The 72089-nt window shown below is 36.7% G+C and overlaps 1 protein-coding gene across 1 annotated transcript; it reads left to right on the top strand.

Moving 5' to 3' along the window:
• Positions 1-24729: 24729 nt before the first annotated feature.
• Positions 24730-53581, top strand: LOC104649569 (uncharacterized). The gene is made up of 4 exons (XM_069289807.1): positions 24730-24992; positions 25128-25145; positions 25352-25692; positions 53460-53581. Exons 1-4 carry the CDS (start codon positions 24730-24732, stop codon positions 53579-53581), a joined length of 744 nt encoding a protein of 247 aa, XP_069145908.1.
• Positions 53582-72089: the final 18508 nt, after the last annotated feature.

Here is a 72089-nt window from a genome sequence, read left to right as displayed (position 1 = left end):
TTATAGAGTAAATATGGAACTTCTTCATTTACTCCTTGATTGAATTTCTCTATCAGAACAAAGGCTAGCACCGAGTACATATGGTTTGGGGATGAGCTCTATTTAAAGGTAAGGCTAGATTACAAAGAAAATCTTCATATTCCTTAACCATGTGCCTACATGGCATATGTCTTAGTTCTGCCATTGGCAAATAAAACATCCCCCGTCGAAGTAGAGTCATACTCTCGATTCCATGATTAGCTAACATTGTCTATGTCAGTTATTTTCTATTCTCATGATGTTTGATACATGATCTTGTTGGAGAAGTACTATGAAGTTTAGGTAGTGGAATGGGATGCTATCTAGACATTGCACTATTAAGCTTCGAAAATGTTAGTGTGTGCGTAGGTCTTTCCCAAGACAATTATGTGAAAAGACCTCTAAATGATTAAATGAACTATATTTGACTTAATGATAATTATGACTTAGGTTAATGAAGGGTGACTGAAAATATACCAATCTAGGGTAGCTAGAGGGTTGCTTAGGTAGACATGAAGAGGGTGTATGGGCGGACTCTTCATGTTCCACTCAATTTAATCTTAGTGTAACCTTAGATGGGGAGTTAATGTTTGGTAGGTTATAATCTTGCCCTAGGTAGACTTAAGGATCATTTTGGTACGCTTGAATAGGATGTATAGGCAGTCTCTTCTTGTCCAACTTAAGTGAGTGTTAGGATAACCTTGGACGGGAGACTTCTGTGTCAAATAGTTTACAATGAACTTAATAAGAACTCACTGTAATGTTATTGTAATTGCTACGAATTGAGTATGACTTGAAAATGTGTATTAAATGTAATGTTTTGTGTGTAAATGTTTTTTTTATGCTTATACATGATGGTTTAATCTAAAAGATCATATCCTTATACAAATGTTCATTTATAATGATTTTATAAATTATTCCATACTTAGTACATGCATTCTAGTAATTCCATACATTTTATCTATTTCAAAAGGTGTGGCTAGCAGGTGAGAGGTCTCTTGAAGAAATGCTTGGAATTAGGACTCTTTCAACAAAAGTTGAAGTATGTCCTCACTTGACTCGAGGACATAACTATCTTTAGATTTCTTTCATTAGAAGTATTGTAATAGAAAAAATTTCGGTATTTTGATTGTATGGGCCGTGTCCCAAGTATTCTTTATTCTATGATTGGCATATGTTGAGGTTCAATATTTCCTATGGTTTTATATTAAAGATGTTATGAGATATAATTTGTGTGAAAAGTTTTAATTTCACACTAGTTTTCATACATGTATGCAATAAATGATATCAAAAGGGCTTGTAATAAGACCTCAGAGCGGTCAAGTACGCCCTGTCTCACTCCGAGAGATCCCTATATTCTAGGGTGTGCTCTCGCGGTGTGACAAATGGATTCTAAGTGATAATGTTCATACATTGTGGATTATTTGGGTATTGTCTTATGTGTTATTATTGATTAGAATTACGTCTCTTAAACTCTTGTTATGAAGGTTATTATCAAAATGTCATGGAGGCATGTTTCTATACTAAATATGTCTTTTTCATGGCTTTTGCATGACTTCCATACTTAGTGCATTCAATGTGATTACCCTTTCTTTTCCCTTTATGAATTAGTGTAGGGATATGGAGTCTTGATATGCCATGGATATTATTGATTTGTAAGGGTTGAAGATGAAGCTTTCGTGAGTCCTCTTATATATGAGGACAAGACCCAAATGTTACTCTTCTGTCATTTAGTCTTAATTTTGACTATTGCATGGGAATAGTCCCAAATTTTGTACTCTAAAGTATAGATAGTTTAATGAGACATTTTAAAGGTAGAATATCTTTAAGAAGTCTTCCGTTGGTAGTTAATGAAAGCATTCTTCGTCTGTAAAGAATATTTTATATTCTTACTTATTTTGAATATATTATGCAATGAATGATTCATGAGGAATGTATGACACCTACATGAGGTCGATTACACCTTCTAAATTCTAGGGTGCTCCCCGATCATTACATATATACTCTTATAGCAACAACAGAGTCAGCCACTGTGATAAAAATCGGAAAAAGTTCAACTAAGACATCGGCGAACATATCAATTTTCATAGACAATAAAGAAGTTACAAAATATAAAGTGGCACCAGGATCTACCAGTAACAACATCCGGATAAACCTTTTGATCACCCCTAGACTTGAGAGTATAGAAGTTATTCTTCTTAAGAGCATCGGAACAAGCACCACTTGTTCATGCTTGATTATGCTACATTCCTTTATTATTGACCATATGACAATCCCTAACCATATGACCACACTTTGCACAACCAAAGCAATTATTAGTACCCATTAAGCACTTGCCCAGATCATTCTTATGAAATGTGTTACATTGTGGAACCCCACTTGGAGATATAATATCATTCCCTCCTTGAGACCTAGGGGTTAAAACCCTATCCTGCCGTACTTTTAGAATATTATAAAGGAATTAGTTGGAGAATCTCTTCTTGAACTTTTTCTTGTCTTGAATGTTAAACTTAACCTTGGAAGTACCTCTATCATGGGGCCTTGCCCTCTAAAACTCCCTATTCTTCCCCTTGAGCCAACTCTCCTAAACTTGTTGAGCATGCCCCATCAAATGAGAAATGTCCATTTTTTCATAAAGCATTTTTGCACGACATTCTTCCTCAAGTTCAACGGGTTCACCCATCACAAACTAAATTATTTCATCTTTAGGATCTGAAACTAAAAAAGAGGAATATTTATACAACTCACAAAATTTTGAAGAGTATTCTTGCACATTCATTCCTCTTTGACGAAGGTTGATAAACTCTTCCACTATTGCATCTCTTTTCTCTGTTGAGAAGAACCTATCAATAAATGACCTCTTATAGACTTCCCAACTTATACAACGTGCTCTCAAAGCCCTATTGTCTATCCATTGAGTGTACCAAATTTGGGTTACATCCACGAGTTGATAGGCGGCTACCTCGGCCTTCTCATTTGAACCTACCCCACTAGCATACAAAATCTTATAAACCTCATGAAGAATTTATAGGGTGTCTTCATACTCTTTATTGACAAAGAATATGGGAGGGTTCATACTTGAGAAGTCCCTCAAGATAGAACCAATAATACTAGTATTTTGATTCCACGGGGTTAAACTTCCATATTTGTTTGTGCTGCCATAGCTTGAGAATAATTAGCTACGGCTTGTGCTTGACTAGTCATGACTTAAGCTAACTTTATAAACTTCCTTATCTCTCCATCCGTCATAGCCAGAGTATTGTCCAGAGCTTGGTAACTTAGAGGAGCTTCTTCTTGGAGAGGAGCTTGGTTGTCTTATCGAGGAACTCCCTCATTAGCAATGTCCTCTTCAACTCTTCTTGCGGCTTTCTTATATTGTCATAGCCTCTAACTACAAGCAAAGGATTAGAAGAAAAGGACACATAGAGTTAAGACTTTTGAGGCACGACTTAAGACTCCCAAAAGAAGTGAGAATTTCCTAAGCATCACATTGCCTCCAATTCATAAGTGTGGAGTGCTTCGCAATTATGCACAAAACTCCAGATAGATTTTGTTTAGTGAGACATCATTCCTATGAAAATTTAACCTCATACTCTAATACAAAGTTTCTTATGACTAGAGATCACCCCCTAATTGTAACCGATGTCTTCATCCTCATAGAGACCTAAACTAATCCCTTAGCATACATCATCGCCTTTTTAAGGTCAATAATGATATGGAAAAATTAACAGTTTTGCATATGAAACTTACATAGACTTTTTATATTTTGAACATAGTCTATAATCATATCACAAAAAACAATGTATCATAGGAGTACATTAATTGGGACATAGCCCATACAACTTCACCATATGTCTAATAAGAGAATACAACATAGTATTTCCAATATTAAAAATAGAACAAAGCCTTTAGACTAATAAAATGTCATGAACTAGAGTAATAGTCTTTGTCCTCGTACTTGAAGATTAACTAACATGGGAATCTACCCAAGCTTCTTAAAATTTGGCTTTGGAACTCTTCAATTGCCCGAAACTACATTATTGTGGAAAGAAAGACAATATGGGTTTGTACAAACCACATGTACTAAGTATGAATACATATTCAACCATATCATTTGGAAACATGCTAAAAAAAACTTTTGGTTTATATGCATGCTAAATGAACTAAAAAGCCTTTACACACATTCCAAGAATATAACAAAGTTGACAAGAAATCAATAATAAGACATTTTCATATTATATGTTCATGAAACACATCATAGTAAATCCATAAGCAACATTTAATCAATACATTACAAGACAGAGCCCATAATACAAGTTTAAGTCAATAGTGCCATGCCTATTTGAAGCCCCATAACCCCGCTTAATGTATATCATCTATCCAAGAAATCATAACCATTGAATTTTCATCATATGTCTTTATAACAAGTGTATTCAACCTCATACATATAAATCTATACCAACAACATGTATATCAAGTGAATGCAACATATATGAGACAAATATTGCATAGAATCCATATTATGCATTCCATTCATAACATAACATTTTTCAATGTGGAAAATAGTTAAGGAACTGGGAGATTGTTACTAGAAACTCTCTTTAAGCTAATATGAATTCTACTTTCCATCTCATTAGACACTTGGTGAACCTACCTTCCTCATTGGAAGGGACACCTCTCATTGTCAAGTTCTTTAACATTCCTGAAAAATTACATGTCTAGTGGAGAGCCCAATAGGTCTTTAAGAATGTGTATTGGGGGTGCATAGGCATCCCCATTCCAAATACTTAGAAATATTGGGCATAGTATAGAAAATTGGCTAAGATGTATTAGCCAATTTCTATATAATACCCAAATAAGAAATATATTAGGCATATTAGAATATATTGCCTTAAAGGGTGCTAGCTAGTTTTTCATAATATTAATGAGCTTGTTGAAGAAATGTACCTGTAATAATGGCCATAAGCTAGAAAAATATGTTTCATAGTATTCTCATAATAGATGAGGAATCCATGTGTCAAGCCTTGGCGTCGTAGTACACAACCACTTAAAATGGTTTTGCAGATTATGCAATGCCCAAGGACATAGTGAGGATCCTTCGGACAATAATTAAACATTACAAATGAACCATCATAAATATTTAGTTTGTAAAGTACAAGCAAAATGACCAAGTAGGGGACAACCCTAACTGAATTTGGTTAGGGTAGTTAGCGGGCAGGCGTGCACAAGGGTTGCACTACGTGGGGCATAGCTCTCTAAAAAACACTAGACTCTATCTAACTGACCTAACTAGGAAAAACAAAAATAAATTATGTACTACACCCGACAACCTAAAGCTTAATTTGGTGACGCATAGTAACTAGTTAAAAAGAGAACCTAGTACCGAACCTAGGATGGTCCAAAACAGTTAGCTATGGCCCAAAGACAAAAGGGTACTTTAGTGATTACCCTAGTTCCCTTAATTAAATATACAATTTAATTTATTCATAAAAATTTTAAATTTTGGACGAGACGCTAGCCAATTTCAAGATTTTTTGATAAGTCCAATGTATTCCTATTTTAAGTCAATCTAGGAGGGGATTTTTAGTAATTTATTTATTTCTTTATTTAGTTTACTTAATTATCCTAGATTTAATGAGTCAATATCAGTTCTTAAGATTTAGACTCACGTTCAAATACTATGAAATTCACAACGCAATACAGTAAACAAACGAAAGAAAAAATAGAGCAGTTTCTCTCAATTTCTCTTGGCGATTTCAAGGTTTTATTCAACTTTTCGTGCAAGGTGATCTTCTTAGATTTAAGTATACATAAGGTATGAGTTTTGTCTCATGGAGTTCTTTCTCCAAGATACTTTTCAAACGTTTGAATTCATGAATTTTGAGAACTAGGGTTGTCCCCCAATGATATTGTTGAACGTCCATCTTTCTAGTTATATTTTTTTTTGATTATCAAGTTTATAGATGTAATCTTGAATATGTTGTTGATATGTTTTTCTAACTGATTATTAAGTATATGTTCTTTATTATTTAATGACTAATCAGATATATATGTACTTGATTCATATGATTAGGGTATTAGTTATATGAAATAAAGAATAGTGTAATGTTTAATTGTATTCGAGAATATGAAGTGTGTTAAAAGTCGATTATGAAGATCGCAACTTTTGAATTTGACTTGCTGCCTATTGATGGGATCATTATAATACATATATTGGATTAATTGATGTGGTTATTGGTAACATAACGAAAGTTGTTTAAGTGAAAGTTGCGTTTATGCCAATAAAATGGTTAACAATGTCTTGCCCAAAAAAGATGAATGAAATTGGCTTACAATATTGCTTTCAAATTATGACGGGAAGATTTGGTAATTATTAATGTAAACCCAACCAAGCATGACTAATGTATCTTTGAATTCATAACCAAGGGTATGCTAATAATTGGGACAAGTCCCAACCTACCCTTTCCAAATGAAATATGAACATAGTAAGTGCATTGAACAAAGTTTTTAACGTTTATAAAGAATGGTATAAAGCTATAAAAAGATAGGAAACGAGTTAGAGTACCATAATGGGATTTAAAAGGAAGTGATACAAGTTTCACTTTAACCTAAGATAACTATGTTAAAGGAACTCTCAAAAGATTTTGATAATAATCGTGAGACAAGTTTCATTAACATCAAGATGATAATATAAGATTAAATTTCACATTTCATCATGTATAAAAAGGGATAAGTAGTTATTCAAAGAGTTAAGTAAGCATCATAACTAGAAACAAGCTTTCATAATTTTTTAGTCAACTCTAAAAGAAATAGAAGTTGATCAAAGCGTCGATAGTCTAGCAATGAGCTTGTGCCAGCACATGTAAGCCTTATGAGATAAGGCTACCACCAAGGTGTATAGATTGTCTCGATATGTCTCCTAGTTTTTGAACTATGTTGCCTTATATACAATGGTTTCGCAGTATTTTTAATGCTTTTTCCTTAAGTTTAGTGTGTCCAAAAGCATTTTTGTACTAATTTTTATGTAAGTTTCTTTTTATTTGCAGGAAATTTGTCTAAAAGATGAATGTAGAGGTTTTTGAGCGAGAAATACAGAAAAGTACCACTTAAGGAGCTTCTGACATTTCATCGTGCCCGCGACGGTCCGTAGGTGGCATCGTAGTGAAGCTACTTAAGGAAGATGGGGAATTCGGACCAAGTGTGGGGTTACGGAGCACGTGACGGACCATCGTAGCCATTACGGTCTGTCTTGATGGTTCGTCATGAAGATCAGAGAAGTAGTCCCAGTATCCAAATTCCAAGAGTTCAAGTGTTTTGGAACAGGGACCCTCGACTGACCATTGTGCCTCTGAAGATCTGTCATACCTGTTGTCGAGGGTAATGTAGAGAGCAGCAGAAGAAATTGCACAAGTATGGGCCGACAAAGTCCATGACGTTCCGTCATGACCACGGCGATCCGTCGCGAGCTCCGTCGATCCAGCCGCATTATGAAGAATTTCCAACGCATAGAGTCCTTATTTAATTGGGTTTTTATTTTTTATAATTAGTTCGAAACACCTCATTTTTGAGGTTAGGCCTTCGATTATTTTTAGACTCTTTGTTAAACTCTTGATTTTTGAGCTTCTTTTGTGGATTCGACTTGAGGATTATTGTTACACTTTTGAAGAATCTTTGTTCTTCAATTACTTTCATTAATTGATTGTTGGTGATTTTTGTTGATTAATCAAGTAAACTTTTTGATTGTTGGTGAAGTATGTGCATGAATTCTTATATCATATATTTGAATACTGTGATTTTGACTTTGGGTAACGAAACTCCATAACTAGGGTTGTGGGAACCATAGGCGAATAATGAGGTAAAACCTAACTAAGATAACAATTCTAGAATAGTGTATTGCATGTATTGATAATTCTTTCACAAAGAAGTCTTTTTAACGTATGGCCAACATTATAACTCGCCTTAATGCTACTTGCCAGACCAAGCAGGTAGATACTAGGAAAAGAATTATCTAATGTTTATTTAGTGTATACTAACTAATAAGCTAGTATTGATTTGTACTAGCTAATAACTTAGTCAAATATCCAAGACGATGCTTAATATGAGGTAAAGATAAGGGTTTGTATAGCAACACCCGTAGCCGGACCAAGGTGCGATGTGAAATTTTGTAGATACCGGACTAAGGATTTAGAAATACATAACTTATCACTTTGCATGAAAGATACTAGGAAAGAATTATTATAGTAAGAATTATCAAGTTATGAACCTGTGGGGAACACGTATATCTTAGTTACTTTTATGAATTGATTAAACTCAAACATTTGAAGCTGTTAGTTTTCTCCTTTAAGTTCGCTAGCTATTTTCATTCATATAGAAAGAGAAAACCACCCTTTTTTAATCATTTCTGCTTTCCAATGAAGTAATTGACTGAACAATAGTAATAATAAATTTAAGTTAAGTCTAAACTATTTTCCTCGTGGGAACGATCCCAACCTCATTAGTTGTGTTATTTACTTGACACGACCGCTTTACTTCTTATTTGAGAAGTAAGTTTGAGCGTATCAAATTTTGGCACCGTTGCCGAGGAAAGTACATTTTACATTAACTTAAACTTATTAGTTTAGTTTAGGTTATATTTTCTTGATTTTACTTTGTTTTATTGTTTTTGATTCTTGCAGAACCATCTTCCTTGTATGACAAATACACGAAAAGGAAGAGAACCCTTGTTTCCTTACGATCATGAATTAGAGCGCACACAATGCAACATGAATCGAAACTTGGGAAATAATGATGATGATTGAAACCTGAACATCCCAGCTTCGGTTGATGTTCATGGTTAGTTGTTACCCGATGCTCCTGGTTAACACCAACAGAGGGGACAAAATCACGCTCCACGACCCCAAGAATACTACAGAGGCTATCACAATATAGAAGACTCTGATAGGCCACTTGTCTTGGCCCCTCTACCACCAGGCAACACTTTTGTAATAACTAGTAGGCTGATGCAAATGCTCACTGCCAGAGGTTTGTTTTCAGATATACCTCTTGAGGATCCACATGCCCATATATCTGAGGTAAGGACAGTGTGTAAAAACTGTGTTGGGAGGCCAGACTTGGACTTGGATGCAATAGGGCTTAGAGTGTTTCCTCTCTCACTGACGGGAGGGGCTGCTATTTGTTTCACTGAGCTACCGTATAACTCCATTTTCGCTTGGAACCAACTAAGGAATGTTTTCTTAGCACGCCACTACCCGGTGTCCAATAAATTTAACCACAAAGATAGAGTGAACAACTTTGTGGCACTACCAGGAGAGTCAGTTAGTAGTTCCTGGGATAGATTCACCTCGTTTGTAAGAAGCGTCCCAAATCACCGTATAGATGATGAGTCATTGAAGGAATACTTGTATCGGGGAAGGTATGATAATAATAAAGCAGTGTTGGACACTATAGCAGGTCCTTATGCTGAGATTGCTGAAATATTAGAGAAAATCTCCCGGAATAATATACCTTGGAGTACTACGAAGTCACATGTCGGGAGAAATACCTTCACAGTGCAGTCCACTCACAACCAAGCCACAGATGATATTCGTGAATAAATGGCTCAGAAGAGAACTGAGCTTGGGTTGGTACTAAAACATGTCACTGGGGTTGCAGAGAAGATAAATGCAGTCAACTTCTTGACAAAACGACCGCCACAAAATGATGAGTGCTATTATGAGGAGGATTCTTATGCGGTAAATCAGAAGATGGGAGATTTTCCACCGAGTGCTCAAGTGTCTAATCAGGAGAATTGGCATTGTGTTCAAATGAACCAAGGTCAGAACTATTGTAACTATAACCGTGAGGGTCATTATGTCCGAGATGGAAGCTACAACCGCGATAACAACTTCAACATGGGTAACTATGGTAATAGAAATCATAGGAATGGGCCCTATATTTCTCCTAAAAATCGTGAAGTTACTCCTAGGGATGGTGGAGGTAGTATGGCGCGAGTTAAGGATATGTTGCATAAAATGATGAGGAGGTTCAATGCTAGTGATTAGCACAATAAAGAGTTGAGGAATTATTTAGCAAGTATTGGGCAAAAAGTCGATTCACATGCAATATCAATTAAACAACTTCATTTACAAATTGCCAAATTATCTGCGACACTGAACACACGGCACCGGGCACTCTTCCTAGCAACACTGTCAAAAATAAGAAAAATGATGGACATTGTGTAGCAATCACTTATCGTTGTAGTAAGCAAACCATCGACCTACCTATGACGTCTAATGAGAAAAAGGTTACAAAAGATATTGAAAAAGTGGTAGATGTTAATGGTGAAGTAGAGGATAACACTATAAAAGATGTTGAAGTGCCTAAAAAGGTAACACCCATGCCTAGGCCACAACCCCCATTTCCTCAAAGATTACTGAAAAAGACCGAGAATGGTAATGTCGGCGTTTTATAACAATGTTGAAGCAACTTTCTATCAATGTCCCTTTGGTAGAAGCTTTTGAATAAATTCCCATTTACACCATGTTTATGAAAGATCTAATTACAAAGACAACATTGGTCACTTTTGAGGATGATGATAGAATGCAACATTGTAGTGCTATTGCTACAAGATCTCTAGTACAAAAGAAACAACATCTAGGTGCGTTCACTATTCCTTGTACAATCGGGCTATTACATTTTGCGAAAGCATTATGTTTATCAGGGGGCAAGCATAAATATCATGCCTCTCTCGATTTACAAGAAGTTGTGTTTGGGTGATCGAAATGCCACTGCGATGCGGCTACTGATGGCTGATCGAATAGTAAAAAGGCCTATAGGGATACTCCACATTGTGCTAGTAAAAGTGGAGTCGTTCATATTTCTGGCATATTTTGTTTTCTTAATTGTGAAGTCAATTTTTAAGTGCCCATTATTCTTGGGAGGCCATTCCCTTTTTTGGGAAGATCCTTAGTAGGTATGGAAAAGGGGAAGATGAAATTTCTTTTCAACAATGAGCAAGTGACGTTTTACATTTGTAGGTCCATGAGGCAGAGTGGTGAGCTCCAATCGGTATCTGCTATATCCTACAACATTGGTGAGACATCTGAGAAAAATAATAGAAGAACGTCTAGGTGTGGAAGCATTAGCGGTAGTGATAATGAATTTTGATAGAGATTTCATTGAAGAGTATGAGTCGTTAGTCGCGGCTCTTGATAAAGGTGATGTTCGATTTATACCGAACAAATATAAGTTAGATATGAAGAATTCCCCACGCGCGAAACCATCAATAAAGGAGTCTCCAATGTTAGAACTAAAAGCTCTCCGACCCATCTCAGGTATTAATTCTTAGGAAATGGTGACACTTTGTCGGTAATCATTGCATCAGACCTAAATGAACAACAAGTTGAGAGTTTGGTTAAAGTGCTAAAAAGGTTCAAAAGAGCTATTGGGTGGACTATTGCGGACATTATTGGGATCCCTCCTGGTATTTGATCTCATAAAATCTAACTCATGCCTTGTCATAAGCGAAGTATTGAGCATCAAAGACGCTTAAATCCACCTATGCAAGAGGTCGTGAAGAAGGAAATCATTAAGTTGTTAGATGTTGGAGTAATCTATTGGATCGCCGATAGTAGGTATTTATGCCCTGTATAGTGTGTACCTAAGAATCGGGGAATGATTGTGGTCCCCAATGAAAAAATGAACTTTTTCCAATGGGACCGGTTACCTGATGGAGGTTGTGTATGTATTATTGCAAATTAAATGCATCGACTGAAAAACACCACTTTCCTATGCCCTTCATGGATCAGATGTTGGATAGACTTACTGGAAAATGGTGGTTATGTTATCTTGAGGGATATTCGGGGTATAATCATATTTCTATTGCACCAGAAGATTAAGAGAAAACCACTTTTACTTGTCCATATTGAACCTTTAAGTTTAAAAGAATGTCGTTTGGGTTGTGCAATGCACCCTCAACATTCCAGAGATATATGATGTCAATATTTTCCGACACGGTGGAAGATACTATAGAAGTTTTTATGGATGATTTTTCAGTGGTTGGTGATACAGTTTATCTGAGGTCCTTACGAGATGTGAAGACTGCAATTTAGTACTAAATTGGGAAAAATGTCATTTCATGGTGATAGAAGGTATTGTTTTGGGTCATCGCATTTTAGAAAAGGGCATAGAGGTAGATTGAGCTAATTTTGAGGTAATAGAGAGACTTCCCCCACCGATCTCTCTGAAAGGTGTGAGAAGCTTTCTTACGCATGCAGGTTTTTACCTGAAATTCATCAAAGATATTTCAAAGATTGCACATCCATTGTGAAAACTAAGGAGAAAGATTGTATCATTTTTTTTGATGAATCACGTCTTAAAGCATTCGGCGAGCATAAAGAAAAATTGATGTCTGCACCTATCATTATTTCTCCAGATTAGAACAGTCCATTTGAGGTGATGTGTTATGCTAGTGGGGTTGCTCTTGCTGTAGTATTGGGACAAAGAAAGAACAAAATCCGTCACCCAATTTACTATGCTAGTAATGCCCTAAATGAACCTCAAAAGAACTACAAAGTGACTGAGAAAGAACTCCTAGCAATAGTCTTTGCTTTTGAAACATTTCGCTCCTATTTGCTATGTACTAGAGTTATAGTGCATAATAACCACTCAAAATTGAGATATTTGATGGCAAAGAAAGATGCAAAACCTAGGTTTATTCGTTGGGTATTATTGCATCTAGAATTTGACTTTAAAGTGATGGACTGAAAAGGAACTGAAAATAAAGTTGCTGATCATTTGTCACGTCTAAAGGATGAAGCTATGAGAGAGTTATGGGATAAGATAGACATTGATGATACTTTCCCCGATGACCATGTATTGGTTGCTTCACAAGACTTGATTCCATGGTTCGCTGATTTGGCAAACTATCTGGCTAGTGATATTGTTCCATCGGACTTGTCCTTTCATCAAAGAAAAAAGTTCATGTATTATGTGAAGAAGTTCTTTGGGGATGAACCATACTTATATTGGAGTTTTGCCGGCAGGCTTATTCGGTGTTGTGTGCCAGATTTTGAGATGTTGAGTGTGTTAGAAGCATGTAATTCTCACCCATTGGTGGACATCAAAATGGTATCTGAACCGCAAATACGATATAAAAATGTGGTTACTATTGCTAAATTCTTCATCAAGATGCTCATCAGTTTTCTAAAGCATGTGATCGATGGCAACGAGACGGCGGCATTTCAAGAAACCAAGATCTCCCTCTAAAACCATTGTTGTGATTGAGTTATTTGATGTTTGGCGTATTGACTTTATGGTCCCTTTTATGAGTTCTCATGGAATGAAGTACCTTCTAGTAGCGGTTGATTATGTATCTAAATGGGTCGAAGCCATTGCCCTCACAAACAATGAAGGGAAGAGTGTCACTACATTCATAAAAAAATATATGCTCTCGTTTTGGTACCCCAAGGGCAATGATTAGTGATGGGGGCTTTCACTTCTGCAAAAGATTGTTCAAGGGGATATTGGAGAAATATGGGGTTCTCCATAATGTGGCAACTCCGTACAACCCTCAAAGTAGTGGGCAAGTTGTAGTGTCGAATCGGGAGATCAAACAAATATTGTCAAAAACAATGAACGCTAGTAGAAAGGATTGGTCAAGGAGGCTTGATGTTACTCTTTGGGCCTACCGACAGCGTATAATACTCCCACAGGTATGTCCCCATACCAACTTGTATATGGGAAAGCTTGTCATCTTCTGGTTAAGTTAGAGCATAAAGCCATGCGGGCTATGAAGAAGTTGAAAATGGATTGGAGTGAAGCTGGAGAACAACGGGTAACTGGGTTGAATGAACTCGATGAATTTCTCTTGAAATCTCAACCCTCTACAAATAAAAGATGAAGAAATACCATGACAAAAAAATGAAAAACGAGAGTTTATGGTCGTAGATTTTCTGCTTTTACTCAATTCTATGTTGCGCTTGTTTCTGGGCAAGCTCAAGTTCAAATGGAGTGGTCCTTTCTTGGTTACCCAACTATTCCCTCATGGAGTAGTTGAGTTGGAAATTAAGGAGGTTGTGCGGTTCAAGGTGAATGTACAATGCATAAAAATCTATTTTGGGCATGCTGAATCGGCAAATGAAGTGATCGAGACATACCATCTTGATGAAGTCTCAGTAATCAAGTGTCCTCGGTCGTTCCGCGACGTTAAATCAGGCGCTTGTTGGGAGGCAACCCAATACTTATAGTTTTTTTTCTAGTAACGGTTGCATTTTCTACTAATGGGTTTTAAATTTGCATGCACATCACCAGGGAATTTTGAAGCAGTCACTGACGGATACATCGACGGACAATTATGCCTGTGACGGGCCATCGCATGAATATGTTGTGCAAGGTACGTCTTTTTGTTATTTTAAAACTAGGGCACACGCGACAAAACAAACGACGGGCCATCACAATTGCGACGGACCATTATTGGGTACTCGTCATTGGGTCCATTCAAATAGCCCTAACACCCTATAGTCCAAATTTTTCCAAGTGTCCACCAACGGACCTATGCAACAAACCGTCATTCCCACGATGATCCGTCCTACAAAACTGTTATGGTTATCAAAGACCCTGTTCCTAAGGGTCTATTACTTTTCTATAAGTGTCCACCAACGACCACATGCGACGGACCGTCGTTCCCACGACGGTCTTTCCTGCACAACCATTTTGGTTGTAAGAGACCCTATTCCTAAGGGTCTCTCACTTTTTCTAATTCTCCTCCAACTGACACATTTGATGGACTGCATCCCATGACGGTCCCCCCTTCATAACAATTCTGGTTTTAGAAGACCCTGTTCCTAAGGGTCTCTCATTTTTTCTAAGTGTTCTCCAACAGATATCTATGACGGACCATCATACCCACGAGGGTCCATCCTATGTAGTCGTTATGAAAGTTAGAGACCCATCTCTTAAGGGCCTCCATACTTTTTCCAAGTGTCCTCAAACGGACATCTAAGAGGGACCGTTATACCCCCGACGATTCATCCTGCATAACCATTATGACGGTAAGAGACCCCACTCTTAAGGTTCTCCATATTTTTTTCCAAGTGTCCTCTTACGGACAATTACGATGCACCGTCATACCCTCGACTGTCCGCCCTGCATATACTGTCATACTTGTTTGAGACTTTGCTTCAGGGTTCACTAGATAAACATAGTCTACGTAAGACACAACATACCCCATAACGGTCTGTCATACTCACGATGAGTCGTCACCTAGTGTTTCGTGCTTCACTATTACTATGGAAATGTCATTACATCTTAACTCTTTTATTTATTTTGTGTGGTTTTTCTTGTCTTGTTTGCTCCTTCTAGTACTAATATTGATCCTTTACAGGTACTATCTATAATGGCACGTGCGATCGAAGTATGTCCCGTCTGCCTGCCTTGTTATTGGCTCTGATGATGAGCATGACCTCGAGTACGTGCCCCTAGGCACTTCCACCCCCTCCTGAGCTCCAGGTGTTGCCAGAGCCACACCCAAAAAGGAGGCATCCGGCGTAGTTACTGCCTCCCAGTCTGATGAGGAGCACACACTGACCGGCACACCTTCTGGGTAAGCTACTAATGATGAAGGAGCGTGTGGCTCCTTAGGAGTTTTATGGTCGAAAGAAGCCTCCGGATCTGCTAAGGTCCCTGCACCCGCCACCGCTGCATAATCTTCCTCGTCTGATGAGGCTTACAGTTCAGAATCCACACCTGGTTCACCAACTCGTGCTCTCACCCCGGTTACCGAACACCCTAACCGGTGTTGTGATGACGGGCAGTATCAAGTCTATTCCAACACAATGTTCCTGAATGACAAAGGAGTCATGACACAGACATTTACATTGGATCGGCGGGTCCTTACAGAATGTCTCCCGACTATGCCAGCGATCCACAATATCTTCACCAAACATCGACAGGAGTGGACTGCGCGTTCGTTGGGACGTTATAGTGAATAGTTTGCTAGAGAGTTCTATCCATCTTACGTGGCTACTCTAAGATCACAAATTGATAGGCGGGCTGCCTTCACCAAACACGCCCCACTGGAGCAAGTCCGAGTACGTGGCAGTCAGGTTGATATCTCCCTTCCTGCCATCCACCAGTATCTATACGGCGAGAATGTTGATGCCAACCGGACCCCTCTCACCTCCGAGTTTGACTACCGGTGGCAGATTGTAAAGATGGAAAAATTCTTGCGTGATCCATCGCCGAGAGAGACAACCAAGAGGTGGATGGCTCTGCACTTATCCGTTGATGGAGAGGGTGCTGACTGGGTAATCGATCCCAAGAGAGCAATCAAGAAGTCTAACCTAACCTTCACGGCGATGTTTTTGTTAATGATTATTTTCCACTGCCTTTCCCCTACAGCCGCTGATGATATAGTCACATGGGATCGTGCATTACTGGCGGCGATGATAGCTAGGTTTAAGGTGGATTTTACATGGCTTCTACAGGTGGTCATGCACGAGAGGGCTTTCAAGGTAACAACTACTTACCCTTTCCCGTGCATGCTATTTTTCTATGCAGGTCCGCAGGTGTGCCTATATGGCATATTGATCAGCTTAAGACCCCGCTGGGCACTTATGATATCGACCTTATTAGGGATGAGGCCAATGAGTTGGCTCCATGCAGACGGCTTTGTCAAGAGTTTCCTCCACTTCGTGATAATGTGGCTGATATGGTAGCACAGGCCCGCACGGCTACGCATGAGGCTTCCACTGACACTAACCTGGTCGAGTCTATCCCGGGTAGTAGCACTACCCCGAGCTCCTCTCGCTCAGCCCCTTTCCCCATTCTGGTCCCGCTTGCTAGGGTCCAGAAATTAGAGGCACAAATGGCTACACTTGTGCATCATATCCAGCCTTGGATGAAGAGTTCTATTGATGAGGCAGAAGAGCGCTTGTAGAGGAGAATGATCTAGTACACAGAGCAAAAGATCGCGGAGGTTCATCAGCGCTTGGACGCTTTTGAGTTGCGGATGCTAGCCTTTCCAAACCCTCAGGGGGATGTGTCGACCCTTTAGGCTGCAGTTGACAGTCTTGGCGCAGACATTTATATTATATTAGAGGTTAGGGTGCTTGAGTCTGAGGCCCCTTCTGCAGAGCCTGCTGAAGGCACAGTGATGGCTGCCTTATTCACCACTACATAGATTCCACCACCTCCCCCTCAAGAGCATGCCAAGAGGCGTAGGGGTCGAGAGGAGGATGAGGCGCGAGCACGGAGAACGGAAGAAGGAGCGCTTTGAGATGGAGGCTACGAGGAGAGCCTCGGTTGCTTGTGAGGAGAAGCATCAGATTAGAGCAGTAGAGTTAGCTTCTGGGGCGTCTAGCTCATGAAATGTGGAGATAGCAGGTGGCACTGCTGATAGTGTTATTGATGCTGAATACACTACTGAGGGTGTCAAGATTACATAGGTAGTAGGTTCCAGGGAACCGGACCCACCGACTTGTTGATCGTCGGCGCTTTGCGCCCTAGGTTTGCTTCACCTACAACTCTTGTATTTAAATTTTTTTATGCATGGGGCCAATTGCATGTCTTTTTGTCGGGGATGGGGTAAAAGGAAAGTGAGTGCTAGGGTGAATAATGAGTAGCCCAATTCACTATCCTCTTTTAGGGTTTTCTTGCTTGTGTTCTTTTTCCTCAAAAGACTGATTATTTTTTCTGTTCAACCGGCATGTCAATATCTTGTTTACATAGTGTAATTCTGGAGCATGATGGCTATAATGATATTCTGATAAGATGAAAATGAAGCACGAATAGGAATTGTAATTGATAAATGTGTGGCTCTAACCATGACATAGAGGTACACCACTGCATGACCCTATGTCTACAATTCGAACAAGGTTTTTCATATAATCTGGTATAGTAATGACATGTCAAGTGAGTGTGAGGAAGATTTGAATAGTCCACTATCTGTACTGAGCTATAACTTGCGTGATTATTCCTGCTAAAAGTAAGCTATAATCTAAAACTAGGAAACGATCATAGGCCCTTGTTCAATATATAGCCTATTTTAGCCTAAATAGAATAAAACCAAATGAAATTAATCTTTCTTTGATTTAAATTATTTGAGCTGAAACTAGACCTTTCTTTTTCACCGCAACTGATCTTTCATGAGATTAATGTGTTGGTCGTGGTCCCTCCTAGGACATGTGCACCTCAACTTATGCAAAAAATATAAGTTGAGTGAGGATAATGCACTAAACACCCTTTTAAATTCCCTGACCAAACTTTGGGTATTGTGTCCTTTGACTGATGGCAAAGCCATGAGTTAAGGGTGGCTATTACGAGGAATACTCTAGAATGTGGGGTTGAAAGAACAAAGAGAGAGAAAAAAATAGTAAAGTGACTCAAGAATCAGTTGGAAGAAAAATAAATAATAATAATAAAATAACACATGAAATACAAGCAACAAAAGAAGAGAGTAACTTACACAAATGAAGAAAGAAAGAAAATAGCAAGGTGAGAGAATATGAGAAGCTGGGCGAGATAAAATGATAAAGAGTGATATGTTTAGACGATATGTCATGGAGGACAAAAAGTCACTAAAGTATACCTAAATATACCGTACCTGACCCTGAGCCTTTATTACCAGCTAAGAAAGTCCTATCATGATCCTAAGAGTTGTATAGCGAACTTAAAGATGTGAATATAAGGGAAAAATTATGGCAATATGTATGAATGAGTGTTAATTTGTTCTGAGAGTAAGTGTTTAAAAGTAATCTTTATACTCAAACCTAAATCATTGTGTGAAAAATGTGAATTTTGTTTTGAAGTGAGGACACTAGTTGCAATACCAGAAATATTACCACCTCGGTGAGAAATTAAAGAGGATTGGTGTTAGTGCATGGTGAGTTTGTGTCATGGTCTGATTCCACATAATTCAAGCCTAATAGTGATAGCATGCATAAACATGATGTGACTGATCGGGACTGATAGCCAAATTATTGCGAAAGATAAAACATGGATACTATTGTACAAAGATTTTTAATTCAGTTATAGTGCGCCGCTTGAGGACAAACAACGAATTTAAGTTGAGGGTGTTGATATACCGTGGTTTCACGTTATTTTTAATGCTTTTTCCATAAGTTTAGTGGTTCCAAAAGCCTTTTTTAACTAATTTTTATGTAATTTTCTCTTTATTTGTAGGAAATCTGTCTAAAAGATGAATGCGGAGGTTTTTGAGTGAGAAAAATAAAAAGTACCACCTACAGAGATTATGACGGTTCGTCTGGTGCGTGACGGTGTGTAGGTGGCATCGTAGTGCAGCCGCTGAAGAAAGATGGGAAAGTCTGACCAAGTGTGGGGTTACGATGTGTGTGACAGATCGTCGTAGCCATTACGGTCTGTCCTGCTGGTTCGTCATGAAGATCAGAGAAGTAGTCTATGTACCCAGATTCGAAGAGTTCAAGTGTGTTGGAACGGAGACCCTCGACGGACCGTTGTGACTGTGACGATCCGTCATACCTGCCATCGAGGGTAATGAAGAGAGCAGCAGAAAAAATTGCACAAGTATGGCACGACGAATTCCATGACGGTCCTTTGTGACCACGACAGTCCGTCGTGAGTTTCGTCGATCTATCCGCATTTTGACTGATTTCAAACAAATAGAGTCCTTATTTAATTAGGTTTTTATTTTTTATAAATAGTTTGAAAAACCTCATTTTTTAGGTTAGACCCTTGATTATTTTTATATTGTGTGTTAGACTCTTGATTTATGAGCTTCTTTAGAGGATTACACTTGAGGATTATTGTTAAACTTTTGCAGAATCTTTGTTCTTCAATTAATTTCAGTAATAGAATTTTGGTGATTTTTGTTCATAAATCAAGTGAACTTTCGGATTTTACTCTTTCTCATTGAAGTATGTTCATGAATTCCTATGTCATATATTTGAATATTGTGCTTATGACTATGGGTAACTAAACTCCATAACTAGGGTTGTGGGAACCATAGGCGAATAATGAGGTAAAACCTAACTAAAATAACATTTCTAGAATAGTGTCTTGCATGTATTGTAATTCTTTCGCTAAGAAGTATTTTTAACGTATGGACAACGTTAGAACTCTCCTTAATGCTACTTGCCAGACCAAGGAGGTAGATAATAGGAAAAGAATTATCAACGTAGATTTAGTGTATTCTATCTAATAGGATAGTATTTATTGGTACAAGGTAATAACTTAGTCAAATATTGAATACAATGATTAATATGAGGTAATGGTAAGGGTTAGTATAGCAACACACATAGCCAATCCAAGGTGCAGAGTGAAATTCTCAAGATGCCGAACAAAGAATTTAGAAATACACATCTTATCACTTTGCATGCAAGTCACTAGGAAAGAATTGTTACAGTAAGAATTATCAAGTTATGAACCTGTGGGGAACACGTAAACCCTAGTTATTTTTATTAATTGATTAAACTCAAACATTTGAAGTTTTTAGTTGTCTCCTTTATGTTCTCTAGCTACATTCATTCATTTAGAAATAGAAAACCCCCCCTTTTTTTTTATCATTTTTTCTTTCCAATGAACTAATTGACTGAACAATAGTAATAATATATTGAAGTTAAGTCTAAACTATTTTGCTCGTGGGAACGATCCCAACCATATTAGTTTGGTTATTTACTTGACACGACTGCTTTACTTTTTATTTGAGAAGTAAGTTTGAGTATGTCATTGCCGCCATAGCAACTAGCTAGCGGATTCAACCTAAGCGAGTTGGTATGAAGTGGTTTCACTTTGGACGGTGATTCCACCTCTTTTCGGTGTGTGAAATACACTTGATTTTCATATTTAGCTCACATAATCTATATCCATTAAATGCTCAAAGAAATTATTAGTTTAACGACTCTTTTTTATATGGGGAGAACACTGAACTTAGTTTCACTCTACTCGGTGAACCACCGCTTTTCGCTGTGAAGAAGACATTGGATTTAATTTTAGCTCACATGATCTAGATTAACTTTGATCTGTGAATCACCCATTTATGGTGTGGGGAAGACATTGTATTTCAAGTTAGCTCACATGATCTTAATTCTAAAGATGTCCTTAAGAAAGCAAGAATGAAAGAAGAAGAGATGTATGTTTAAAGTGAGCAAAAAAAAAAGTGTCATGACCATAATCTAGACCCCAAACAAGATCAGCGTCGTTAACCTCTCAGAGGTCGCAGACAAGCCTACATACGACATTCTTACTTCATCTATGTTAATTTTAGCGCAAAATTTGAACTTTTTATTCTTATTTCATGCTAAAAATTTTAAACTTAATATTATAGGTGTTCACAAATCAACCATATAATATAGAGATAATCAAATGAAAGAAAACAGTTCATAATTACATTAAACGTATTCTTACAAAAAAGGCACCAATAAAAAGTCAGAATGGAAGTGGAAAGAAACACTAGATGAATATGCTCCAATAGTTAAAACCTAAATCTAAGCTAGATAATAGCGATAGACATCCTCGAACGCATGAGGGCCTACCATGTCCGGATGAGAGCTCCACATACGGATAGCTGCAACGTCAACCTGTAAGCTCTAGAGTCCACCTGTTCCTCCACCTAAAAGTATAGAGTTGTATGGGATTAGTACACATTTGTACTAAATATGGGTATATTCAAGCACACATAAAGGACATGCATGAGTAAAAATATCTCTTTCCTAAAAACAAGATTTATGGAAAGTCAAGTCACTAGACTTGTAAAATTTGGATTAGGAATGTTAGTGGACCTGCCAAATTTTGATTTGGAAAGTAAGTGGACTTGCCAAATTGGACTAGAAAAGTCATTCCATGAGAGTAACATGCATCATCATATGTATCATATTGCACACAATACATAACATCTTACACATTACACATAGAATAATACATATAGCATATAATCTTTCAGATAATTCATTCATATGCCAAGAGACTTTGGAATCATGGACTTAATGCTTAGACTTCCCAAAAATGAGGGTTCAACATATGTGACCTCAACTAGGGAGCCTTCTTTAGAAAACACATAGTCTGCTTCATTCATTCATACGTACTTCATTTCATTCATTCAAAAGATAGTGTAAACAAAAGCTATACCTAGAAAGTAGTTTAAGACTTTTATCGGGTTCGCTGTGCAATGATAAAAAATTGCGCAATTTCATTACTTAAGGTGAGAAAATAAAATAATTAAAAGTCTTTAAATTATGTAAGTGACCAGAATGGGGTGTTAAAGAAAGTGAGATAAGTGTCACTTTCATCTAAGACAACTATATTAAAGATACTCACAAAATATGATGTTAATAATCGTGAGAAATTTCTCATTAACACAAAGAGGATAATATAAGATTAAATTTCACATTTCATCAAGTAAATTAAGGGATGACCGGTTATCCAAAGATTTAAGTAAACTTAATAATTAGAAGCAAGCTTCCATAATGTATGAGTCAATTCTAAAAGAGGTAAAGAAAAAGAAGTTGAGCAAAGCACCATTAGTCTAGAAATGAGCTTGTGCAAGAACATGTTAACCTAATGGGATGAGCCTACGACAAAGGTGGATAAGAAGTCTCCGTATGTCTCCTAGTCTTCGAACTATGTTTCAATAATAAGAATAAGCTATTGGATTCGACCTATGCAAGCGAGGTATGATGTGGTTTCATTTTGGCCAGTGATTCCACCTCTTTTAAGTGTGGGGAAGACACTATAATTCATGCTTATCTCACCTTATCTATGTCGGTTAAATTCTAAAAGAAAGTATTTGGTTCACTTTAGTCGTGAACCACCTCATTTCGATTTGGGAGAACACTAAACTTTGTTTAACTTTAGCCAGTGAACCACATCTTTTCGGTTTGGGGAAGATACTAGATTTCATGTTAGCTCACATGATTTAGATTCACTTTTATCGGTGAATCACCACTTCTCGGTGTGGGACAGACACTCTATTTCATGTTAGCTCGTATGATCTTAATTCTAAAAATGTCCTTATGATAGTAAGAAAGAAAGAATAAGATATGCATGTTTAGAGTGTGCTAAGAAAGTAAGAGCCTAAGAATATTAATTGTCTGTGTTTGATAAGAATGAAGTTTTAAGCAAATAATAGGCATAGCACATAATTAATTCTTTTATCAAGAAGATGGGCATAGCAAAAAAAATTTGCTTAAAGTGACGTCTTATATTATTCCATGTAAGGGAGTAAAATGTAATAGCAAATTAATGCGCTGTAATCTCCATAGTATGAAAATGAATAAATAAGTGGCCTAGCGAATAAATATTGAATTATATAGATTCTATGCCCAATCTAACAAGAATGGAAAGAATAACTTGTAGTAGGAGTAGCCAAATCATTTCCTTAATCTCTTGGATTACTTACTTGTTTCATTGTAGGTATGGGACTACAAGGAATCATTGCACTTTTAGGTAAAATATGAGAATAAATGTATCTTTTAACTACACAACAAAAAGAAGAAGAAGATTTGAAAAATAAACTAAGCATAAAAAAAGGGCTCTCGGGTTTGGAGGAGTAATTTTTAGAATTTTCGTTCGAGTTGTTCTAAAATTATGTTGATGATTCTAAGGTTTTATATAAATAAAAAAAATGAGTTATGTGCGATGAATGCATTAAAATATGTCGTATTTATACTGTAACTCATAGATATCCAATTACAAAAGTCTAGTTATGTCATTTTCCAAAAATGGCATGTTGTTATAGGAAGAGCTTTCATTGATCATGCATAGTCTTTTTGTGTATGTGTGCATACATCCATACATAGTACAAGTGTGTACGAAAACTATACTATTATTATCTTTATTTGTGCAGTAAGAGAGAAGGTTGAACACCCATCAAAGTTGTTTGGATTATCGATCTCCAGAATTTTGTAGGTGATCTTTATATTCGAGGATGCTACACTTATCTATATAGTGTAGTAGTTTAGACATAGCTAGTGGATATTGTCCCTAGCATTTCTTTTCAAACATTTATTTTGAAGCTTCGTACTAAGGGCATTTACTATTACATTATACATTAATCTTTTGATAGGAATTGATTCATCAATTCTAGATTGTTGTTTTGATTTGAGCTTAGTAGAATATTAATCTATATACAAAATATATGACATCTATGAATGCTTCATTATGTATTCAAAGTTTTAAATTTTCTGCAAATTTAACTATATGAATGTGATGAAAACTAAGAAGAGGCTTGTCTGCGACCTCTCAGTAGTTAACTCCGCCGATCACGATCTGGATTCCAGAATCCTGATTATGAAAAACTTGGTATCATAGAATGAGGTTAAATTACCTAGGAACATAAGCTCAAAAAACCAGGTTACGTAGTTTTTACCATATGGTTGTTAAGTGTTCCATAATCATAACTTAGAGACTAGGAGATGTTATGATTCTTCCCTTCTTATATTCTTTATTGTGTCGTGTAGAGCTTTGATATTTTTTGTCAATTCTAGAATCTTATTCCGTTCTTGTGCATATGTGTAGAAACTAAACACAAGGAGAAACGTAGGTAGAAGTGTCAAAGAAGCTGCTGCTCGAGGCAACCAAACTCATCCACAAGCCCCAGTTGCTATAGTGCAAGTCCTTGTCAACCCAGCTGCATTGACGGATGGAGAAGTAAGAGAATCACTACTTCAAACGGCCCAATACATCACTACACAGACACAGGCTATCACACCCTAGGCCACTAAAGATGTTGCTAGTAAGGCGAAGACATATGCTAGCACCATGGGTAGAAAACTGATGGATTTTACTAAAATAAATCCTTTAGTATACTACAGGTACAAGGCCAATGAGAATCTTGAGGAGTTTGTGGCTGAGGTTCATAAGTTTATATGTCCTATGGGTGTTAATGAAGAGGAAAAGTCTATGTTTTCTGCTTACCAACTCAAAGATGTGTCTCAGGTGTGGTACATGAACTGGAGAGATGGACGAGAACTAGGAGAAGTTCCTATTACTTGGGACGTTCTTAATACAAAATTCCTAGAGAGGTTTGTTCCTAGAGATAATAGAGAGTCTATGGTTGAGGAATTCATTAACTTACAATAGGGACGCATGTCAGTTAGGGAATACTCCTTGATGTATGTTACACTTTCCAAATATGATTCTTCTGTGGTGTCCAATAGCATGGATGAGATGAGCAGGTTTGTGATTGGTGTGTCGGAGGATCTAGAAGAGGAATGATGGGTAGCCATGTTCCATGATAACATGGACCATGGAAAGTTGATGGTACTTATACAGAAGGTTGAGGGGAGTCATCCGAGAAAGAGAAACCGAGGGAGCAAGAAATCTAGGTCCTCTGGCCATCCAATTCAAGCAATGGTAATTATTCGTGTGGAGTTCGGTATAGGCACAAGTTCAAGAAGGGGCATAAGAACTCAAATAATCCAACTTCTTCTAATAACAGTAATTCCAAGGAGGGCAATGGTAGAAATTCTAAGCTTGATTGTAAGTCATGTGGTAAATGTAGAGATTTACATGGAGATGAGATCCTAGTAGGTAATAATAGCTTCTATCAGTGCGGCAAGAGTTGGCATATGATGAGGGACTGCCCACACATGAGGAATCAATGCAAGATAGATGCTCATCATTGGCCTAATCCTACTGTTGCAGCCGAACCTCCTAAGAGGAACAAATTCTATGCATTGAATGGTAGAGTGGAGCAAGAGAAGTCAGATGATGTTGTCACTGGTACGTTGCATGTATTCTCTTTTAATGTGTATGCATTTTTATATCAAGGATCCACTTTGTCATTTTTTTCTACTTTAGTAGCTAGTAAGTTTGACTTGCTTCCTAAGATCTTGTATTAGCATTTTCGAGTTAGTACTCCCATAGGAGATGGCATTAGAGATGAAAGAGTATATAAAGAATGCCCAATTAATATTCTTGGTTGAATCACCCATGTTGACCTAATACAATTCACTATGCTTGATTTTCATATAATCTTGGATATGGATTGGATCCATAAGTATTATGCTGCAATAGACTGTCGAAACAGTGTAGTAAGGTTTCAATTTCCAATTTAATTAGAGCTTCAATGGGAAGGGCGAGGTTCAAATCCAACAAGTCAAATAGTTTCCAATGTTAAAGCCAACCAAATGTTATCTACATGGGTTAGGAGCCTAAATAAACATTATTATGAAGAGGTTTTCATTGAAATTTTAGATCACCTAGTGAAATGGTTGAGAAACGAGGATTTTTCCACCGTTAAGATGTTATGGAGCTACCACCTTGTTGAGAGAGAAATATGGGAGGCTGAGGCCGATATGAGATCCCGTGACCGTAAAATATTCAGTTCATGAGGGTAGATATACTTTTCCATAGTCCGATTTTTTTAATGAGACTTTATATATTAGGGAAATAGGTGGCTTTTTTGTTCTATGTTAATAATTGTGTGTTTTATACTTGCACTATATGAGTAAATATGAGTTCATGCTTGCATTAATGTTGCTTTTTTTGTATAGCGTTTATATGATTTTTGTGTTGCATGAGTTCTAATGTGCATTAAGTTAATTGTTATTGATAAGGAAGTTCCTCAATCTCAAATATAAAGCTTCAGTTAAGCTTGAGTAATATGCATCATCTAGAGTGATTGTGAATCAGAAATTAACAGAGAGTAAAGTTTCAAGTATGCTAAAGTTTTTTCTAAAATCACCCTCTTTATTTTAAAAATGATGTGTAGTGTCATTCATGGATGATTTATCTTAAGGGGGGTTGATATAACATTTCAGAAAAAATACGTGTCTAGTGAAGATCTCAATAGGTCTTTAAGAATGTGTATTGGGGGTACATAGGCATTACAACGCCCAATATTGAGAAATATTGGGCATAGCATAGATAATTGAATAAGGGGTATTAGCCAATTTCTATATAATACCCAAATAAGCAAAATATTGGGCATATTAGAAAATATTGGCTTAATAGTTATTGCCAATTTTTCTAAGTATTAATGAGCTTGTTTAAGATATTTAACTGCAATAAAGACCCTAATCTAGAAGGATATGTTTCATTGTATTAGCATTATAGATATGAGGCATCCATGTTTCAAGCTTTAGCATCATAGCACATGACAACTTAAAAAGGTCATGTATATTAAGCAGTGCCCAAGGACATAGGTGAGGATCCTTGGAACAATAAGTAAGCATTCCAAATGAACCATCTCGAATATGTAGATAGGAAAGTTCAAACGACACATGTGCAAGAACGTGTGTAGGTACAACCAAGGAGGGGACCACCCTGACCTAATTCAGTTAGGGTACTTAGGGGGCAAGCGTGCACAAGTGTTCCACCAAGTGGGGCCTAGCTCCCAAAAAACCTAAGACTATAACTAACTCACCTAACTATCTTACTAACCTAGGAAAAACAAAATTATATTATGTAGTGCACATGACAACCTAAGACTTAATTGGGTGACACTTACCTAGTAACTAGTTGAAGAGATAATCTAGTACCTAACCTAGGGTGGACCAAAATGGTTAGTTATGGTTCCAATGACTTAGGGGTACTTTAATAATTAACATTGGTTTGTTAATTCATTAAATATAAAAATTTAATTAATTAATTAAAATTTTAAATTTTTGCCAAGACCCTAGCCATTTTCCAGATTTTGGTGGGTCAAGTCAAATGTTTTCCTATTTTTAATCATTCTTAAGGTTTTTTTAGAGATTAATTAATTAATAAATAAATTAATTTAATTAATTAGACAAAGTTAAACGAGTCAATATCATTTCCTAAGGCTTATTTTCACGTTCAAACACAATGAAATTCACAATGCAAAATAGTAAACGAAAGAAAGAAAAACATAAAAGTTTCTCTCTATTACTCTTAGGCGATTTCAAAGTTTTCTTCATGGTTCATGCAAGGTGATATTCTTAGATTTAATTCTACATAAGGTATGGGTTTTATCTCATGTATTTATTTCTCCAAGGGACTTTTCAAACGTTTGAATTCAGGAATTTCGAAACTAGGTTTGTTCCCCAATGATATTGTTTAACATCCATCTCATTAGTTATCCTTGTTTTTGATTCTTTAAAAATATAGAGGTAATCTTGAACATATTTCTGGTATGTGGTGCTATCTGATAATTTAGTATAGGTTTTTTATTAGTTAATGATTACTGATGCATATATATACTTGATTCATGTGATTAGTGCATTAGTTATATGAAATAAGGAATAATGTAATGGTTAATTGTGTTTGAGAACATGAAGTGTGTTAAAAGTCCATTATAAAGTTAGCAACTATTGAATTAGACTTGATGCCTATTGAGGGGATAAATAAAATACATTTGTGGGATTAATTGATGTGGTTAGTGATAACATAGTGAAAGTTGTTTAAGTGAAAGCTTGGTTTATGCCACTAAAATGGCTAGAAATTTTTTGCCCAAAAAGTTAAATGAAATTCGCAAACAATATTGCTTACAAAGTATGATGGGAAGATTGGATAATGGTTAATATAAACCCAATTAAGCATGACTAATATAACTTTGAATTCATAACCAAGGTTATGCCAATCATTGGGGCAAGTCCCAACATTCCCTTTAAAAATGAACTATGAACTTAGTAACTACATTAAACAAAGTTCTTAACGTTTATAAAGAATGGTATAAAGCTAACAAAAGACATGAAATAAGATAGGGTGAGAAATAACATAATTAAAAGTCTTTAAATTATGTAAGTGACGAGAATGGGGTGTTAAAGGATGTGAGACAAGTCTCACTTACACCTTAGACAACTACGTTAAGATACACACAAAATATGGTTTTAATAATCGCGACAAAAGTCTTATTAACACCAAGATTATAAATATAAGGTTAAATTTAAAATTTCATCAAATACAGAAAGGGATAACCGGTTATCCAAAGAGTTAAGTAAACCTCATAATTAAAAGCAAGCTTCCATAACGTTTGAATCAATTCTAGAAGATGTAAAGAAAAAGAAGTTGAGCAAAGCACCGTTACACTAGCAATGAGCTTGTGCCAGCACATGTTAACCTCATGAGATGAGGCTACCACCAAGGTAGATATGTAGTCTCTGTATGTCTCCTAGTCTTCGAACTATGTTTCCAGCATGAGAACTAGCTAGTGGATTCGACCTAAGCAAGCTAGGTATGATGTGGTTTCACCGTGACCAGTGATTCCACCTCTTTTCAGTGTGGGGAAGATATCGTAATTCATGTTTATCTCACATTATCAATGTTGGTTAAATGATCAAATAATGTATTTTGTTAACTTTAGCCGTGAACCACCTATTTTTTGTGTGGGGAGAACACTAGACTTTGTTTAACTTTAGTCGGTGAACCACCCTTTTCTGTGTGAGGAAGACACTAGATTTCATGTTAGCTCACATGATACAGATTCACATTGATCGATGAATCACCATTTTTCGGTGTGGGGCAGACACTGATTTCTTGTTAGCTCGCATGATCTTAATTCTAAAGATGTCCTTAAGAAAGAAAGAAGAAGAGATGCATGTTTAGAGTGTGCTAAGAAAATTAGAGCCTTGGAATATTTATCGTAAGTGTTTGATAAGAATAAATTTTTCAGCAAATAATAGGCATAGCCAATAATGAATTCTTTAATCATGAAGATGGGCAAAGCCAAATAAAATTTTCTTATAATGATGTATTATATTATACCATGTAAGGGGAGTGAAATGTAATGGAAAATTAATGCCCCGTAATCTCCATAATATGAAACTGATTATACAAGTGGCCTAGACAATAAATTTTGGCTTATAAAGATTCTATGCACAATCTAACAAGAATGGAAAGAATAACTTGTAGTAAGGGTAGCCAAATCATTTCCCTTAGTCTCTTGGATTACTTACTTGATTCATTGTAGGCATGGGACTACAATGAATCATTAAACTTGTATGCATAATACGATATTAAAGAGATCTTTGAACTACACAATAAGAAGAAGAAAAAGAATGAAAAAAATTATTATAAAAAAAAGTGGCTCTCGGGTTTGGAGGAGTAACTTTTAGAATTTTCATTTGATTTTTTTCTAATATTATTTTGATGATTCTAATGTCTTATGTTCATAAAAAAATGATTTGTTTTCTTTGAATGCATTAAAATACGTCATATTCAAACCACAATTAAGATATAAACAATTGGAAAAGTCTAGTGATGTCACTTTCAAAAAATGGCATATTGTTATAGGAAGATCTTTCCTTCTGAATATATAGTCCTTATGTATATGTTGGCATACACCCATAGTTAGTACAAGTGTGTACTAACCCTATACTATTATTATCTTTATAGGTGCAGGTTAGAGAAAAGGTTAACGACTCATCGAAGTTGTTTAGATTGTCGATCTCTCGTCATTGGTAGGTCCTCTTGATGTTCAACGATACTACACTTATCTATCTAGCCTAGTACTTTACACATAACTAGTGAATGTTTTCCCTAGCGTTTCTTTTCAGAAATTTATTTTGAAGATTGGTATTTTGTCCATTTTGGCTAACTGTTACATTATATGTTGATCTCTTTATTTGAATTGATTCATCAATCGAAGATGCTTTTTTATATTAGCTTAGTGGAACATTAATCTATGTAGAAAATATATGACGTCTATATATACTTCATTTTGTTTTAAAAGTTCTAAATTTTCGCAAATTTAACAATATGAATGTGATGAAAACTAAGAACAGCCTTTTTTGCGACATCTGAGAGGTTAACGCTGCATATTGTGATTCGTATTCCAGAATCTGGGTCGTGAAAAGTTCACTCGGTGCTATGCTACATATTCCCTTTTTGGATAATCTTAGTGTGTTTCAAAACATTTATTTATAGCATAGGTCATAGGAGATCAAACCTTTTATAACGTGATCATAGATCCTAGGTTCAAGGAATAAAATTTTCTTTCATCACAATCCAATATTAAGTGAGACCATTACATCATAATCATAGTAAGAATATTCATATAGGAATCACATTAAAGTCCTCATACTAACACACCTATCGTCATCTTATAGTTCATCACATTCGTAACATGCAGTCATATTCATAATCTCATTATCTTCCTATCATATTCACATATAGATACTTCAATTGAACAACAACACAAGAATATGACAATATGATTGAATTAAACTAATCATGATCTAGAAAGTTCTACCAATGGCTTCCAAAAATCTAATCCAAGTTCTTACCCTTAACTAAACTACCTTAAATCAACAATTAAGTCACCATCATCATATAACAGTAAACTGTACAAGAATACATTCCATTATATCTTGTTCAATCATAAACCAACCTATATCATAAGTTAGGGTTAAGAGAAGAAGAGTATTCATGGGTCGATGTAGTGATTTGGATCAAAGCTTTAGGGGATACATAAATCAACACATAATCATAAACAAATCATTAATAATATTTTATTAATACTATACAATTCTATTTCTATATTATACCCACGATATTGGTTTAAAACAAGTTTTTTGATGAACATTGAAATCAAATCTATGAAGAGTCTCTTGGGTTAAAGAGTACCAAAAATGAATACCCTTAATACCTTAAGAATACTTGAATAATTGTGAAGGAAATTCTTGATCATTAAGCCCTAGAAAAGCTTTAATTGGTTCTACAATGGAGGGGTTTTTGAGTAGTGAGAGAAACTAGATAAATAGGAATTGTTTGGGTTGGGGTTTATGAAGTGTAAGGCTAGTTTCATGAAGTAGGACCCTTTCATATTCCTAAGATAACTAATTATAACAATCACTAATAATTAATTTTTTAATTAACTAATTACCTAACCCCCTTACCTTAATGTGTCTTATAAGAAGTGTGACTGTGGTCCATCGACGAGACCCCCATCCACGCCCTGTCATCCAGACAACGAATCGTACTGGTCAAGGGTGTTTTGGGACATAGATTTGTTTTTAAAGTCCATGAGAGTGAATTATAAGTGTGGACCGATGAGCACCATCGACTGGGCGTCATACCATCCACTCCTCGTCACCCCCTCGTTGTTGTACATTGTCTTTTGACAACTTTTGGGGTCAATGTTGGGTACTCCTTAACCTCCAATAAGGTTGTCATTAGGGATCCATTCAGGGACTTTTCAACACTAAATATACAGTAAGGTGTAATCAAAGCCTTTCTACAATGTTTGACCCTTACGCAACTTTTCTAAAGGCAAACTAGGTCACTTTCACTAGTCTCCGGACATCACGTTTAGCCATTAAATCTTCCTAAAGAAGTTGATTACCGTCATTTAGGCCTGGAAGCACTTTTTAAAATACTTGGACACTAGGTGAGACTCTAGCCTAGGTCCTACAATTTTCAAGTTGTAAAACATCCACTCTAGTGTTAACCTTACCGGAGGGTACCAATGTGCTTGTGGTATATTGTGTTTCTTCTCGACTGGGTTTGGATGAGTTTTTATGCAAAGTGGTAAGGTGATTTACTATGTTTCTATGAAACTCAAGTTTTAGGAAAATAATTATCCAACCCGTGATCTTGAATTAGCGGTCATACTGTGTGATTTGAAAATTGAAAGACATTACCTCTATGGAGTATATGTTGATATGTTCACATATCATAAGTCTTTAATATATGTTTACTCAAAAAGACTTGAATCTCCGACAAACGTGGTTAGAAATTTTAAAAGATTATGACATGAGTGTTACTTACCAACCCAACAAACAAAAGTAGTTGTGGATGTCCTAAGTCCAATGTCCATTTGTAGTGTGGCCCATGTAGAAAAAAGGAAAATGAGTTAGTTTTTGTTGTGCATAGATTGTCCCGATTAGGTGTTAAACTAACAGACTCACCAAAAGATGGTTTTAGGGTCCATCATAGTTCTGAATCATCCTTTGTAGTTGATGTGAATTCTAACAAACACCATGATACTATATCAATAAATTTGATAGAATTCGTACTTTCTAAATCGGTTGAGAATTTATCCCAAGAGGGATACTTAAGTAACAAAGTAGACTATGTGTTCCGAATATGGATAACTTAAAAGATAAAATATTAGTAGTGTCTCATTGTTCCTGGTATTTTTTTCATGATTAAGCCACCAAGTTGTATCATGACCTATGAGAAGTCTATAAGTGGAATGGAAGGAAGAAAGATATAGTGGGTTTTGTGGCTAAATGTATGAATTTTCAACAAGTTAAGGCCAAACACTTGAAACGAGGAGGCTTGTCTCAAGATATAGATATTCCCACTTTGAAGTGGGAGGATGTGAACATGGACTTTGTTGTGGGTTTGTCTCGTACTTTTTGGCACAATTATTCTTTATTTGATCATTATTTATAGTATGACAAAATTATAAATTAAGGAGTTAGTGACGTTGCATGGGGTTCCCTTGTCTTTTATTTTTGATGAGGGTATTCAATTTACTTCATAATTTATGAAAGCAATTCAAAGGGGCTTGATACAAATAATAAGCTAAGTAACGTTTTTCATCCTAGAATGGATGTTCAACTGGAGCGCACCATTCAAACCATAGAGCACATGTTGAGGGCATGTGTCATTGATTTCAAAGGTTATTCAGATGACAATCTACGATTGATAGAGTTATCTTAAAAACAGGATAATCATTCAAAAATTTCTATGGATCCATTTGAAGCACTATATGGTATAAGGTGTAAATGTCTATTTGGGTTGTTTGAAATAGGAATACATTCTCTAGTTTGTCTTGATTTAGTTTTTGAGGCCATTGGAATAATTTTCCTCTTAAAAGAAAGGTTGAAAAAGGCCCAAAGTACACAAAAGTCCTATGTTTTTAATAGAAAAAGGGATCTAGAATTTTGTATTAGTGATTGGGTCTACTTGAAAATCTCAATTATAAAAGGTGTAATGAGATTTGGTAAGACGGTAATCTTAGTCCCTGGTATGTGGGCCCATATCAAATCTTAAAACGTGTTAACAAAATTGCGTATGAAATAGACTTGTCAAATGAGTTTTCTCTGGTTCACCCGGTGTTTCATGTTTCCATGCTTAAAAAGTGTATTGGTGATCCGGTACCCATCATTCCTTTAGAGGGTTTAGGAGATGATATGAATCTTTCTTATAAAGAGGTTCTGATACAAATTTTAGACCGGCAAGTTAACTACTTGAGAAATAAATAAGTAGCTTCTTTTAAGGTTTTATGGTTGAATAACTTAGTAGAGGGTGCAAGATTGGAGGCCGAGGCCAATATGAAGTCCCATAATCCCCATCTTTTTGTGCAAGATTGGAGGCCGAGGCCAATATGAAGTCCCACAATCCCCATCTTTTTCCTTCTACTCCAATTCAAGCTTGAGGTAAGTAGTTTATCTTGAGTTTTTAGTGTTTTGAGACTCATATGTATTGTATGAGTTTGTAATAATTTCCTTTGTTGTGCATGTTCTTGTGAGAATTCATGTCTAGAATAAATTTAATATTCATGATTTATGTGATCCTCATGTTGATTTTCGTTTTAGTATGATGATTGTAAATTTTAATATATTAGCTGAATTGATGAGCATACTTAGTTGTGTTTTTGATGGAATCGCATGTTCGCTCCATATTGTTGTGTGGAGCTTTTATTTCATCCGAGAAGGTAGTTGCTCCTACGAATAATAGAAATATTGCATTTCATGCATATTGACTTTGTAGATGTAGTTCCTACTCTCTTGTATTGGGCGTTGATCATTTCATGAAATGAAGTTGAGGTTTTTTTTTGAAATTTGCATGAGGTGAATAGTGCATTTTTATGTTTTTAACATTTTTATGTACCATGAATAATGGGCTTCTATTCTACTGTTTCTAAGTTATTTTAGTATTTAGATCATCTTTTAGGGACGAATGTTCCCAATGGGGAGACAATGTAACACACTTGAAATCTATTGACCCAACCTAGAGCCTAACAGAGAGTTTGTATCCTGATAGATGTTAATGTACAGAATAATGTCCTAAAATGACATCCCTTACTTAGTACTAACGGTTTAGGACCGACATTTCAAGGCATGATCCCCTAGGATCCCTGAAGGGTCTTTTAGGAGGACCCAAGTGAAGGCTCAAAACGCTGTCAAAAGAAAACATAGCCCACGAATGGGAACCCACGAACCGTGGGTGGACCCACGGCCTATAGGTGGGGGTCATGGAAAGCAACTTAATCTTGCCAGTTTCCCCTACTCTTCCCAAGTTAAAGATTCAAACCACTGAGATTAAGACGGGGTATCACCCCATATATTGTGCTTAGGTCATCGGTTGTAGGTCACCCCTAAAGGTCCTCTATGTGTCGTCCAATGGAGGGGTACTTTAGAAAATTCAAATCAAATTAATTAGTGGGAACAATTATGAATAGGTTTTTCAGACTGATTTAATTACTTTTAACTATTAACCAACTTTTTAACAACAAGGAATTTACAAACTCAAAGCTCAACCAACGCTCCTTTTAAATATATTTCACTCTCTAGGGTCCATTAAAGAGAAAGGTCAAGGTTAATATAGAGATCCAAGAATCAGTATTTTTTCCTTAATTTCTTGTGGAATTCGATTCAATGTGTGGATTCTAGTTATCTTTGGGAAGCTATCACCCAAACAACTCCTAGTATTGAAGAATCTAAATTCCTCAAACTTAGGGGTTTTCAATCTTTAACATGGGTCTTCATCGAAAAAAATTCAAATTGTTTAATTATGGTATAATATGATTAATATTATTATTTATGGTCGTATTATTTTAGTACTAGTGGATTTTGGTAAAAACCTCCCTTGGACACATGATTTCCTGTTTTTCTAAAAGTATGAACTAGAGTATGTATACATAAATTATGTTATATAATCATTATATTTCTCTACGTAATGTGGTAATCTTAGAATTTAGGGTTTATCTTTATTTTTATCCTTCAAAGGCTATTTGGTAGGGTTTGTAAATGTTGACGAGCATTATATATGAACACATCATTCACATATATGGTAATGATCGTATGACTATTGTTTATTGGTTGTTTTGGTAGTAAGATCCTTCATACCCTACCCTTACACATGACTATGTATAAATGACTATGATTATGGTAAGAATGTTGTGTTAATTTAAAGTTTACTATGATAAGATGTGAGAGGCTTACTCACATGTTGTTGATTCTAAGGTTGACAAGATATTCTCACCCAATGAATGAATAGGTTGTTATGATTATATGTTGTAGAGTTACTACTGCATTATTTGATGAATATGAACACAGTAAACACATAAAATGACTTCTAATGGGAATTAATTTTAACATCCATTCGATATGTAAATGAGATGAATGTTTTTACGTTATTAGTTGAGCTTCCCAATGTAAGTGTCCCATGAGATGGAAACCCTTTATGTTTGAAAGTTTGGGTTTCTAGTAAAAATCTCTTTATTCCATAAATATTTTAACACATAGGTCTTAGCTAGTTGATCTACACAGCTAATATTTTAGTTATAGCTTAGGAAAGTATGACATCTCTTTTTCGGTGTTGGAGTAAGACACCGGATTACATGTGCTGAACATGGTCTATGTTGATTAAGTCTATGTTTCTGTATATCATAAGAATATGAATTATGATAAGAACATGGACATTAGCTATGACTCTTTACGGGGAATAACTTATTGTTAGTTGGGTTATGGGACTTTACTCATCTATTGCACTAGTGGACATTAAGAAGGGTTATGGTGAGGTTCTCTTATGTTGTAAAGACTTATGGACTATGTATGTATGATAAATATGAATGCTAAGGTTGACCTCACTTGTTACACATTATAACCATGAGTCGTTCCGGACTTATGTATATTTGTTATTGATGGGGTAAAAACAAGATATGTATGATAGTGGTGATCTAAATGTGATTCGTATTATTTTGTAGGGATATGCGATCCTACCATTGTTATGCAATAGTATGTCCTTGGGTCACTTATATGTTTGTTTGACTTATATTTCTTCATATATTTTCATAATGGCTTTGTAACTTGATAAATGTATCATATCAACTAAATGTCCCTTTAAAGCATGTTTTTAACGATTTTGTGCATGACTTCAATACTTAGTATATTAATTGTGCTAATCCATATCTTCTACATACTATGAGTGTAGGTTTCGGTCGTTGAGACACACTACTTCTTTCATGTAATGTTTTGGTTGACTATTCCCTAGCTTAATGAGTCCTCAATGTAGCACCCAGTCAATTGAATAAGATAGACTAGATCCTCACCTATTGAATACTTTCTAAAATGATATTTCTAGACCTAGACTGATGTAAACTGATTTAAACTATAAGGTCCTAAACTTCAAAAAACCATGACGTCCAGAAACTAGTGAAATTTAACTAGTAAAAATCCTTAGGTCTTATGAAGGTTTGGAAGTGTCATATTAAGTCTAAAGCTTGTAAAAATACTTTAAAAATAGGTAAATTAATGTATATGTGGTAAAAAAATCAAGGTCCAACCCCCAAAGACCACCCAAGGGGTTCTTGAGGTCGACGCAACTACTGGCCAGTAAGCTCCTAAGGCAGTAGGACATTACAAATAGGCCATTACCCTATGGTTCCTTGAGTTGGACCCAACTATTGGCCAAGAAGGTGTCTAAGGAAGCAGGCCATTACACATTGGATAAACAAGTCCGCATTGTAGACCTTGTTAACCAGGACCAAAAAAAAATTTCCATCTCACAGACACGTCGCAGACTCTATTATATCAACAATAAATTTTGTACATCATGTGGGAATAGCTCCGTGATGCAGACTTGTGTCCCGATGAAAATTCTAAAATTTGAAGTCAAGTTTGACTTTAGGAAAAAGTCAAATAAACTAAGGAGTATTTTCTGTATTTTAGGATAGGGTTATGTATTTATTTAAAATAAGTTTTTCACAATATTTTACCCACCCAAATTGAAATCAAAATCACTCCCACTTCTCTCTAAATTCGCGCTCTACTCACCCGCCATTGAAGAATCCTTGTAGGTTGAAGAAGAAGATCAAATACAAAATCTCCTACTCATATTGGTTGCTAAAGTCATGGTTAAGTTATGTTTTCTTTCACACTTGGTATTTATTTCCCATAGAGGTCCCTCCGTAGTTTTTCTAAGCTTCCCCAAGCTAGGTATTTTCTCTACACAAGAATTTTCTTTGAAAAATGAAATTAAGAATCAATTGTGATAAAATTATGGTCAATTAATGTTTTTAATTACATATTGATGGTTAATTTTTGTTATTCACTCAAGATACCCATGGACCCATATTCTTCCCAAATTTCATGAAAATGAATTGATATGGAAATGTGATATTTGACTATACTGAAGTTAATTATGTAATTTCTTCTTGAATTAACATGTTTTTGTATTGATTATGCATTTTTGTTTATTGAATTATGAAGTCCCATGAATTAGCAGGAAGATATGATTTTGGTTCTTTTTTTTACTCAATTAAGTTAAATGAATTACTTGGATAGTAATGATGTTGTAGTTAATGTGTTGTTGTGGTTTTGATGACAAGGTTCCCTCATCCTTAACCCTATACTCTTGAATTACCTATGAAGTATGAATTTATGTTATGTTAGGTTTTTTATATGACTGAAAGGTAGTTCTCATGATTACAAACATTGTATTAGAGCATAAGGTTTACATTAATGTAGGATTGATGTCATAACATAAAAATTAAAGTAGTATTTATGGGTGTGAAGTGTGCCACACTTATGTATGAGAGGCTATGAGATGGTTAGGGACTTTAACCTTATGACATTGATTTGTCGTGCCTATGATTCCTAACTATAACTAGTCCTTTCTTCTAAACCTTTTCTTGTGGTTATAGGCAATGAATACGAGAAGGAACAATTTTAGAAAGGACGAAGAGGAGAATGTGAATGAGGCGGTTCCCCCTCAAGTTCCTCAGAGTTGTCAAGCTCTTATTGAAGAAGGGGTTATGTCTAATGTTGATATAAGGGTGGCTAATAATATCTTTACTCTCAAGTGTTAGTCACTCAAGTTTCTAGGGATACTAGAGTACAATTTAACCGCAATTCTAGCATGACCGCTTCTAGGATTAGGGATTTCACGAAGATGAATCCGCTTACTTTCTTTCGATCCAAAAAGGAGGAGGAACCACAATGGTTCATTGATGAATTTTTTAAGGTGGTAGAGGCTATGGGTGTGTCTTCTCATAAAAAGCAGGAACTAGACGCCTATCCACTAAAAGATGTGGCTCAAGTTTTCTATGAACAATAGAAGGAGGAGAGCCACGTTAGGGAAGGTCCGATTAGTTGGCTTCCTTCAGGATGGCGTCCTTGATAGGTTCTATCCCTTTGAATTAAGGGAGAGGAAAATGCAAGAATTCGTCAATCTTCGTCAAGAGAGTATGAGTTTGAAGGAGTATACCCTCAAGTTCAGTCAAATATCCAAAAATGCTTCTACTATGGTGGCATATTCTAAGGCTAAGATGAACAAATTTGTTATGTGGATAAACAACCTTGTGGTTAATGAATGTAGGTAATCTGTGTGGATTCCTAGCATGGACATATCTCCTCTCATGGTTCATGATGAACAAATTGAGGAGACAAAGCTTAAGTAAATTGGTAGGGAATTGAATAGGACAAAGGCCGAAGATGGGAACTCTTACAAGACAAGATTTGAGGTTAAAGATAAGCTAAGGTTTAAGAGGAGTTTTTCCAACAAAGGACCGCATAATATTCCAAGGGTAAAAAAATTTAAAAAGGCTACCATCAAATTTCAAGAGGGAAAAGGTGGTAATCCTTATGTTGAGAAACATGTTTGTGCTAAGTGTCGCAGAAAACATGAAGATAAATGTCTAGTTGGTATGGGAAATTTCTATAGTTCTGTGTAAAGTGGCCACATGAAGAGCACCTTCCATATGATGCAAGCTCAAGGAAGGAAAAATGCTCAAGCACAAGCAAGTGCTTCCAATACTAATGCTCTTATGAAGAATCACATCTATGCTCTCTAATCCCGAGGTGATCAAGAAAGCTCTCCGAATATTGTTACCAGTATGTTCCAAGTTTTTTCAATTAATTTTTTTCATTAATGGATCCAAGTGGCACATTGTATGTTGTAACACATTTATTGGCTACGAAATTCAATATGCTTCTCGATGTATAAAGTGAACCCTATTTGGTTTCTACCATAGTTTGTGATTTCGTAGACGCTAAAAGAGATTATAGAGGTTGTCACATTTCATTGCCTAATATACTCACACTGGTTGATATAGTAGAACTTGACATGTTGGATTTTGATGTTATTTTTGTATGGATTGGTTAAATTCTTATTCCGCTTCAATTGATTATAGAACTTGGGTAGTAATGTTTTGATTTCCGAAAGAACCCATTGAGGAATAGAAGATGGGAAACTTAGCGCCAAAAATTGAAATAATTTCATGTGTTCAATTTTGTAAATTGATTGCTAAGGGATGACACTATCATGTTTTGAGAGTCATGGACTTGAGTGCGAGATCCTCTAGTAGAGTTGGTCCCCATAGGTAAAGGATTTTGCGTATGTCATTACCGATGACCTACTTGGAATTCCTCCCGAAAGGGAAATAGATTTCGGTATTGACTTATTGTCGGATACAAAACCCATCCCAATCTCTCCGTACTGAATGGCCCAACAATGTATAAAGAATTAGAGACTCAACTCATGGATTTGCGAAATAAGGGTTTTATTCAACCAAGCATATCTCCCTAAGATTGATGATTTTTATGATCAACTCCAAGGAGCAAGCTACTTTTCAAACTTTGACTTGAGGTCGGGTTATCAGAAACTTAAGGTAAGGTGCGTTGATATTCCAAAGACGGTTTTCCCTACTATATTTGATCATTTTGAATTTTAATTAATGCATATTTGCCTCACAAATTCCCCATGGTTTCCATGGACGTCAAGTATAGAGTTTATAGAAGTTATAATGATATGTTTGTGATTGTTTTCATTGACGACATCTTTGTGTACTTTTAGGGTGAAAATGATCATATGAACCATTTAAGGATAGTTTTGCAATTCCTTAAGGACAACCTTATCTTTACCAATTATAGTAAATGTGAATATTAGTTGAGTTCGATTTCGTTCTTAGTCACCTAGTCACTAGTGAAGGTGTGGAGGTTAATTTGATAAAGACAGATGTTGTCAAATGTTGTCGTAGACCATTGAGTCCTACCGAAATCAGATACTTTTTGGTTTTATTTGGATACTATAGGAGGTTTATCAAGGGATTTTCATCTATCACATCTCCATTTATGGACTTGACTCAAAAGAAGTCCCAAGTTTGAAAAGTCAAAATCATGTGAAAAGAGCTTCCAATTATTGGAAGATAAACTCACATCCGCTTAGCTGTCAACCTTATAGTAGGGTACCTAAGGTTTTCTAGTTTATTGTGATGCTTCTCGAATAGGACAAAATTTTTCCTCATGCTACATTGTAAGGTTTACAGCATATGCCTCTAGACAACTAAAGGTTCATGAGAATAACTACCGAACTCATAACCTTGAACTAGCAGTTGTAGTATTTGCTTTAATTATTTGGAGACACTATCCTTATGGGTTACATGGTGATGTGTTCACCTATCACTAGAGTCGCCAATATGTGTTCAATAAAAAAAAAATTAATGTGTGCCAATTGGTTAGAGGTTTTAAAAAATTACTATGTGAGTGTCCTATAAGCCACCCTCCCCCTCCTGGGGAAATACAATGTGGTTACGTATGCCTTGATTGTGTATCTATGTATATTGCATCACATACTTAAGAATAGAAAAGGTATTTAGCCCGTGATGAACATAGTCTATCCCGATTGATATCCGACGAGAAGATTAATCGAAAGGGGGTTTCATGATCTATCATGATTTCCTGTCATCCGTTATTGGTGTTAAGTCTAAACAACATCTGAACCATATCTTGATGGAATTTAAAAGGATTTTTTCTCACCAAATCTATTAAACTCTATCTCAAGGATAACATGGTGATCTAAGGCATCAAGGAAGGTTATGTGTATCAGATGTGGATGGCCTAAGGGAAACAATCTTAAAGAAGTCCTATGGGTATGAATATTCTATCTATCCGGGGGCCACAAAAATGTACCGTGACTTACGTGAGATTAATTGGTGGAATAAGATAAAAAAGAACATAGAAAACTTTGTTTCTACATGCTCAAATTGCCAATAAGCCGAGGCTAAGTATCAAGGAATAGGAGGTCTAACTCAAGATATTGATATCACTACTTAAAAGGGAGAAGATGTCGAAATGGACTTCGTGATATGTTTTTCTTGCACCCGTAGGCAACATGACTCCATATGAGTTATTGTTGATAGGTTGACAAAATTGGCACACTTTCTTCCCATCAAAGTCTCATATTCGATAAAAGAGTATGCTAGATTGGACATTAGTGAGATTGTAGGGTTGCATGGGGACTCTTCGTCGATCATTTTCTATTGACGTGCCCAATGCACTTCTCATTTTTCGAGGTCTTTCAGAAGTGGGCTTGGCACTCAAGTGAAACTTTGTACTCCGTTTCACCCCTAAACGAATGTTCAAGAGGAACACACCATCAAAATCCAAGAAGATATGTTTAGAGCGTGTGTCATTGACTTCAAAGGTAATTATAATGAGAAGCTGCATTTGATAGAATTCTCCTACAACAATAGCTACCATTCGAGTATTTATATGCAAAAATTTGAAGCACTTTATGGTAAGAGGTTAAGGTCTTTGGTTGGGTGGCTCGAGGTTGGTGAATTTGCACTTTTTAGTTCCGAGATAGTCTGTGAGGCCACGTGAAAAGTTCAAATGATAGCCTATATTTGGGAAAAGACATATGCCGACAATAGAAAAACAAATCTTGAATTCAAATTAGGTCATTAGGTCTACTTCAATATTTCACACATAAAAGGGGTGATCAGGTTTGGTAAGAAGGGGAAACATAGTTTGTGCTATGTGGGACCTTTCAAATTGTGAAGTGAGTTAGAAAAGTTGTTTATAAGTTGGAATTATCAAATGATTTGGCCTTGTTCACTCAATGTATCATGTTTCTATGCTCAAGAAATGTATCGGTGAACCGGTGTCTATTCTCCCATTATAATATTTAGGGGTGAATAAGAACCTTTCATATGAAGAGGTTTCGGTTGAGATCTTATATCATCAAGTAAAGAGATTGAGGAATCAAGAGGTTTCCTCCGTAAAAGTCCTATGGGGAAACCATCTAGTTGTGGATGTAACATGGGTGGCCGAGGCTAGCATGAAGTCCCGCTATCCTTATATATATCCTCTCACATGTAACCGATATTCAGGTTGGTGGTTTCTCATAAATTATTACAAATTAAGAGTCATATGTGTTGATGACCATGACATGACTTCCTTGTAGGTGCATATCATTATCGAAGTTTATGTTTGAATTGAATTTTTATGAGATATGTCTCATGGTTAATTTACACTTATGTTTGTGTGTTATATTGTTTTCATGAGAGTTGTCTTAATAATACTTCATGTAGTTTTGAGACTAAAATTGCATGTAAACTTTCTAATTATTACATTGAGGCCATATGTAAATGGAGAAGGTAGTTCCTCCTGATGTGCTGTGAGAGGGTGAGATTTTATATGTGAGGAATTGTGGATTACTTACCTTTTTTTATGATATGATATTATATTTTAAGAAATTGAGAATTCCTCCTATAAGTTGTGACTCAGTATGATAATCTTGATTTTGGGACACTAGTAGTGCTTCTCTTTCTTGTCCCTATAAGAGGCTTATGGTGTCATTCGGGCACGATGTTCCTGACGGTGGATTAGTTAACACACCACAAATTTAATGACCTAGAGTAGAGACTCACCTAATGAATAATTTCTAAAATTATGTCTTCAGAACTAGATTGATGTAATGAACTAGATTAAAAAATAATAGAGCTTAAACGTCAAGGACGACCAGGATGCCCGGAAACTATTGAAATTGAACCAGTAAACGTCCTTTGGTCTTGTGAAGATTTGAGAGTGTTGTGAAGTCTAAAACATGTAAAAATTCACTAAACAGGTAAAATAATGTATGTAGGGTCAAAATGTCCATGTCTTACCCCCCAAGGACCACCCTAGAAGTCCTTGATGAGAATACATCTATTGGACAATAAGTTTCCTAAAGAAGAAGGACATTACACATGGGAGTAACCAGTCCTTGTTGCAGGCATGTCGTGGACTCTACCGTAAAAATTAATTTCGAAGATCTTTCGGAAACATCTCCGCGATGTGGACTTGTTTCCCGATGAAAAATCTTACATTTGAAGTAATGTTTTACTGCATTAAAATGTTAAATTATGTGAGGGGTCTTTTGGGTATTTTAGGGGAGTGTTATATATTTATTTTAAATCATCTTTTCACCACATTTAACCCACCCAAATCAAACCTCCAAATTGAAATACAAATCACTCCCACTTCTCTCTAAAAAAAATCTCTACTCACTCTCTACAAGAGAATCTTTAAAGCTTGAAGAAAAAGACCGAGTCCCCAAATTTTCTACTCAAATTGGTGGAAAAAATCGTGGTTAAGGTATGTTTTGTTTTGTTCTTGGGATTCCTTTCCCCAAGAGATCCATCCAAAAGTGTTTTCAAGCTTCCCCAAAGCTAGAGTTTTTCACTACACATTAGTCTTTATTGAAAAACAAAATTAACAATCAATTATGATATATTATGGTCAATTAATTTTTTTATGTACATATTGATGTTTATTCTTGTTATTAACTCAAGATTCCCCTGGACCCATGTCTTTCCCCAATTTCATGAAATCGTTGAATTGATATGGAATTGTGAAGATGATGAATATGTGATTTAAGTAAATTGATGTTAATTATGTTATTTCTTCTTGAATTACCTTGTTTACTGTGTTGATTATTCATTCTTGGGTGATTAAAGTATGAAGTCCCATGAAAGGGCAAGGAGGTATGAATTCTATTTCTTTCTTGAACTTAAATATGTTAGATGAATTGCTTGGATATAAATGATGTTGTAGCTAATGTGTTGTTGTAGGGTTTGATATGCCCAAACTGCACCTCCTTAAAAAAGCATAAGATATAGTTATCTGGTAAAGAACCGAACTAATAGGATGGGATCTATAAAACAAGGAAATTGGCTTAGAATGAACTTTAACCCACTATTATATATTTTTAGTCAAGGTGTTTCCAATGCAACTAAATAAAGGGGGTGTTTGTGAGACAAATAACTTCAATTCTATGATTATCAAGTGAATAAAAGGAAACTTTAGTTGTTATCAAGATGAGAAAATAACTGGGGTGTGTGTGTTCCCCAACACATCGTAACGCGCTAATCCTAGTAATAACAATACTTTCCTAGCGTATTACATGCAAATTGATAAGTTTGATATCTATAAATCGCTGGTCCGACATCTTAAAATTTTCACCCCGCACCTTGGTGTCACGACCCAAACCGAGTTGCGACTGGCACCAACACTTACCCTCCTATGTGAGCGAACCAACCAATCTAAACCTTAATATTTCAATATAATATAAACAGAAAGTAATGCGGAAAACTTAAACTCATAAATAATCAACATCTATAACTCAACATGTTATTATTATCCCCAGAATCTTGAAGTCATCATCACAAGAACATCTACTTTAAACTACTAATTCTAAGAGTTTTCTAAAAGCTAAAAAATACATAAGAAGCTAGTCCATGCCGGAAGTTCAAGGCATCAAGACTTGAAGAAGAAGATCCAGTCCAAGCTAGAAGCATTAGCTCACCCTGAATTTCCGATGTAGTAAGACTGGCTTGAATTACTGTTGAGTTGAAGACGATGGCACGTTTGCTGTACTCCACAAATAACAAGAAGAAAAACATAAAAGTAGGGGTCAGTACAAAACACGGGTACTGAGTAGATATCATCGGCCAACTTAAAATAGAAAACCCTATATATCAAGTAATATCATAAAATCAACTATGATACTCAACATGTAACAACAACAAGCACTATATCATTAACAATTACCGTCAAGTTCACACATGAGGACTCAAGCCCCAATACCATACTCATTTGGGAATCATGTTCGTTAGATTGAGTATATTAACCTCTTTCAAGATTCATTATCTTTAATTCTCTTGTGTCGGTACGTGACCCTCCAATCCCTCATATTCATTATTCCTCTTATGTCGGTACGTGACACTCCGATCCCCTAAATCTACGTGTCGGTTCGTGACACCCGATCCCCTAATTCTACGTGTCGGTTCGTGACACCCGATCCTCTAATTATACGTGTCGGTTCGTGACACCCGATCCCCTAATTCTACGTGTCGGTTCATGACACCCGATCCACTAATTCTACGTGTCGGTTCGTGACACCCGATCCCCTAAATCTACGTGTCGGTTCGTGACACCCGATCCCCTAATTCTACGTGTCGGTTCGTGACACCCGATCCACTACATCATTCTGTAAATCATCAGGCCTTCTCTATACCAAGGTATCATCAATCCCATTACTTTAATTCATCAAGCCTTCTTCTATACCAAGGCATCATCATTAATAATGTACATTAAAGTTTCCTTTCAAGATTTGGGATTCAATATTTTCATCATGCTTATCTTATCACAATCACATAATCATATTCACGCAAACATACAATTAAGCTTATAGTAGGGTTTACAATACTACCAATACATATCATTCCCTATTAAGAGTTTACTATGAAAGCATGAAAACCATAACCTACCTCAACCTAAGAATTGGAATCAACAAGCAATTTCCCAAGCTTTGATATTCCCTCTGTCTCTTGATCGATCAATTTCTCTCTCTCTTTGTTCTCTCTATTTTCTTATTCAAACCCTCTTTCTTTTACCCTAATTAGTATATAATTAAGAATAAAAGATGGCAATAATACCCCACTAATTAACTTAGGGTTACCTCTTTTAACCCTCAAGAATTTGAGTTATTAATATAAACCCACGAAATCTATAATTATGGAAAGAATAGTCCCAAAACGTCCCTTAAAACTTAACCAGAAATCCGATTCTGCCTGGGATTTGCGCAACCTGTGACGGGCCGTCGTGCCTGAGACGGTCCGTCCTGCAGGTCGTCGCAGAGTTCAGAGACCCAATATTTCCACCAAGGGTCTGTGACGGTCCGCCACACCTGTGACGGTCCGTCCTGCCATTCCGTCACAAAGTTCAGAGAGTCGATTTTTAGTACGCAATTTCAGATTTCCTAAGTGTTTTGAAACGAGACCCTGCGACGGTCCGTCGTGCCCATGACGGTCCGTCGTGCCCATGACGGTCCGTCGTGGGGTCCGTCGCTTCTGCCAGTTTTTCCAGAAATAAAGTTTGCTGCTCAAAACGACTAAACGGGTCGTTACACTTGGTCCGGCTACATGTGTATAATTTACTAACCCTTACCATTACCTCATATTAGACATCATAATCAATGTATGGCTTAGTTATTACTTCACATAAGTCGACACTAGCCTATTTTATAGTATCACACTAAAACTATATTTATAATTATTATCTTATCAACTACCTCCTTTTTCAAGCAAGTAGAAACAAGGTGAGTTCTAACGCATGCACTCATTAAAGACACTTCTAAAAAAACAACTATCAATGCATTAAAAAACACTATCAAAAAATTGCTCAATTGGTAGTTATACATTGTTAATCCCTCATTCTTCAACAAACCTAGTTGTTGATTTAGTTACCCATTTTAGCAAGATCACAATTCATATATTTAGATGAACAAATCATGAACTTAGTTATCAAATAGAACAAACCCAGAAATTGCGCCTAAATTGCAAACCAAAACCTTCAAATTATCTCTTGAAATTGATAAATTTCTAAAGTTGCAAAGGCAATTACAAAAGAAAGAACTAGAACAAATGTAATAGAAGTCAACTCCCAAAAAGAGATTTTTATCCCCTATTTATAGAAAATGAAGTCTTAATGAAAAAGGATTTAAAAATAGGAATGTTTTGTTCAGGGACACATCTTCTATCAACAAGACAACTAACCGGTCGTCGATTGATCAAGCGTCTGTGGTTTGCTTCTGTCATCAGGAACATAGAAAATAGTTTGATCTTCGGATGGCACCCTCTCTAAATCAAACGATGGACCAAAAACTTGGTATGTTGTTCTATATACTATCCATCGATACATCTCTATTACCCCATACTAAGATTTTTCAATTATCAGAAACTATAACCCTCACAGTCACAGACTACGGTTTACTAGTATGGTTCGTTGATTAGTTGACAGACCTTGATGCTAAATCGTGGTTCCACACTTGGTAAAGCTAACCTAGTTTCGTCCAATGCCAGGGTTCCTCATCTAAAACCTTCACCTACAGAGCATTAAATGGACAAAGGTCAATGAATTGCCTCTGCATGTCTGTTTTTGCACTTTTTCCAGTTATATTCCCAATTTCCTGCCTGAACATCTTTCCTGCAAAAGAAGACATGAAATATTTTAAAAATCATTAAAAATATTGTAGATACGCACAATTTTTAAGTTAAATGCATTAGCAATATGATTAAATCACAGTACGTCAGTATTGATGACAAGACTCCATCATCCCTAACCGTATACCTTTGATTTAGATATATATGTTATGTTTAGGTTGGTTATATTATTTAAAGGTAGTTCTCATGATTATAATGAATTGTTTAAATGAAATATTTACTCACTTCCTTGTGTTTCAAAGTTAAAGTATTGTTCTCACTTATGATCACCTATAAGATATTATCATTAGATGATTACATAAGGTTATAGTAGAGGCTAATGTAACCTTAATTGATTAGTAAAGATGATTACTAATGGGAATTTATGCTTATCACTTCAAGGTCATGTAAATGATATGGGGGTCTCATATTTATTATGTTCGGCTCCCCATATGGGTTTCCCCACATTTAAAAAGTACGGATTCCCAATCTATGTGTTGTTTCATGACAGAGAAACCCCTACATTTAGAAAGTTACAGTTCCTAGTAACAATATCCTTGACTCTTAACTATTTGCTTACATAGGACTCTAGCTTACTGGATTCACCGAGATAGATATTTACAAAAGGTTACACCATTTTCAAGTGTTGACCCTCTCCTTTTTGTGTGGGAGTAGAACACGGGATTTCATGTAGCTCACGTGGTCTAATGTAGGCTATTATAGTCTCTTTTTCCAATGCAAACATAAATGAACAAGGTAAATCTCTGAACTCTCATTAGTGCTTTTGTTTAGGGGTTTCTACATAGTGTGAGGGACGGTATGGGACTCCTCTTATACATTGCACTTGTTGGATCCTACGGGAGTGTCTTTGTGGCGTTCTTTTATGATTATGTTGATTATGACTCATGTATGTTAAGCTACGTGTGATCTTTATGAATATAGCAAGTTATGATGAAATATGAGATTATGAATGTAGGTATGAAGTAGGTTGCTTAATGTGATACTTATCTTTGAATAGGCTTATGGGGTTCTAATCTTGCATTTTTTAGTTTTGAATAGGGTTATGGGGTTCTATTATTTGAATTCCACAAGTATTAATTGAGTTGTCTACATGTGGGGTAATATCATGTTGAGTTGGCTTATGACGCTCACATTATGTATATTATATTACTTGGTAAAAAGCATGTTTTGACTAAAATATTCTTTTATGAATGCATTGATGATTTTTATGCATAGGATCCATACTTATTACGTGCGATGTACTAACCCATACATCTTTCCTTTTTCACTACAACGTAGGCTCTTGCCAATTAATAATCTAAGTAGCTTTCATGGATACTTGTAACTTGCTTCTCCAAGTTGGTGAGTCCTCATATCCAAGACAAGACTCTTATGATCTATCTTTAAATTCTTTGCTTATGTTAGAGTTAATATGGTATTTCCTAATTCTAGACTATTTATTGATGTAAGGGCTAAGTCCCAATTTTCTATATTCCTATGTTTAGATGGTGTGTAGTGACAACTTTAGATTCTATTTTCATATATGATGTTTGAACTCAAAAGTAAATGTTTTAGATTTGTTGCATTTTTATTCTATGATATATGATATGACGAATGCTAAGAGCTTGTCCAAGTCCTCTTCAAGGACAAAAATGCAAGTAACGTCTAGTGGTTACTCCCTTGTAGTTACACTCAAATTCGAGGACAAAATGTTATCTTTTCTAGTTTTGATTGTACTTTCTATTTTTAGAACTTATTTATGCAAAGGTATTTTGACCCTATTTTTTGTCCCTATTATATTGAATGGTGAATGACACAAGTCTACACTCTTATGTTCGTTTATGAAAAAAAATTGACTTTAATTGTAAAAGTTTAAAATTTTCTGCATTATTATATGTATTGATGTTAAGATTATATTATTTTCTTGTATGAACCCCTTGGGGGTCAAGTATGTCATGTTAATTCTAGGGGATAACCCCAGGTCGTGACATTAATCCCCGAACGGAACATCCAATGTAAATTTTTTATGTTTTGGGGATATGATAAATGATTTTTTTTGGAAGTGTAATGTGTGGTAGATGTTTGCTTGAAAGCGTCCATGTAGAGGCCTGTAATATTCCTTGATGTTTTATAAATCTTGGTGAATGTGGACATGATCTCGGGAAAAATTCAATGAAGGAACCAAATTGTCCATAAAGCCATTTAATGACTACCTTGTGATGGTGTTAATCCATGTTTGCAAAAACTTATCCGAAAATATTTGTTGACAACCGACAAAAGCCTCTTGAACTAAATTATCCCTACTTTCTCACCAAAAAAAACCTTTTTGAAGCATTTCAATGTTTAAATAGCAAACATTGTCCAAAAGACTATGTTGTGGTTGTGGTAGACAGAATTCAAAGACATGAAGTAAAGGGAAAAAGGAAAATAAATGATACTCAAATTTGAAAATTCTAGAAAAAAATGAATTCCTCCTTATTAAAAATATGTGTTGTGTCATCATTGTGATGGTAATTGAAACAGCTCGGAAATCGTATGACCTAAGATATATCCCTACATGAGGTTTAATAACTTAATAAAGGTTAAAATGATGTTTATATACCTAATTGATATACCGTGGTTTCACGGTATTATTAATACTTTTTCCTTAAGTTTAGTGTATCCAAAAGACTTTTTGTGCTAATATTTATATAAGTTTCTCTTTATTTTGCAGAAAATCTGTCCAAATATGAATGCGGAGATTTTGACAGAAGAAATGCAGAAGAGACCACCTACGGAGCTTGTGACGGTCCGTCGTGCTTGTGACGGTTCGTAGGTGGCAGCGTAGTGCAGCTGCTGATGGAAGATGTGGAAGTCTGACCAAGTGTGGGGTTACGAATCTTGTGACAGTCCGTCGTGTCTATGACAGTTTGTCCTGCAGGTTCGTCATGAAGTTTAGAGAAGTAATCCCAGTACCCATATTCCATGAGATCTAGTGTTTTAGAATAAAGACCCTCGACGGATCGTTGTGCCTATGACAGTCCGTAATACTTGACGTCGAAGGTAATAAAGAGAGCAGCCAAAGAAATTGCATAATTATGGGACGACGGAGTCCATGCAGGTTCGTCGTGACCACAACGATCCATCGCGAGTTCCGTCAACCCTGCTGCGTTTTGATAGATTTCCAACAAATAGAGTCCTTGTTTAAATAGGTTTTTATTTTCTATAAATAGTTCGAAAAATTTTGAGGTTAGACTCCGTATTGTTAGACTCTTTATTGTTAGACTCCGTATTTTTAGACATCATATTAGTAGACACTGTATTGTTAGACTTTTGAGAATCATTAGACTTTTTTTTGAGATTGTTGATTACTTTGAGATTCTTGCAAGTGATTATTGGTGATTAATCAAGCAAACTTTTGGATTTTACTCTTTCTCATCGAAGTAAGTACATGAATTCTTATTTAATATATTTGAATATTGTGATTATGACTATGAGTAACTAAACTCCATAACTAGGGTTGTGGGAACCATAGGCAAATAATGAGATAAAACCTAACTAAAATAACGATTCTAGTATAGTGTCTTGCCTCTATTAATAATTCTTTCGCATAGAACTCTTTTTAACGGATGGCCAACGTTAGAACTTGCCTGAATGCTACTTGCCGGACCAAGGAGGTAGATAATAGGAAAAGAATTATTAACATAGATTTAGTGTACACTATCTAATAGTCTAGTATTGATTAGTCCGAGGTAATAACTAAGTCAAATATCGAATGTGATGCTTAATATGGGGTAAAGATAAGGGTTAGGATAGTAACACACGTAGCCGGACCAAGGTACGGAGTGAGATTTTCTAGATGACGAACCAAGGATTTAGAAATACATAACTTATCACTTTATATGCAAGATACTAGGAAAGAATTGTTATAGTTAGAATTATCAATTTATGAACCTGTGGGGAACATGTAAACCCTATTTACTTTGATTAATTGATTAAAATTGAACATTTAAAGCTGTTAAGTGTCTCTTTCAATTGCGTTAGTTATTTTCTTTCATTTAGATATATAAACCCCCCTTTTATTGTTTAAACTTTCCAAGGATGTCATTGACTGAACAATAGTAATAATATATTGAAGTTAAGTCTAGACTATTTTCCTCGTGGCAACGATCCCAACCTCACTAGTTGGGTTATTTAAATGATACGACTGCTTTACTTCTTATTTTATAATTATGTTTGAGTGTATCAAATTTTGGCGCCGCTGCCAGGGAATATAGCTTTTAGATTACTTATTACTATAGTTTAGTTGATATTTTATTTGTTTTACTTTGTTTTATTGTTTTTAAATTTTTTCAGAACTATCCACCTTTTATGCAAAATACACGGGGAGGAAGAGAACCCTTGTTTCCCTACAATCACGAATTAGACCATACACTGCACAATATGAATCGAAACTTGGCAATAAATGATGATGATCCAAACCAGAACATCCCAACTCCGATTGATGTTCATGGTTAGTTGTTACCCCATACTCTGGGTGAACACCAACAGAGGGGACAAAATCCCGCTTCACGGACCCAAGCATACTACAGAGGCTATAATAAAATAGCAGACTCTGATGGGCAACTTGTTTTGCCTCCTCTATCCAAATGCCATACTTTTGTGGTAACTAGTAGCCTGGTTCAAATGCTCACTATCAGAGGTTTGTTTTCATGGCTACCTTCTGAGGATCCACATTACCATATAGCTAAGGTAAGGGCAGTGTGTAAAAGTTGTGTAGGGAGGCCTGATTTGGATTTAGATGTATTAGGGCTTAGAGGGTTTCCTCTCTCACTGACAGGAGAGGTTGCTATATGGTTCACTGAGCTCCCTTATAACTCAATCTTCACTTGGAACCAACTAAGGTATGTTTTGTTAGCACCCTACTATCCGGTCTCCAAGAAACTAAACCACAACGACAAAGTGAGCAATTTGGTGTCTCTACCAAGAGAGTCAGTTAGTAGTTCATGGGATAGATTCCCCTCATTCTTGAGAAGTGTTCCAAATCACCGTATAGATGATGCATCACTGAAGAAATACTTCTATCGGGGATAGGATGATAATAATAAAGCGGCTTTGGACATTATAGCAGGTGGATCTTATGGGGAATGCCCCTATGCAGAGATTGCTGAGAAATTAGTGAAAATCTCCCAGAATAATAAAGCTTGGAGTACTAGGAAGTCTGATACAGGGAGAAACACCTTTGCAATGTAGTCCACTCATAACCCAGCCACAAATGAGATTCGCGAAGAAATGGCTCAGATGAGAACCGAGCATGGTTTGGTACTAAAACATGTCATTGGGGATGTAGAAATGATAAATGCAGTCAACTATTTGTCGAAACCACTACCACAAAATGATGAGTGCTATTATGACGAGGATTCCTATGCAATAAATGAACAGACGGGGGTTTCCGACCAAGTGCCCTAGGCTCTTATCAAGAGAATTTGCGCCAAGGTCAAGTGAACGAAGGTTGGAACTATGGTAACTATAATCGTGAGGGTCATTATGTCCGAGATGGAAACTACAATCGCAACAACAAATGCAACACGGGTAACTATAGTAATAGAAACGACAGGAATGGAACCTATGTTCCTCCTCAAAATTGTGATGTTACTCCTAGGGATGGTGCAGGTAGTATGTCGCGAGTTGAGGATATGTTGCATAAAATGATGAGGAGGTTCGATGCTAGTGATGAGCACAATAAAGAGTTGAGGAATGATTTAGCGGGTATTTGGCAAAAAGTCGATACGCATGCAATATCAATTAAGCAACTTGAGTTACAATTGACCCAATAATCTGCGACCGTGAACAAACGGCAACCGTGCAATCTTCCTAGCAACAATGTCCAAAATTTAAAAAATGATGGACATAGTATGGCAATTATTACTCCCGGTGGCAAGCAAACCATTGACCCACTTGTGCCCTCTAATGAGAAAAAGGTGACAAAAGATATTGATAAAGTGGTAGATGTTAATAGTGAATTAGAGGATCACACTGCAAAAGATGCTGAAGTGCCTAAAAAGGTAACTCCCATGCCTAGGCCACCACCCCCATTTCCCTAAAGAGTATTGAAAAAGACCGAAGATGGTAAATATCGGAGTTTTATAACAATGTTGAAGCAACTTTCTATCAATGTCCCTCTGGTAGAAGCTTTAGAACAAATGCCCGGTTATGCCAAGTTTATGAACGATCTGGTCACAAAAAAAAATATCGGTCACTTTTGAGGATTACGATAGAATGCGGCATTGTAGTGCTATTTCTACAAGATCTCAGGTCCAAAAGAAAAAAGATCGAGGTGCGTTCACTATTCCTTGTACAATCGGGCTATTACATTTTGCGAAAGCATTATGTGATCTCGGGGCAAGCATAAATCTCATGCCCCTCTCGATTTACAAGAAGTTGGGTTTGGGTGATCCAAAGCCCACTATGATGCAGCCACTGATGGTTGATCGAACAGTAAAAAGGCCTATAGGGATACTACACGTTGTGCTAGTAAAACTGGAGTCGTTCATATTTCTGATAGATTTTGTTATTCTTGATTGTGACGTCGATTTTAAAGTGCCCATTATTCTTGGGAGGGCATTCCTTGCTACGGGAAGAGCCTTAGTAGATATGGAAAATGGGGAAGATGAAATTTTGGTTAAACAATGAGGAAGTGACCTTTAACTTTTTTAGGTCCATGAGGCAGAGTGGTGAGCTTCAATCCGTATCTGTTATATCCTACAACATGGGTGAGACATCTGAGACACAAATAGAAGAACGTCTAGGTGTAGAAGCATAAACGGCAGTGATAATGAATTTTGATAGCGGTTGCATAAAAGAGTATGAGTCATTAGTTGCGGCTCTTGACCAAGGTGATGTTCGGTTTAAACTGAAGAAATATGAGCTAGATATGAAGAATCATTTGTCCCCACGCGCGAAACCATCTATAGAGAAGGCTCCAAAATTAGAACTAAAAGCTCTCCCACCTTATCTCAGGTATGAATTCTTAGGAAATGGTGACACTTTGCCGGTAATCATTGCATCAGACCTGAATGAACAACAACTTCGATGTTTGGTGAAGGTTCTAAAAAGGTTCAAAAGACCTATTGGGTGGACTAAAGCAAATATTATTGGGATCCCTCCTTGTATTTTCTCTCATAAAATCCAACTAATGACTGATCATAAGCCAAGTATTGAGCACCAGAGACGCTTAAATCTTCCTATGCAAGAGGTCATGAAGAAGAAAATCATTAAGTGGTTGGATGCCGGAGTAATCTATCCAGTCGCCGATAGTAGTTGGGTATGCCCAGTCCAGTGTGTACTTAAGAAAGGGGTAATGATTGTAGTCCCCAACGTAAAAAAATAAACTTGTTCCAATGAGACCGGTTACTGGATGGAGGGTGTCTATGCATTATCGCAAACTAAATTCATGGACTTAAAAAGACCACCTTCCTATGCACTTCATGGATCAGATGTTGGATAGACTTGCCGGACAAGGGTTGTACTATTTTCTTGATGGATATTCGGGGTGTAATCAGATTTCTATTGCACCATAAAATCAAGAGAAAACCACTTTTACTTGTCAATATGGGACCTTTGCATTCAGAAGAATGTCGTTTGGGTTGTGCAATGCACCCGCTACATTTCAGAGATGTATGATGTCGATATTTCTAACATAGTGGAGGATACTATAGAAGTTTTTATAGATGATTTTTCTATGGTTGGTGATTCATTCGAGCAGTGTTTGACCAATTTATCTGAGGTCCTTAAGAGATGTGAAGATAGCAATTTAGTACTAAATTGGGAAAAGTGTCATTTCATGGTGAAAGAGGGTTTTGTTTTGGGTTATCGCATTTCAGAAAAGGGCATAGAGGTTGATCGAGCTAAAGTCGAGGTAATAAAGAGACTTCCCCGACGGATCTCTGTGAAATTTGTGAGAAGCCTTCTTGGGCATGCATGTTTTTACCAGAGATTCATCAATGACATTTCAAATATTGCACATCCATTGTGAAATCTGCTGGGAGATATTGTAAATTTTGTTTTGATGAATCCTGTCTTAAAGCATTCAGTGAGCTAAAAGAAAAATTGGTGTCTGCGCCTATCATTATTTCTCCAGATTGGAATAGTCCATTTGAGGTGATGTGCGATGCTAGTAAGGTGGCTCTTTGTGTAGTATTGGGACAGAGAAAAAACATAATCCTTCACCCCATTTACTATGCTAGTAAAGCCCTAAATGAAGCTCAGAAGAACAACACAGTAAGCGAGCAAAAACTCCTTGCAGTAGTCTTTGCTTTAGAGAAATTTCGCTCCTATTAGCTTGGTACTAGAGTTATAGTGCATACTGACAACTCAGCACTGAGATATTTGATGGCAAAGAAGGATGCGAAACCTAGCCTTATTCGTTGGGTATTACTTCTAAAAGAATTTGGCTTTGAAGTACATTCTAGTAGCAGTTGATTATGTATCTAAATGGGTTGAAGCCATCACCCTCGCAAACAATGAAGGGAAGAGTGTCGCTCCATTCTTGAAAAAGAATATATTCTCTCGTTTTGGCACCCCAAGGGCAATTATTAGTGATGGGGGCTCCCACTTCTGCAACAGATTGTTCAAGGGGTTATTGGAGAAATATGTGGTTCTCCATAATGTGGCCACTCGCTACCACACTCAAACTAGTGGGCAAGTTGAAGTGTCGAATCGGGAGTTCAAACAGATATTGTCAAAAACAATGAACGCTAGTAAAACGGATTGGTCAAGGAGGCTTGATGATGCTCTTTGGGCCTTTCGGACAGCATATGAGACTCCCATAGGCATGTCTTCATACCAACTTGTATATGGGAAATCTTGTCATCTTCCGGTTGAGTTAGAGCATAAACCCAAGTGGGCTATGAAGAAGTTGAAAATCGATTGGAGCGAAGCTGCAGAACAACGGTTAAATGGGTTGAATGAACTCGATGAATTTCTCCTGAAAGCCTATGAAAGCTCAGCCCTATAAAAATAAAAGATAAACAAGTACCATGACGAAAAAATTGAAAAACATTAGTTTATGGTCGGGGATTTGGTGCTCTTATTCAATTCCAGGTTGCGCTTGTTCCCGGGCAAGATCAAGTCCAAATAGACTGGTCCTTACTTGGTTACCCAACTATTCCCTCATGGAGTAGTTGAGTTGGAAACTAAGTAGTGTGTGCGGTTCAAGGTTAATGTACAATGCATAAAAATCTATTTTGGGCATGCTTAATTGGCGAAGGAAGTAACCGAGGCATACTATCTTGATAAAGTCTGAGTAATCAAGTGTCCCCATTCGTGCCGTGACATTAAATCAGGAGCTTGTTGGGAGGCAACCCAATACTTATAGGCTTTTTAGCAATGGTAGCATTTTTCTACTAATGGGTTTTGAAATTTACAGGCACATCACTATGAAATTCTGCAGAAAATTACTCTGCAGCAGTAACTGACGGATACATCGATGGACCATTGCACCTACAACGGACCGTCATATCCCTCCGTCGTACCAGGTACGTCTTTCTGTTTTTTTAAAACTAGGGCACAAACAACAGAACAAACGATGGGTCATCAAAGCTGCAACGGACCGTCGTCGGGAAACCGTTGTGTGATTAAGGAGGCGCACCCGACCCGACCCGGTTGGAGTTTATTATTAAATTTCCCCATTTAAACTCCCCAACCACTCATTCCACCCCATTCCTTCATTATTCCTCCCATTTCCCTCATTTTTCAACTTTCACCATCTCTCCCTCTATCAACCGATCATTGTTCCCCCATAATTCTCCAAAACCCTACAACTTATAACCCACTAGTCGGAGTTGCTGCAGTGGGTGTCTTCCTGGTCACCGAGTACTTGTCCATCTTATTTTTCTCCAATTCTAAGGTATGTGTCTCTAAGTTCTACTCATTTATCCTGCATTTTTGTTTAATAATTAGTATTAGCTTAGTTCTTTGTGATATATTCGTTTCTTTTATATATGATTCTGCCTTATCTAGGTTAAAAATGTTCGAAATTGCCGTGCTTACAACCCTTGACATAGGTGCTTTTGCATTTATAGTTTCCTAGGTAGTTGGGTTAGAAAAATGTATGTCTAAAACACCACAATTTCGATTAGGGTTCATCGTGGATGCATGGGGTACCCCCAGTTCTGTCACTGATCTACTAAACCAGACCCCAATGACGGACCATCGTACCCACGACGGAATGTCACAGAGTCCGTTCCAAAAACCCTAACACCCCACTGCCCATTTTTTCTGTGTCCCCCAACGGACACATGTGACGTACCGTCATCTTCACGATGCCCCGTCCTGCACAACCGTTCTTGTTGTCAGAGACCCTGTTTCTAAGGGTCTCCCATTTTTTCTAATTGTCCTTCAACGGACACATGTGATGGACCGCCATCGTCACGACTATCCGTCCTTCATGACCGTTATGACGGTTAGAGACCCCTCTCCATAGGGTCTCCACATTTTTTTCCAAGTCTCCTCTGACGGACACCTACGACGGACCGTCGTACCTGTGACGGTCCATCTTGCACATACTGTCATACTAGTCAGAGACTCTCCTTCAAGGTTCTCCATATATACATAGTCTAAGTTAGACACGACAGACCCTATGACGGTCTGTTATATTCACGACGAGCTGTCACCTTGCCCTTCCTGTTTCACTATTACTATCGAAATATAAGATTAATTTCATTTTTTTTGCGGTTTTTCTTTGCTTGTTTGCCACTGGTCGTACTAATATTGATCCTTTACAGGTACTTTCTACTATGGCACCCAAGCAAGATCAAATCAATGCACGCGTGCGATCGAAGTCTGTTGCCCCGTTTGCTCGCATGGTTATTGGCTCTGATGATGAGCGTGACCCTGAGTATGTGCCCCCAAGCACTTCCACCCCTTCCCGTGCTGCACGTGCTCCTAGAGCCACACCCAAAAAGGTGGTATCCTGCGTAGTCACTACCTCCCAGTCTTATGAGGAGTGCACACTGACCGGCACACCCTCTGGGTCAGCCACAAATGAAAATGGAGCGTTTGTCTCCTTAGGAGTATCATGGTTAGAGGAAGCCTCCGGCTCTGATGAGGTTCCCTCAGCCTCAGCCGCTGCAGCGTCGGCCTCGTCTGATGAGGCTGACAGTCCAGAATCCACATCAGGTTCACCAGCTCAGGCCCCTACCCCAGCCACTGACCAGCCTAACCGGTGGTGTGTCGACGGGCTATTTCAAGTCTACTCTGACGCCAAGTTTCTTACTTACAAAGGATTTATGACTCGAACACTCACCTTCGAGCGGTGGGTCCTTGCAGAGAGTCTCCCGATGATGCCTGAGATCCACAATCTCTTCACCAGGCATCGCCTGGAGTGGACAATACGTTTGTTAGGACGTTACAGTAAAGAAATTGTCCGAGAGTTCTACGCATCCTATGTAGCGACTCTATGATAACAGATAGATAGGCGGGCTGCCCCCGCCAAACAGGCCCCACTGCCGCAGGTCTGATTACGGGGTGTGCAGGTTGACATTTCCCTACCTGCCATCCGCCGATTTCTATACGGCGAGGGTGTTGATGCTACTCGGACCCCTTTCACTGCCGAGTTTGACTTCCTATGGCAGATTGTTAAAGATGGCCAGTTCTTGCGCGAGCTATCTCTAAGAGAGACCCCCAAGAGGTTAATGGCCCTGCACCTCTCAGTTGATGGAGAGGGTACCGATTAGGTGACCGAGCCAAAGGGGGGCATCAAGAAGGCCAACCTCCCTTTCATGGCGAAGTTCTTGTGGCTGATTGTCCGCCACTGACTTTCTCCCACATCCGGCGATAATATCGTTACATGGGATCGATTAGTATTGATGGCAGCGATGATAGCCGGGTTCGAGGTGGATTTCGCGTGTGTTTTATAGGCAGTCATGCACGAGAGGGCTTTCAAGGTCACAAGTACTTACCCTTTCCCGTGCATGATCTTTTTACTCTGCAGGTCCGCAGGTGTGCCTATATGGCACGTAGATCAACTCAAGACCCCGCAAGGCACTATTGACATCGGCCTCATCGGAGATGAGGCCAATAAGTTGGCTCCATGCAGAGGGCCCCGTCCAGAGCTGCCCCCACTTGCTGATGATCTTGCTTATACGGTAGCCCAGGACTGCACGGCTACGCAGGCGGCGTCCACTGACACTACCCTGGTCGAGTCTATCCTGGGTAGTAGCATTGGCCCGAGCTCCTCTTGCATAGACCCTCTACCGGCGCTTGTCCTGCTTGCTAGGTTCCAAAAATTAGAGGCACAAATGGCTACACTTCTGCATCATATCCAGTCGTGGATGCAGAAGTCTATTATTGAGTTATCAGAGCGCCTAGAGCGGAAAATTGTCCTTTGTACAGAGCGGATGATCGCTGAGGTTCACCAGTGGTTGGACGCCTTTGAGTTGAGGGTGCTAGCCCGGTCAGCCCCTCCGGTAGATGTGTCGACTATTCAGGTTGCGGTCGACACACTTCGCTCAGATATTTACACGATCTTTGAGGCTAGGGTGCCGGAGTCTGAGGCACCTTCTGTTGAGCCTGGTGAAGACACAGTGTTAGTGGCCCTATTCGCTACGTCGGAGATTCCACCACCTCCCCCTCGAGAGCATGCCAAGAGGCGTAGGGGTCGAGCAGAGGACGAGGCGCGAGCAAGGAAAAATGAGTGCCGAGAGATAGAAGCTGCGAAGAAAGCCTCACTTGCTGAGGAGGAGGCACATCAGATGAGAGCATCAGAGTTAGCGGCTGGGGCGTCTAGCTCCCGAAGTGTGGAGATAGTAGGAGGCACTACTGATAGTGCGGTTGTTGTTGAGGACACCACTGAGGGTGTCCAGATTTCAAAGGACGTGGGTTCTGGGGAACCAGACCCACCAGCTTGCTGATCAACGGCGCTTTGCGCCACAGGTTTGCTTCATCTACAACTGTAGTATTTAAATTTTTTTATGCATTGGGGACAATTGCATGTTTTTTGTATTCGGGTTGGGGTAAATGGAAACTGAGAGTTAGGGTGACGTCTATATAGCCCAATACACTATCCTCTTTAAGGGTTTTCTTGCATGTGTTCTTTTTCCCAAAAGACTGTTTACTTTTTCTGTTGAACCGGCACATCTATATCTTTTGTGCATAGTCTAATTCTGGAGCATGATGGCTAAAATGATATCCTAACAAATTGGAAAATGATGCATGACTAGGCATAGTAACTGATAAATGTGTGGCTCTAAGCAAGACATAGAGGAACACCATTGCATTACCCTAAGTTTGAAGTTCGAACTAAGTGTCTAATAATCTGGTAGAGTGATGAGATGTCAACTGAGTGTGAGGAAGTTTTTAATAGTACACTATTTGTACTGAGCTAGAACTTGCCTGGTTAATCATGCTAAATGTAAGCTATAATAGACAATTAGGAAAGGATCATAGGCCCTTATTCAATATAGCCCATTTTTAGCCTAAATAAAAGAAAACCAAATGAAATTTATCCTTCTTTGATCCAAATGATATGATCTAAAATTAGACCTTTCTTTTTCACCCGAACTGATCTTTTCTGGGAATAATGTGTTTGCCTTGGTCCCTCCTTGGACATGTGCACCTCAGATTATGCCAAAAGCATAAGTTAAGGGTGGCTAAAGCAGTAAACAATCTTTGTTATGGCCCTAACCCAACTTTATGTATTGTGTACCTTTACTCATGGCTTTCGAAGCCATGAGTTGAGGGTGGCTATTATGAGGAATACTCTGGAAAGTGGGGCTGAAAGAACAAATGTAAAGTGACTCAAGAATTAGTTGAAAGATAAGTAAAGAAAAACAAAAATATACAAGAAATACAAGAATGAAAAGAAGAGAGTCTCTTACACAAATGAAGAAAGAAAATAAAATAGCAAGGTGAAAGAATATGAGAAACTGGGCGAGATAAAATGATAGAAAGTGGAAGGTTTAGCCGATACGTCAAGGAGGGCAAAAAGTCACTAAAGTATACCTAAATATACCCTACCTGACCCTGAGCCTATGTTACAAGCTAAGAAAGTGCTATCGTGATCCTAAGGGTTGTATAGTGAACTTAAGGCATTGAAAATAAGGGCAAGCTTATGGCAATAGGTATGAATGAGTGTGACTTTTTTTTGAGAGCGAGTGTTGAAAAGTAATTATTATACTCAATCTTAAATCATTGTGTGAAAAATGAGGATTTTGTTTTAAAGTGAGGACACTAATTGCAATACCGGAACTGTTAGCACCTCGGTGAGAAATTGTAGAGGATAGGTGTTAGTGCATGGGGAGTCTGTGTCATGTTCTGAACCCACATAATTCAGCCTAATAGTTATAGTATGCATAGTTTTGATGAGATTAATAGGGATTTATACTCAAATGATTGCAAAGGATAAAACATGGATATGATTGTACAAAGATATTGTATTGAGTCATAGTGAGTCGCTTGAGGACAAACAACCAATTTAAGTTGAGGGTGTTGATATACCATGGTTTCACGGTAATATTAATACTTTTTCCTTAAGTTTAGTGTGTCCAAAATACTTTTTGTGCTAATGTTTATATAAGTTTCTCTTTATTTTGTAGGAAATCTGTCCAAAGATGAATGCAGAGATTTTGAGGAAGAAATGCAGAAGAGACCACCCACGGAGCTTGTGACGGTCCGTCGCGCTTGTTATGGTCCGTAGGTGGCTGCGTAATGCAGCTGCTGAAGAAAGATAGGGAAGGCTGACCAAGTGTGGGGTTACGAAGCTTGTGACGGTCCGTCGTGTCTATGCAGCTTCGTCCTGCAGGTTCGTCATAAAGATTAGAGAAGTAATCCTAGTACCCATATTCCAAGAGTTCAAGTGTTTTGAAACGAAGACCCTCGAAAAACCGTTGTGCCTATGACGTTCTGTCATACCTGCCGTAGAGGATAATGAAGAGAGCAGTAGAAGAAATTTCATAAGTATGGAACGACCAAGTCCATGACGGTCCGTCGTGACCACGACAATCTGTCGCGAGTTCTGTCGACCCAGCCACATTTTGACAGTTTTCCAGCAAATAGAGTCCTTGTTTAATTAGGTTTTTATTTTCTATAAAAAGTTTGAAAAACCTCGTTTTTTAGGTCAGACTCCGTACTATTAGACTGCGTATTGTTAGACTCCGTATTGTTAGACTACGTAATGTTAGCCATCATATTAGTAGACACTATATTGTTAGACTTTTGAGAATCATTAGACTCTTTTTGAGATTGTTGATTACTTTGAGATTCTTGCAAGTGATTATTGGTGATTGATCAAGCAAACTTTCGAATTTTACTCATTCTCATTGAAGTAAGTACATGAATTCTTATTTAATATTTTTGAATATTGTGATTATGACTATGAGTAACTAAACTCCATAACTACGAATAATGTATTTGAATATTGTGATTATGACTATGAGTAACTAAACTCCATAACTTGGAACCATAGACAAATAATGATATAAAACCTAACTAAAATAACGATTCTACAATAGTGTCTTGCATGTATTAATAATTCTTTCACTTAGAAGTCTTTTTAATGGATGGAAACGTTAGAACTCTCCTTAATATTACTTGTCGGAGCAAGGAGGTAGATAATAGGAAAAGAATTATCAACATAGTTTTAGTGTACACTATGTAATATGCTAGTATTGATTGGTGTGAGGTAATAAAATAGTCAAATATCGAATACAATGCTTAATATGAGGTAAAGATGAGGGTTAGGAGGGTAACACACATAGCCGAACCAAGGTGCAGAGTGAGATTTTCTTGATGTCGGACCATGTATTTAGAAAAACATAACTTATCACATTACATGCAAGATACTAGGAAAGAATTTTTATAGGTAGAATTATAAGTTATGAACCTGTGGGAAACACGTAAACACTAGTTACTTTGATTAATTGCTTAAAATCCAACCTTCAAAGTTGTTAAGTGTCTCTTTCAATTGCATTAGTTATTTTCATTCATGTAGAAATATTAACCCCCCTTTATTGTTTTTACATTCCAAGGAAGTCATTGACTTAACATTTGTAATAATAGATTGAAGTTAAGTTTAGACTATTTTCCTCGTGGGAACGATCCCAACCTCACTAGTTGGGTTATTTACTTGACACAACCACTTTACTTCTTATTTGAGAAGTAAGTTTGAGCGTATCACTAATCTATTGCAATTAATCAAGTTTGAGAATTTTAGAAGTAAAGCGTCAAGAAACAACCATGATGCCCGGAAAGTAGTCTAGTTAAACAACGGTATTGTAGGGTCTTGTGGTTGAGTTTTCGAGTGTACTGTGAAGGTTAATTTGAGTGTCAATGGTTTCTAAACCTAGATAGAAATGTTTAGGGTTCAAACATTTTAGTAAGACTCTCTAAGGACCACTTAAATGGTCCTTGAGAGGGGCCCAATCTTTGGAAAAAAGATGTCAACAATTGTCATGGCCTACAAAGGCCATTGATGGGCCCGTTAACTGAACCAAAGGTAGTGGATTGGATTCGGGATTTGAGTTTTATCCTCCTCACCAAAGCCCCCCAACACCCCTGTCATACCTAATTGATGCCATGCATTACGGGGCGTGAACACACCAATGAGCCATAGGTGGGTGGTCATAGGTGCTGCTAAGTTTTAGGATTTTTATTAAGTGAGGGTCAACTTAATAAGCTCATATATCATATATCAAAATGAGTTAGGTGCTCCATTACCTATCCAATTAAAGATCTCAGAGTCTTATTTCAAACGTCGTCGATTTTCCTAATTTCTATATCGGGGTAAATATTTATGCCCAAAATAGTGAAGCATTTTCACAAACCACAAAGGCCATCTTTGACAAGTAAGGTGATATACGGTCCGTATGTATCCCCTTCGTAAGTCGGCCATAATTTTAGCATTTAGTTTTAGGTTAGGAGTTTGGGGTGGGGTTAGTTAATTGTAAGGGGTTAATGTGGGTCGGTTAATAGGTTATTTAGCTACCTATATAAGACTAAATAAACCCTAAACTAATCATTCTAACTAACTCACCTAAAGATCCCAAAACTCTCTCCAGAATCATCTTTCTAGAATAGAAGATGAAGAAGAGAAGAAGGACGGAAGCAACGAAGGTTGAATTCTGCTTTGATTAAAGCTTGGTTTAAGGCATTGATCAAAGGTATGTGAAACTCCTTCATCCATAGAGCCTCCATAGATATGCCCAAATTATGAATCAAAAATATTGCAATCTATTTAGGGTTATGATGAAATTGTTGGTAAGTATTTATTGTCACTCCAATCTAGTGAATAACATTCAATTATGTTTGACTTATGTTTACATGTTTATTATGTTATGTTTTCATGTGAATTCCTTGACGAACCCTTATCTAAATATGAATTGAAGTAGTCATAATTTAATAAGAAGGATATTGACTTGTAAATTTAGGATTGAACCTAGATGATCAAGTATGACTAAAATTACCTTCTAGTAATCAAAATGATTGAATATATTCTAATTTAGACATGGATCATAATAGAACAACGTTATTATTGAAAATAGGGCTTGTATATATTGTTGTTAGGGCTGTAGGAATAAATTTAATATGAGGAGATCTTTATTGATTATTTTCTTTCTATTATACATTTAGACATTAAAAATCTAGGAGAATAAAGTTCTATCACATCGATGGATTCAAGGTTGACCTAAGAACCTATATTGAATCATAGCATGATAGACTAGAACAGCATAAAGTTGGATTGTATGAAAACTTCTTGTGTAGTTTACTTGGTAAGATTAGACAAAGATAGAATAGATTATAGATGGGTTTTATGACTCCTTCATGGAATATCTTGAGTTAGATTACTCATGGATGCTTGAGATGGTAAATATCATGGTACCTTGAAACAGTGAATCTGATGGAAGCTTTAGATTGTAAATCTCATTATAGCTTGAGATAGTGAATATGATGGAAGTTTGAGATGGTAAATCTCATGGTAGATTGAGATAGTTAGTATCATGGAAGTTTTAGATGGTAAATCTCATGGTAGTTTTAGATTGTGAATAACATGAAAGCTTGGGGATAATGATTCCCATGTTAGCTTAGGATTGAGACATGTCACTATCTTAACGATAGATTGAAGTAGCATGACTAGAACGCCTTCATGATAGCTTGACTTGGTTAGGCAAAAACCGTTTCATTGTAGCTTTATAAAAGATGAATTATACTCTCCTAATGATATCTCGATTTGCATGCATGGTGAATTTCATGGAATGGATTGAGATAGGATTATCATGGTATCTTAAGGTTTAGAATTCATACTCCCTTATGAATAGCTTTCATCTTGATGTGGGTGCACGGTTTCTAGATTGGCATACTTGAGACCTACTTATTATAGCTTGGATTTCAATTGATGTTTTCCAAGGTAGTTAGCTCTTGCATAATAAAATGTTATTCTTCATAAGCTAATATGAAAGATAGTAGAATTGAGTAAGTAAGACAAAAATGAGTTTCAGTAGGGATGGTAGAATGGGATTCAATTTATATATGGTACAAGTATGACTTGAAGATACTTATGAAATGTCCTCTTATGAAGTATGTCTAGATTGGGTAAGTACTAGTTGTCTCCCATGTTAAAATTTACTTAATATGATTCTTCCTTGTCAAATAAGAATGTAGGTCAGTAGTAACATTAAGAAATGGTAATAGATGAATAGGGTGAATTCTAGATATGCTTAGTGTGTGGGATAGAATGGAGTGCCCCACATGCTATGCACAAGTGTGGCTTGAGGTGATCTAGGGGTGTAGTGCTCCTATGTCTTGTAAAACAGGTCTTAAATATGAAGGTAGGCTATGAGAAAGGATGACCAAAGATTAGAATGGGATGCTATATTTGCCTTATACATGTAAATTTGGAGGTGGCTTTGGAAGTAGTTCATGTGAGTATAAAGGACAGTATTAACTTACGTATGACTTATTTTTACTTGTTATGATAAGATGCTTATGATTATGTTATTATCCCTTATTCATATTCCTTATGTTGACTAACCATTTGAGATGCTCTTATGATGTCATGTTAGCTCCCATACTTATTACCTTTGTACTAACACGTATTTTCGACATTCTAACAAAATGTAGGGTTGGAGCTTTATGTTGCTTGGAGGTTACTGTTTCAAGGAATTTCATGAGATGAAGAAATAATGAGTTCTTAAAGCTTTTAGGACAAAACATTATCTTCCTTTTATGTCTTTCATTATGTTTTTAGACTTGATGTTTGTGTGTCCGAAGACTTTTATTAATGTCATTCATAGATGGTTTGATACAATGATGTTAGAAAGAATTTGTCTTTTATGAAATAAATTCCTAGTTATGTTTTGATGAAAATTTTAAATTATTCCACATTCTCTATGCTTTTTCATAATGAATGCTAAGGGTTTGTATAACAACTCTTCGAGATCGAATACGCCATGTTACAACAAGGTGGTGCTCTCGAGTCTTGACAATAATTGAATTCAAATGAAAAAGAAAAATTAATGAAATAAAGAGGGATTCAAAATAATGAGTGGAAAGTCGAGATTTGAGTTCTGAAATGAAAAAAATGTAAAAGAACTTGATAAAAGATAATGATGATTGCAACAATGCTTTGAAAAGGGTATAAGTCAGCCGTCCAAATTGACCATGCCTTAACCCTCAGCCCCATTGCAAGACTAAATGACTTTTCAGATCATACATGGAATAGGTTTTATGATGATTTGAAAAATAAGCAAACCTATGGAACCAAATTTGCATGTGTTTCTATTTTTAGAGAATGTGAGTTGCGTTAATTTCTATTAATTTTGTTGAATTTCATTGTGAGAGCATGGAATAATTCTTCATCTAAAAGCGCTTAAATGAATTTATCGAAATATTTCATGCATTAGACACGGAGCTAAAGAGAGCTTGAGCTTCAGTTCAGACTAGTCAGTCATCCTTTGAATCTTCTTGATCATGTTTTCTGGGTAACATGCTATTGAAAGTAGTCATCCATGGTTCTTGCATGTTAGATCTCACTTAGTATTGTTGTAGGAACCCTTATTGATCTTATTATACTCATGATTTACTAGGGACCAAGTAAAATTTTAAGTTAGGTGTTTAGATTAGTGGTATATTTGCACTCTTATAAGGTCTATTTAGCTCAATACTTAGTGATTACAATCCCTAACTTTTTCCCTATATATTCAAATGTTGATGATTTGTATCTATGAAGAAAATTGGACAGAGTAAGGATTGATGTTTGAAAAAATGGCCAAAATTGTATTTAAAAAAAAAGTGCAAAGTAAAGACTATTTATTTCCTAACCTAAAGGGTGGTTCGCCAACTGATCAAGAAGAAACCCAAATAGACTTTCAATAAAACTTGAGTCTACCAAACAAGGTTGGCAAATTCTAGAGTAGGCGATGAACCAATTTAGAAAGGCAATCTTGCTGCACATAACTCAAACAGATAATTTACAAGGCAAATATTTAATGCTTGAAAGATAAAGTAAGGTGGTATTCAACGATTCACCAAACGTGTAAGGTTCTCATCGAATATGCCAGTTGAGGTTCGAACAATTAAATCCTAAAGCATCACAAGGTTTAGTGAGGCATGAAAGGCGATTCAGTGAGCCTGATTGGTGATCTTGATTAATATAGCCTAGTTAGTTATTTAGTAGATTTTGGGCCAAATTTTGAGAAAGTGTAAATATCTCAAAAGATACGATTTCCAGAGAGTTTACTACTCAGTTTAAAGTAGAGAATTGGAGTTAGTGTTTTAGAAGTGTTTACTTTTGAGAGAACACAATTATCGTTCTTAGGATTTTACATTTTGAGACATAATTTTGATAAATTGAAGTTAAATCCAAAGTAATTTTATTATTAGTTGTTTTATTTTAAGTTAAACATCAATTATTTTCATGAAAGTTATATTTTCCTCACTTTTTATGATAGGTGACTAAACAGTAGGATCTTTGGATTCTCTTAAGGGGTTGGATGTTAATTTAATGTAGTATATGTTGTTCTATACTCCATTTTGTAGTTTTATATGCATGAATTGGGTCAAATTACCATGATGTCAAACTGTGGGTTATTGTTGACACTTTAACTCCTTCTGATGTTCAGTTGATACTCTAAAGAGATTAATTTGAGTGTCTAATTAGTTTAATATTAGTAACTTGGGTTTTATGCCTATGGATTGCTTGAAAGAAACGTAACGGGTCGGATCTATTTTCCATAATCATAATAAAAAGGATAGAGTAGGGTATTGGGTTGTTAGGATTGAAAATGAGTTGAGACCAAAATGATATTCTATGCATATATACTTTTAGATCAAAAGAATACTAATGTCATGTAAGATTACATAGCCTATTCATGTATGTACATCACTAAATAGTCGAAAAATCAACCTCCCTTAAGTTGATTTCCAATCCTCACACCGCTAGATTGTTTGTTTTCTCTTTATTTCGTTCAAATTTTTGTTTAGTCTAAATAGTTGATCACCAATGCTTTACATTTATTTGATGGTAGCATCAATACAATTCTTCTAAATAGTATAAATTTTCTTATTTTTAATCCAAATTTCTTTATAAGGATTACTCTAACATATACCATTCTCTATAAGATTTTACCCCGATTATTTTGTAAGGTTTTTTTACTGAAAAACGGTCACTCACTATTTTATTTAGTTTTAGAGGGTTATTTGAGTGTTATCACTTCCCTCACCACCCCCATCACCTAGCCCATCAACCTTAGATGATGCTAATGAGATTATGTCGGCATTATTTGATATTTAGGACACTACTTGTTTTGTTGGACAGTGCAAGAAGTCTTAGGCTAATGTTTGTGAGGGTTGTGAGGAGCGTGTGAGGAAAGAGGAGCATCGTACATTTGAAACATTTTGTCTAAAGTCCATGCATGCTAAGGAATCTAGAGTTGAGCGAGTCATGTTGTAAGAAGTCGAAGCTTCAAGCTTGGGAGAAACTACAGATAATGCTCCCTAGATTGTTCAAGAGAGCACTACTAATGTTCTCCCTAGACTGCCCCAAAGGAGCAACATTGATTCACTAGTGTCTTCACCGGTGGATCTACATGTCTCTATCTAGTTCTTCGATGCTTATATTCCATAGTATTGTCTTAACTTTCTACTCTTCATTTTACATTGTTAATTGTTGCGCATATTTTGTGTTGGGGTGGGATGAATATTTTATATGAGTGTTAGTGTGAAGGTTGAATAGCCAAACCACTTAAGATACCTTGAGGGTTTCTTGCATGTGTTTTTTTGAAAAGGAATATTTAATTTATGTTGAAGTAGAATACTTATGATGTTTATTGTAAATGAAGAATTTAAATAAAAGCATGATGGCACTGTTGATCAAATTGATGTGTGCTTGAAAAATATTTGTGTGACTATTAAGGAAACCATATAGGATTTTGTTTTACATGATAGGATCTAATAGCATAACAATATTTACGTGGAATCATGAACTATTTACAATAATTTGATTGGGAAACAATGTGTCATGTGTGTGTGAGGTATGTATTCATTTTGACAACACATACCAATCACGAACCTTCCTTATTAGTCTTAATAGAATTATTTGATTGTTAATTGGAAAGTATCATAATTCATAGTAGAATATAACTCCACTAAGTCTAAAAACAACCAACCAAATGAGAATTCTCTTTTCAACACAAATTATTAACCCTTTATTAGACCATTCTTTCTATTTACCCGATTCACTTTCTCTGACATGAATACTAACCTTTGTGTTGTCCCTGGTCCCTCTTTTGACATTGTGAAGATTAACTTAGGCTAAAAGTGATAAACGTCGTAAATCTAATGATTTTATCTAGAACCCTAAATGAAGTTTAATGCCTTAAAAGGGTTAAGATTATGTTTCAAGACCTAGTCTTATATAACTAACATAGTTTAGAAGTGTTAGTGCTTAAGCATTGAGTAACGACCATCATATCGAAAATTAGTATGAGTTATCTACTGTGTTCCTAGGTCATGTATGTGGCTTGAAGAGTCATATTAGGACTAAATCTTGTCAATAATTATTTTAATATGTTAAATAATGTATTTAGGGTACAAACTTCTAGGTATGACTCTCCAACCCTTGGTCCTAAAATTTGTCAAAAACAACATGATCCACAAGATTCAAGCCATGATCCATCAAATGACTCACGCACCACAACAGGAATCGTCAGGCAGTACCTAGCCTCACTCAGCAACTACACAAAAATTCACCCTTAGCCACAAACCATGAATTTGCAGTACGGTCTGTGGACTGACACATGCTCTATGGAATGGTCTCGTGATTTAAGACTTAGTCTACCCACAAATATCCTTGGATGCATTCCTTATTCCAAACCAACGAGTGACCAGCACGGTCAGTAAATCAGTCCAGCCCACGTGGAAGGAGATCCGTGGGTGGCACATGACTTCACTATCTCCGCACAACTTAAGTGGGGGTATTTGGGTAATTACCTGAGTAATAGTTTCACACTTTGAAATAGATATAATTAGTAAATTTAGGTTTATTAAGGTATATGAAGTCATAAAACAAGTCTTCATCCTTATTACACCAAAACCCAAAAGCTCTTACTTCTCTCTAGATTCTCTCACTACCAAAGGGCGCCATTGTTGAAGAAGATGAAATCTTTAAATAGGGCTCAAGCAAAAAAAATTCCTCCTTTAATACTTAGGGATTATCAAGGTACGGTAACTCTTCAATATTGGGATTCCTTTTCCCAAAAGGTTCCTGCAA

The sequence above is a fragment of the Solanum lycopersicum genome, chromosome 10 (assembly GCF_036512215.1).
Source record: "Solanum lycopersicum chromosome 10, SLM_r2.1".
NCBI classification, from domain to species: Eukaryota; Viridiplantae; Streptophyta; class Magnoliopsida; order Solanales; family Solanaceae; genus Solanum; species Solanum lycopersicum.
The sequence above is the reverse complement of the archived record's forward strand: the minus strand, read 5'-3'. Positions and strand labels throughout refer to the sequence as shown.

Excerpts from the sequence above, each read along its gene's own strand:
- LOC104649569 (XM_069289807.1), top strand. The coding sequence starts at position 24,730 with ATGGGTAGAAAACTGATGGATTTTACTAAAATAAATCCTTTAGTATAC. Across the intron at positions 25,693-53,459 it reads GTCAGATGATGTTGTCACTG|GTGGATCTTATGGGGAATGC; the intron begins GTACGTTGCATG and ends ACATTATAGCAG.